The sequence below is a fragment of the Pyrus communis genome, chromosome 11 (genome assembly GCF_041283825.1).
Source record: "Pyrus communis isolate YQ-2024b chromosome 11, ASM4128382v1, whole genome shotgun sequence".
Taxonomy (NCBI): Eukaryota; Viridiplantae; Streptophyta; class Magnoliopsida; order Rosales; family Rosaceae; genus Pyrus; species Pyrus communis.
This window is the reverse complement of record NC_142575.1, coordinates 11,692,525-11,763,826: the sequence shown is the minus strand read 5'-3', so window position 1 is coordinate 11,763,826 and position 71,302 is coordinate 11,692,525. Positions and strand designations below refer to the sequence as shown.

At 37.6% G+C, this 71,302-nt stretch overlaps 5 protein-coding genes and 2 long non-coding RNA genes across 10 annotated transcripts in view; 3 read left to right on the top strand and 4 right to left on the bottom strand.

The window, feature by feature from the left end:
- Positions 1–1,147, top strand: part of LOC137742764 (uncharacterized) — a 1,293-nt gene extending 146 nt beyond the window's left edge. Inside the window, exons 1-2 of the mRNA XM_068482711.2 lie at positions 1–606; positions 723–1,147. The exon at positions 1–606 is cut by the window's left edge and continues 146 nt beyond it. Of these exons, the coding sequence (XP_068338812.2) occupies positions 201–606; positions 723–916 (600 nt within the window). The 5' untranslated portion in view covers positions 1–200 and the 3' untranslated portion in view covers positions 917–1,147. The remainder of the gene's footprint in view (positions 607–722) is intronic.
- Positions 1,148–10,104: 8,957 nt separating this feature from the next.
- On the bottom strand, positions 10,105–11,627 carry LOC137746698 (uncharacterized). The gene is made up of 3 exons (XR_015952981.1): positions 11,445–11,627; positions 11,270–11,343; positions 10,105–10,295 (listed from the first exon to the last, which is right to left on the bottom strand). It is a non-coding gene; the product is annotated as an uncharacterized LOC137746698 (long non-coding RNA).
- Positions 11,628–18,575: 6,948 nt separating this feature from the next.
- Positions 18,576–19,335, bottom strand: LOC148692900 (uncharacterized). The gene is made up of 3 exons (XR_015952936.1): positions 19,016–19,335; positions 18,778–18,921; positions 18,576–18,677 (listed from the first exon to the last, which is right to left on the bottom strand). It is a non-coding gene; the product is annotated as an uncharacterized LOC148692900 (long non-coding RNA).
- Positions 19,336–24,224: 4,889 nt separating this feature from the next.
- LOC137741915 (histone deacetylase HDT1) lies at positions 24,225–27,695 on the top strand. The gene is made up of 10 exons (XM_068481615.2): positions 24,225–24,357; positions 24,899–24,969; positions 25,057–25,262; positions 25,867–25,892; positions 25,995–26,042; positions 26,133–26,305; positions 26,656–26,733; positions 26,842–26,926; positions 27,148–27,280; positions 27,369–27,695. Exons 1-10 carry the CDS (start codon positions 24,345–24,347, stop codon positions 27,427–27,429), a joined length of 894 nt encoding a protein of 297 aa, XP_068337716.2. The 5' UTR covers positions 24,225–24,344; the 3' UTR covers positions 27,430–27,695.
- Positions 27,696–29,176: 1,481 nt separating this feature from the next.
- On the bottom strand, positions 29,177–32,931 carry LOC137742650 (splicing factor U2af small subunit B). 3 transcript variants are annotated; one of them, XM_068482571.2, is made up of 6 exons: positions 32,544–32,931; positions 31,903–31,989; positions 31,704–31,785; positions 31,439–31,565; positions 30,421–30,852; positions 29,177–29,486 (listed from the first exon to the last, which is right to left on the bottom strand). In XM_068482571.2, the coding sequence occupies exons 1-5, from the start codon at positions 32,778–32,780 to the stop codon at positions 30,453–30,455; spliced, it is 933 nt and encodes a 310-aa protein (XP_068338672.2). In that variant the 5' UTR covers positions 32,781–32,931; the 3' UTR covers positions 29,177–29,486; positions 30,421–30,452. The 3 variants fall into 3 exon arrangements, with proteins under 3 accessions (XP_068338672.2, XP_068338673.2, XP_088536582.1); XM_068482572.2 differs by having other exon boundaries at positions 29,177–30,090; positions 32,544–32,927; XM_088680456.1 differs by having other exon boundaries at positions 29,177–29,559; positions 32,544–32,927.
- Positions 32,932–46,063: 13,132 nt separating this feature from the next.
- RAP (RAP domain-containing protein) lies at positions 46,064–50,674 on the top strand. Of its 2 annotated transcripts, none has more exons than XM_088680099.1 (4): positions 46,064–48,321; positions 48,438–48,520; positions 48,902–49,005; positions 50,515–50,674. In XM_088680099.1, the coding sequence occupies exons 1-3, from the start codon at positions 46,488–46,490 to the stop codon at positions 48,992–48,994; spliced, it is 2,010 nt and encodes a 669-aa protein (XP_088536225.1). In that variant the 5' UTR covers positions 46,064–46,487; the 3' UTR covers positions 48,995–49,005; positions 50,515–50,674. The 2 variants fall into 2 exon arrangements, with proteins under 2 accessions (XP_088536225.1, XP_068338096.2); XM_068481995.2 differs by lacking the exon at positions 50,515–50,674 and adding an exon at positions 49,308–50,208.
- A 13,527-nt stretch (positions 50,675–64,201) lies between these two features.
- On the bottom strand, positions 64,202–69,877 carry LOC137742391 (glucomannan 4-beta-mannosyltransferase 2). The gene is made up of 9 exons (XM_068482248.2): positions 68,973–69,877; positions 68,721–68,819; positions 68,280–68,532; positions 66,789–66,899; positions 66,209–66,345; positions 65,970–66,083; positions 65,664–65,863; positions 65,323–65,565; positions 64,202–64,861 (listed from the first exon to the last, which is right to left on the bottom strand). Exons 1-9 carry the CDS (start codon positions 69,300–69,302, stop codon positions 64,699–64,701), a joined length of 1,650 nt encoding a protein of 549 aa, XP_068338349.2. The 5' UTR covers positions 69,303–69,877; the 3' UTR covers positions 64,202–64,698.
- Positions 69,878–71,302: the final 1,425 nt, after the last annotated feature.

The following is a 71,302-nucleotide window of genomic DNA, read 5'->3' as shown; positions in this document are numbered from 1 at the left end:
GTTATACCAATCAGGTTATGATAGCTGTCGGCTACCGGAAATTTGGGAGCCGAAGCTCTTCCCCTGCTCTCGGCTTCCCTCGCCCCAGGTATTTCCGATACCGACGCTTGAGGTAATCGGTAACTGCTCCACCCGAATCGCCACAAAAGTAGTTATTTCCGTTTTAGTCCTATAGATATTACATTATTTTTTTACGGAGCATGCCCAGCCCGAAGAGTTCTAGCCGGAGGGGGCAGCAGGAAGAGAAGAACCGCAGGCCGAGACCGCTCTCCGACAGATCGTCGTCGTTCCACGGCCAGTTTCCAGAGGTGGCGACGCAGCAGCTTCGGAGGCCGAAAACGGTGCCGGACATGGCGTCGTTCAGGAACGCGGTGGGAACGATGGCGTCGTCGATGGATTTACGGCCAAAGCTGACGAAGCTGCTCCTCAACGTTACGATCCAGGGGAGCGTCGGGGCCATACAGGTCGTGATGTCGCCGGAACTGACGGTAGGAGATCTGGTCGCGGCGGCCGTGCGGCAATACGGGAAGGAAGGTCGCCGTCCGATCTTGCCTTCCGTCGAGCCGTCGTTGTTCGACCTCCATTACTCGCAGTTCAGCTTAGAAAGTAAGCGTTTATTGTCTTTTCGCCTTATAAAATCAACGTCCCCGATTTAATTTCGTATGCGATTGATTGACACGTGTCCGGCGCGTATTGATTGTGGTAATTATCTGTGGGGCCAGGTTTGGATAGGGAGGAGAAGCTGATGGAGTTGGGATCCAGGAACTTTTTTCTGTGCCCTAACGCAAAAGCCGTGGGCGGGGGCGGTGGCGGTGGCGGTGGAGCGATGGCGTCGTCCGCGTCATGTTCAAAAGAGGCGGAGAAAGTTTCAAGGAATGGGTTTGCGTGGCTGAAGTTCATGAATTTCATGTTGTAGTTGGGATTAATTAGTTTGGCCACAATTAATTAAATGTTAATTATTTGAAAATTGCATGTGGCAGTGTATATATGTAGGTGTGTCGTAGAAGAAGGTTTTCTAATTCAGGATTTTATTAGCACAAGAAAATGGCTTAATAATAAGCTTTAGAATTTTGAAGGGAGCTTTCTCTTGATATGTGTAATGTTCCTTGAATTATATAATAAGCACTTGCAATTTGTACAGTTCAAATTTTGGTTGTATTTTACATCAATTATGCATCTTTAGCCATTCAAAAAAATTTGAATGGGTCTTTCCTGCATTTTCAAGTTTGCCCACTCACTTTAGCACTCCATGTATCAGTTGTATTTTTTTTTTTTTTTTTTTTTTAACAAAAAGGGTCCGACACTTATTACTACGGTACTTACTGTGAGTACAAAAGGTAATGATAAGGAATCTAAATTTATAGACAAAATTACAAATTAAATAATATGTTACTAATGAAAATGAACACGTTTATCAAATCTTAAATTATACCATCAAATTTTATGTCATTAATTTTAAAAAAAAATTATCTATAAATTTAATCTTCCTATCGAGTATAAAAATGTTATTATAAATTAAAAATAAGAAGATAATTTAGGGTAAATCTCTAATATGTATAATAATTGATATATTATTTAGATGAGGAGTGTAGTTATAATATTTAATGCCGCCTCATCCGTCTTCTGTTATCATGATTAAAGTGTGTAAAACCCTCCTCCATTATTATTGTTTGATTAAAAAGGATGTGTACAAATCACCAGCGAGATTATGGTAGGGCACGCGTAACCGCTAACTTGTAAGTGGTGGTTGGTCAGTGTAATCATTCACTAGTATTATGATCGGAACACGAATAGTATATCACATGTTTTTATATAAGTAGTGAAATTTTTTATGTTTTTAAGTTATTAACATTTTAGCATACATATCCTACTATTTGTATGGTGACACATGATGTACAATTCCGTATTTCGGTCACACTAAAAAATCTCTCCGTATATACTCATTTTCTAATTTGGCAAATCAAAAGATGAAACGCAAATAACCATTTACCACAGTGGTAGAAAAATATTGAGCCCTTACATAAGGACATGGGTTTAAACCCCGTCAATAGCTACTCTAACAACTAATATAACAAAATCTATTGTTTGATTAAAAAAAAAATGATGATTCAATCTTTTGTTTTTAAAAAGTCTAAGGAAAATTAAACAACATATGTACTATTATTTAAAACAATAAAACATGTGCTAAAATATTATTCGGCCAAATCTAAAATGCAAGTATACAAAGTATACACTAGTGAGTATCTAAGTATTATCCAAAGTTATTTGAAGAGTGTCAATTTTTAAAAGTAGTTTCAATGAAAATAAAATCACTCAATAGTTTAATAGATACATGCTCTTTGTTCAAAGGGATCACCATTTTTGGATAAAAAAAAAGGGCTAGTTGTAAGGCCCGTTTCACATTAAACTTCGACGATCCAAACATTTTATTTTGTAAGTCTCAATTCATAGATCATTTTTGCAAAAATTCAATTTAATCTGAAAACCACATGATGCAATTTCATTGTTTCTTGTAAAACAAATTGTTCGTCAATTTCTTTGAACTCAAGTAGATGTCTCAAATATTTTCAACTTGGCTTATATTTTGCAAAAATGATCTACGAGGTCCAACTTGAAAAATAAACAGTTCAAATCGTTAAAGTTCGATGTGCCATGAGTTCCATAACTAATCCCCATTTGACATGAACGTTGTATTTTAGTTTAGTTGGGAAATATATATATATATTTTTTAAGTTTGTTCAGTAGACCATGTTAAACTGTCTTTTAAATAGAGGTGAGTTCTATTTGTACTGGTGACCCTTATTTCTTTTTCAGACAAGTAGTATAATGTAATGTGATCTACTAAAATGTATTTTTATATGCTTAACGATATATGATCAGACCTGGCAATTCATCAACTTTTATACGCGAGAACTTCAGCCCTCGACTTGGTCGTGAAAAGTATATGGTCACTTCGTTGACTTGCAACTTGTAAGATTAATGGGATCATATGCCAGTCACAGAAAGAGAACAACTTGCCTTCTTTTTTTTTTTTTTTTTTGTCAAAAAGAACAAATTGCTTTAATTATCGTGCTTATGGGCGTCGAGCCTTTTTATCAGTGTTCTAAAAAAGGATCTAGGTGGCCATCTAGACACTGGGCGCGGTAGTGCCGATGCAATTAGGTAGGCGCTCTTAGGGGTCTTGGGCGATCTAGGCAGCTGTCTAGGTGGCGGTCTAGGCAGAGTGGAGGTTTCATAGGAAGAAATTCCATCGCTTCGACTCCCTCTCTCTGTGCACCACAACTTTCTTAGTTGTTGCTCCCTATCTCTGAAATCCATCGAAGAAGAGGAACTTACAGCGCAAAACAGAAGAAGAGGAAACAAAAAAAAAAGGAAGAATGTACAGAAGGAAAACGAAAAGAAAAAGAAAGAAGAAGAAGTAGAAAGGAAAGAAGACAAAGACTATGAGAAAAAGGAAAGAATAAAAATGAATAAACATTTTCAATTTTCAAGGCATCAATAAAGGAGACCATTGACTGATGTAAGGGATAGGGACTAGGGGTGAAGGGTAAGGGTCACACCACACAAGTGGTGTTTTTGGAAATTGACTGATGTAAGGGATGGGGACTAGGGGTGAAGGGTAAGGGTCACACCACACAAGTGGTGTTTTTGGAAATTTGGGAGGATGCATGCACCTTTTCACATATTTTTATTTTTATGACAATTAGATATAATCATTCAAAATATCTTAACTAATATGGCATATATGTGTGTTTTTAAATTTTGAACTTTGGATACTAATTTTGCATTTTATCATTTTATTTAGTTATTATTGTATTCATGAATTTCATACAAGTATAATTTTTTGTAAGTGTCAATATGCACTTACTTACAAGATATACAAGAAATTTACCTAAATCCGCCTAGGCCACTTAGGCACGCGCCTAGACTCTGCCTAGGCGCTAGGCACCAGCCCGTCCCCTGACTAGCGCCTAGCGTTTTTTAGAACCTTGTTTTTTATACAAAGACATGAGTTTTCAATGCTTATGAATATGTTATTTAGGTGGATTGTGACCACTGGCTGATGCAGGGGAAGGGATCAGCTGATCCTATTTGGTGAATCTTCATATATGATTTGGATGCTATTCATTTGAAGGTTGTAGTTGTCCTACATATATGATCTCCAATTGCTTGATAAAATGTCTTAAAGAAGAGTTGTCATTCTTATTATTTTAATTATATCCTTTTAATTATATTCTTGCTTGATAAAATGTCTTAAAGAAGAGTTGTCATACTTATTATTTTTTATAAAAATATCAACTTGGGCATTATATTCTTGCTATGTGTTCAAGTAGTGAATTTTCTCAATTGAAAGGAATTGGTAGTGATAGGGCTTTTACCACGTGCAAAAGTAGGGATAAAACACTTAAAAATATTTGCAAAAGTACAAGGTTATCGTAGTATAGCAACTCAAGTAAGGTCGTTTTCCACAATGATTGAATGAATAATTTATGTAGATACCAAATCTTAATTAATTATTTGAAGCAAAGATTGGAAAATGTCGATTTTGAATTTAAAAATAATAAAAACGAATTTAATTAAAAAGGTTAAAGAAATTAGCAAAGTAAAGAAAACAAAAAAAAAAAAACGTTTTGAAAACCAAATTATAAAAGCCTTGGGTTCCGCCGTCCCCTTAACAATCCTATGCAATTTTACCAATTACTTATGAATTTCTGCATACATGGTTTGAAGGTTAGGTTTTGCTAATGCATATTTTCCTCGTGATGCTCAAGCAAAAACATATATTTAACATGCAATCCGTCTGTTATGTTCAGATCAAATATAAATATGCTATACTCATTAAGCTTTGTGAAACCCTTTGAAAAACCATGCAACCCTTAAGAGCGTGATCCTTAAGTGAACTTACAATTACTAATCACTAGAAGCCCTCTCCAATTTCAGGGTGATGTTCCAACAGAAATTGCATCAAATTACTTGTCTAAAAACCCTAATGGTCGCAAATCACTAACACAATTAGATAGTTTAATCACGATGATTAATAATTCAAAGCAAGCATGCATCCATTCATAAGCAAATTAATAAAATCACATATTCATGCTAAGGCTCATGGCTTCGCCCGAGCAAACGGAAATTAGTTACGAACAACTATAAAAACTAAAGAAAATATATTAACTAGAAAAAGGATTGAAAACACCTTGTAGGTAAAAAGTCTGAAGTTCCAACAGAAATTGCATCAAATTACTTGTCTAAAAACCCTAATGGTCGCAAATCACTAACACAATTAGATAGTTTAATCACGATGATTAATAATTCAAAGCAAGCATGCATTTATTCATAAGCAAATTAATTAAATCACATATTCATGCTAAGGCTCATGGCTTCGCCCTAGCAAACGGAAATTAGTTACGAACAACTATAAAAACTAAAGAAAATATATTAACTAGAAAAAAGATTGAAAACACCTTGTAGGTAAAAAGTCTGAAGTTCTCCAAAATAATGCATGCGTTCTCCCACCAAAACCCTAATGGCTAAAAAGCCTTATTTATACTACTCCAAATTAAAACCCTCATAGAAAAGGTTTTCTAAAACTAGGAAATAAAATAACAAAATAATAACTAGAAACTACATTTCTATTATGACTAGGAAATCTGCCCAGCAGAGAAATAACCACATTTCTAGACCTTCAGGGCTCCAAAACAGGCCCAAAATGACTCAAATTAACGATTAGGACCTCCTCTTCAAGTTCTAAGAAGAGCCCAAGTCCAAAATCCGTCATCTTCCAGCCCAAAAGTCGCAAATAAGCTTTGCAACCCAATCTACCAGCACTGCACGCCAGACATAAATTAATTCGCCATGATCAGATGCTTCGAGATGAAACTATGAAATTTTGATACAACCTTCTTGACAGATTCATGAACCCGCTCCAATTGAAATCACTCAAAAATTCCACCGTTTGATTACTTTATGCTCAAAACAAGTTCACATGTTCTACATTAAAAACACATAGCAAAACATCAAAATCTCACCAAAATAATAACCAAAATATACCAAGAATAGGGAATAAAATATAGTATAAAATCGACCCATCAGGTAGTCTTGCAAAAAAAATGGTGGAGATGGGGAGGAAATTAATATATAATCATGTGTATTTGCTAATTATGTTTCCTTTGGTTATACCGGTTGCTATTGCTTTAGTGGAGAGAGTCTTTTTCCACTATTAATATTGTGAAATGGGAGATCAATGGTTGAGTGATAGCACGATGGTCTATATTGAGAGCAATATTTTTTTCCATTGATAACGAAATTATATTGCACAATTTTCAAAATATGAAAACATGTCGTGGATAATTGTAACTTTTGTTGTTATTTGTTCAATAAACTATGAATGATGAAACTATGGTTTAATTTCTAAAGTTATTATATATCTAAAAAATGTTTGTGAACTTTTATATGTGGTCCTCCAAATAATTTTTCTTGGATCCGCCACTGATTGTGACTCAATGTAGACTCCACTTTTGAAATACAGTTTTAATCCTATTATGTAACAATGAAGAAGAACAACAAATATGCGATATTAAGTACAAATGACACACAATAATACTTTTACGTGGTAAAACCTGATAGGATTTTTAGTACCTGCACAAATAGGGTTAAAATCACTGAAAATACTTGCAAGAATACAAGATAATTCTAGTATAAATGCTCATGCAAGGTCGTTGTCCAGATTTTATCAAAGATTTGAGATTTATGAATTTGAAAAGATTAGATAAACAATAAAAAAATTGGAAATTTGGAAATAATGGCAGCAAAGAAGAAAAACGTATTTTAAAATTAACAATTTAGAGAAATCTAGGGTTTAGCTGTCACCGTCTCAATCCTATGCAATTCTATCAATTACTTGTGAATTTCCGCATACATGCTTTGAAGGTTAGATTTTCCTAATGCATATTTTCCTTGTGATGTTCAAGCGAAAACTTATATCTAACATGCAATCTGTCTGTGATGTTCAGATCAAATATAAACATGCAAGACTCATCAAGCTTCGTGAAAACCCTTTAAAAAACCATGCAACCTTTAAGAGCGTGATGTTTGACTTAAGTGAACTTACAACTACTAATCACAAGAAGCCCTCCTCAATTTCAAGGTGATGTTCCAATAGAAATTGCATCAAATTACTTGTCTAAATCAATCAATAAAATATATAAATAGTTTCGCAGTGATTAATAATTCAAAGCAAGCATGCATCCATTCATAAGCAAATTAATAAAATTACATATTCATGCTAAGGTTCATGGCCTAACCCTAGCAAAGGAATTAGTTACACATATTCATAATAAAAATCAAAGAAAATATCATTAACTAAAAAAAAGAATGAAAACACCTTGTAGGTAAAAAATCTGAAATTCTCCAAAGCTTGCTAAATTCTCTCCATGTTGCGTTCAGAACCCTAATGGCTAAAAAGCCTTATTTATACTACTCCAAATTAAAACCCTCCACACAAGGTGCGTTCCCAAACGAGTTATGTCTTTACCATTAGAGGCACTGCAATCTCTTGGAGGTCAACTAAACAAACCTTAGTTGTCACTTCGTTTAACCATGCTGAAATTCTTGCCATAGATGAAACAACTTGGGAATGCTTTTGGTTGAGAGGAGTTGCGGGTTATATTCGAAGCTCTTGCAATCTTTATCTCGTCGTTGATGTCCCGACGGTGATCTTTGAAGACAACGCAGCATGCATTGAACAGCTCAAGAAAGGTTACATCAAACGAGACAACACCAATCACATTGCGTTGAAGTTATTCTTTTCACATCAACAATAAGTGCATCAGAAGATTGAAGTCATGTAAATCCGTTCACAAGATAATCTGGCCGACCTTTTCACCAAATCACTGCTGAAGACGACATTTTAGAAGTTAATTCATGGAATTGGTATGCGTAAACTTTCTGAGTTGTAACTTTACTATTTCTCTTTGGAATTTTGTCAAACTCAGGGGGAGAATCTTGAAGATACTTGCTTGATCTTAATGTAATCTTTTTCCCTACGATTAGGAGCATTTTTCCCACTGGGTTTTTGCTACATAACTAGGTTTTAACGAGGCACCCACATTGGGCTAGTCATATCCCTGATGACATCCCGTAGACGTTTCTTTTGACTTTGCAATTCTCACGCATTTTTCCTTAGACTATGGATTTTGTCCCTACTCGAGTTTTTGCCATGGCCTTAGGGTTTTTTAGTGAGACTTACTACTTATGCAAGTTCCTACCTTATTGAGAATAAGCGTTGTTCCTTAGAATCAGTGTCGACGAGTCGACTTCCTCAACTTTTGCATGATGCTAAAGCTACATTGAGTATTTACACGCTCAAGGGAGAGTGTTGTAAACTTTCCTAGTTTAAGTGTGATTGTATAAATCCTAGATTAGACTTGATTCTAGTTATCCTTTCCTATTACAACTTGTATTACTTGAGGAAGAAATAATATATTCTCTCCTTTTACTACTATAAATAAAGGCACAATGTAGGAGGGATAACAACACACATTCCCCTACAATTCTACAAACACATCTCTCTCAATCTCTCTCCCTCTACCACCGGCTCCCTTTAACCTTGTCAGATAAAATAGACCACAACAGTGGGGGTTTAATTGCACTATATTTCAATTTTGTTTTGTAAAACTTGTTGGTTAGTAGTCAAATTTGTGTATGCCTAGATTGTGGGGCTTATCAAAAATTTAATTGCTTGCTTTATGAAGGAAATCGATAATAATTTTATTGGCTTCGTGATTATAAATGGGATAGAGGAATCAAATATGGAAAACCTTTTTTGGCATTGTTATCTATTTGTAAGATATGAAAATTGGTTGTGATTAATAACATTCTGGATATTGAAATTTTTGGTGGAGATATTATTCTTCTTATAATCTTTCTGCTAAGAACCAAAATGATACCTAGAGGATCCTAGCTTGCAGTCATGATCTGATGCCAACAACATCCGTTTGAAGTGAGAAATAAGGGAGTAAGTCCATCCTGGAATACTTGGTATTTATAGCGTCTTTGGCTAACAAATTATGTATATATATCTTGAACAGGTATACTTCAAATTTTCATGATCATTACTTTGACATCATATCTTGCATGCCTAACACTCATGTGAAATATAAATCTAGTTTTAAATTCAAATGAGAATTCACGAAGGTCCCTATCCATTCTGTTTTATCAATTAATGTTCTTATTTCTTGGATGATTTTAATTTCTAATCGTCATTGGTAACAAAAGGGAAACTGCCTTCGATTGGATTTACGCTTTGGGGAAAAGTTTTAGCCCATTAATGGAGTTTTCAATTTCTTGTTATTAAGCCATTCAATTTGTTAAGTGATATTATAGTTAATAGTCTATTTATACAAACTTTTTCCAGTCTTTAACTTTACTCATGGTTAAACGAACTTGGGATCAAAAGTTTTTATTTTTTTATTTTTTTAAAGTAGACAAACTCATTCTACTTCGTAAAGGTAATTTATGAGCTATTGAAAACTTATAGGTTCTGTTCAATATTTTGAAAAATTGGATGCTTGTTACAGTTGTACAAAATGCAAATGTCATCTTAATTAGTGCTTAATATTTTGGTTAAAGAGATTTAATGTGGGGGTTATAAATTTTTAATTAGTTCATGCCAATTAAGTATATTGATTAATATTATTTTTCAAGTGAATATTATATTCATATATTTTGTGAGTATGTATTGAATGAGAATTACAACATGTTATGACATGAGATTATATTCTAATGTTATTTCATTAATATGAATTTGTGGGGTGTTTATGGTTAACTTGCTATAATATTTATGAGATATCTGTTTAATACTTGCAAATTATTATTTTTATTTCTTCAACCTGTTGGGGTACATCTCAGCATAAGGCATTGGAAAAGTTATATTCTGGGTATAACCTTTACGAAGGAGATCAAGTTTATCTAAGTCTATGTGTATTGATAGCCTAGTTATGATAGCTTAAGCTAAATACAAATTTATTTACCATATGCATATGCACTTGATATAATTAATTTGAATCTTCCTTCTTTCTTATTTTCTAGTAATGGGGCTAAGAGAATAAGTGACACACCCCGTCCCGAAGGAGGGCATGCTGGCCGTCACGTGAGAGTGACGTAACCATTTACACAATACGGAAGCTTTAAAGATACAATTTCTAAGATAAAACACCTAAAGGTGAGTCCTAATTTTTGGCCATTCTGTCAGAACACCGTTGGATTCCTCGTAGCCACCAAGCTCTGATATCTTAAACCTGGAGGGGTGCAAAACAAAGTTGAGTGGGTCAGCAAAACAATTCTTTTCCAAATCCAAACACTTCTCAAAACTTTGTAACCCCTCGCCGTAAAACAAGTATAATTTTCCAGAAAATAAACATATATACGTATGTACAAATATGCCAAACATGCTCCAAAATATGCCATTCATGCTCGAGAATATGCCACATCAGAATCTCATAATAAATGTAAGTGCTCAAGCATAACTCATAACAATAACATATAATCTGGCAGCCGGGAGTCACCTAACGTGACATGTACGGCTGCATATAGAGCTCCAATCTCAACTCAATATCTGAATCTGCACACAAGTCGGAACCACCTAACGTGGTCTGTACGACAGGCTGGGTGTAATATATATATACTCTAGTGCTACGATCACGTGAAGCTGTGCGATAAATCGCGGGTCACCTACAAGTCGGAACCACCTAATGTGGTCTGTACGACAGGCTTGCACCTAACTTGGATCCAAGGCGAGCATGCGGTGCTGGTGAACATACACGTGAAGGCTATGCCCTGGCCTGGGGCGGGAGCACTAACACCGGGGGTGCAGATTATGAGCTCTCTAAACATCTCAAACTACTACTGCATAACAACATGAATACCACTTACCTGGCACTTACCTGTGCGTCCACAGCACCAAATACACATATATAAATGTATGTCACTACTAATGCATGTGATGATAGTATTTCAATCGTATCCCCAAATGTATTTCATACGTATATCAAATGTATTTCGTACGTATATCAAATGTATTTCAAATGTAGCTTACCTGGGCCTCCTCAGCACCATGCAACAGTATGCATAATTATGGTAATGCACATATTAAAATATGATCCATATATGACAGGATATTTAATTCGTATTTCTTTTAAAATACGTTTTCTGGGAAATACGTCAAGCATACGTATATATATATATATATACTGAAAAATAACTGCCCACTCACTGATCACATCGACGTCTGGTAGGTCCCTGAGCCTCCCCTAGATTGGTTACATTCTTCTTCTGTATAATTTTCACCTATACAAACAGTAACCAACTTGACGTTATTTAACGCACATACACCAAACGTTCGTCCATAACTTTCTCATACGTTGCTCAATTTGGGTGTATGAATATACCATGGTGATCTACACGACGTCACGAACGCGTGACAATTTTCAGAACTCAATTTGGAGCTCTCACGCGCCCCCACGCGCCCTGTTCACGTGCTGCCCACGCGCGCGTCTTCTTCCTCGCGTCGCCGGACTGGTTTCGCCGGCGGTGGGTGTTTTGCCGGAATTTCTGGGTAAACTTCAAAGTGTCATAACTTCTTCATTTCTTAACCATTTTCGACGTACTATATATCAAAATTAAGGTATCGACGAGACGAACACATCCATACCTGTCTTGACCCCTAACTCGCCGTGGATTCGCCGAAAAACCCCTCGAAAGCTCCGGCCAACTTTGACCACGATGATCCCGACGTCCAAATCCTTCAAACGAAGCACTCCGAGCTTCCTTAGGACCTCACCAAGCTTCCTACAAGCTTCAAAATCCCAAAAACATCAAGTTTTGCGTGTGCATGAACAGTGCACACGCGCAGTGAAATTGAAATCCATATTTTCCGAAGTGAAACTCACCTGAAATTGGTACCATCGTGTTCGTGTGGTCCTCAGGAGTACGATGGTGGTCTTAGATCCTTCGTTGGTATAGTTTTAGGGTGGTTTGTGGGTGGTCCGTGTGAGTTCGAAGGAGAGAGAGAGAACGGAGAATGAATGAGAGATTTGTGAGGGAGGAGAGAGAGAGAGACAAGGTACGGGAATGAGGGAGAGATTTGAGGGAGGTGGGATCCTACCCAATCCCCAAATCATCAAGTTACAACATATTTTACGCCCCTTAGTCCTGTTTAAGGGCATTTTCATAATTTCACGTCCTCGAAATTAAAATTCCGGGACGGGTTGTGACAACCTTCCCTCCTTATAGAATTTCGTCCCCGAAATTCCAACAACCAACTTAATCATCTAAACTCATACAATAGCTTCGGATAAATCTCTCTCATCCGATTCTCCCACGTAATTTCTTCCACTAAATGCTTTCTTCACAAATTCTTTACCAATTACACTGTCTTAATTCTCAATACATTCTTTTTCCAATCCAAAGTCGTCCTTGGTTCCTCAACCAGTTTAATCCGGATTAATTCTCAATAGTTGCACCGGAACTCCATGTGACGAATCTGCCACCTAGTGACAACGCATCAAAATATAATACATTATGCACCTTAGCAAATTCTGAAGACATCACCACTTGTATGCAACTTCATCGATTCCTTTAGTGATCAAAAACGGTCTGATGTGTTTAAGACTTATTTTGTCTCCTTTCCAAATCTCACTATTTCTTTTCGTGATGAAATTTCTAAAAATGTTGAATCATGAAACACATCATGCTCTTACAATAACTCTGGAAGTAATTCAAGCAACTTCACCTACTCTTCGATGATCACATAAGGTCCGATGTACTTAGGACTTAATTTGCTTTCCTTTCCAAGCCGTATCATTCTTTTCTAAAGTGAAAACTTCAAAATTATAAGATCATCTACGTTAAACATTCGATTAGTGACATGTTCAACTCTTAATCACTTTTGCCATTCCTGGCTACTCTCAGGTTAAACTTAATCACCTGAATACTTTGAGAAGACTCATCCATAGTTTCAGGGCCTACCAAAACTCTTTCGTGATCGAATCTTCTCTATCCAGAAGTATTTCTTCCACAAATCAACAAAAATCGACACATTTCATGGTCCTTATGGCGTTACTTTGGAAACTGTGCAACCATTGAGAATTAATCCGGATTAAACTGGTTGAGGAACCAAGGACGACTTTGGATTGGAAAAAGAATGTATTGAGAATTAAGACAGTGTAATTGGTAAAGAATTTGTGAAGAAAGCATTCAGTGGAAGAAATTACGTGGGAGAATCGGATGAGAGAGATTTATCCGAAGCTATTGTATGAGTTTAGATGATTAAGTTGGTTGTTGGAATTTCGAGGACGAAATTCTATAAGGAGGGAAGGTTGTCACAACCCGTCCCGGAATTTTAATTCCGAGGACGTGAAGTTATGAAAATGCCCTTAAACAGGACTAAGGGGCGTAAAATATGTTGTAACTTGATGATTTGGGGATTGGGTAGGATCCCACCTCCCTCAAATCTCTCCCTCATTCCCGTACCTTGTCTCTCTCTCTCTCCTCCCTCACAAATCTCTCATTCACTCTCCGTTCTCTCTCTCTCCTTCGAACTCACACGGACCACCCACAAACCACCCTAAAACTATACCAACGAAGGATCTAAGACCACCATCGTACTCCTGAGGACCACACGAACACGATGGTACCAATTTCAGGTGAGTTTCACTTCGGAAAATATGGATTTCAATTTCACTGCGCGTGTGCACTGTTCATGCACACGCAAAACTTGATGTTTTTGGGATTTTGAAGCTTGTAGGAAGCTTGGTGAGGTCCTAAGGAAGCTCGGAGTGCTTCGTTTGAAGGATTTGGACGTCGGGATCATCGTGGTCAAAGTTGGCCGGAGCTTTCGAGGGGTTTTTCGGCGAATCCACGGCGAGTTAGGGGTCAAGGCAGGTATGGATGTGTTCGTCTCGTCGATACCTTCATTTTGATATATAGTACGTCGAAAATGGTTAAGAAATGAAGAAGTTATGACACTTTGAAGTTTACCCAGAAATTCCGGCAAAACACCCACCGCCGACGAAACCAGTCCGGCGACGCGAGGAAGAAGACGCGCGCGTGGGCAGCGCGTGAACAGGGCGCGTGGGGGCGCGTGAGAGCTCCAAATTGAGTTCTGAAAATTGTCACGCGTTCGTGACGTCGTGTAGATCACCGTGGTATATTCATTTCATGAGGTTCCTTTCGTCGTGAAACGTATGTAATCACCCTAACATTTGCATCAACATGCATCCCATACCATTCAAGAAACATCACTAAAATTTATGATTACCACTATCTTCTGGGAATACTAAAATACGTGCATGAGTGAGGAAATACTTCAGTTGTTGAATTCTTTGCTCACAATTTCCTTCCCACTCATACATAACCTCTTTTCTCAACAATCTCGTCAATGACAAAGCAATGACTGAAAAATCTTTCACGAACCGTCCATGATAGCTTGTTAAGCTAGGATAACTCCGAATCCCAATCACGATTCGTGGTTGTTCTAAATTCTCAATTTCTGCTACCTTTTATGAATTCACTTGAATACCTGAAGCAGATATAATATATCTCAAAAATGCTACTTGATTCATCCAACATTGGCATTTGCTAAACTTAGCATACAATCGACGTTCCCTCGATCTTTGCAATACCGATTTAAGATGTTTAGCATACTTTGCTCTTGTCTTATCAATCTTTTCAATAGCAACAACAACAAATCGGTCTAGATATCATTGGAATACTTTATTCATCAAATTCATAAAGTAGTAGATGCATTCGTCACTCCGAATGGCATCACCAAAACTTGAAATGACCTTAACGAGTCCTGAAAGTTATCATAAGGGCATCCTCACCGATAATCTTCAACTAATAATATCCAGACCTCAAATCAAACTTAGAAAATATACAACCACCTAGAAGCTGATCAAACAACCATCAATGTGAGGTTATGAATAACGGTTTTCAATTGTTACTCGATTCAACTGCTTATAATCAAAGCACAGCCTTAACGTCCATTTTCTTTCTCACCAATAAACTGGGGTTCCCCCAACGTAATGTACTAGGTTGAATAAAAACCTTTATCAACCAATTTCCAATTCTCTTAGTTCAAAAGGCAACATTCTATAATATATGGTTTGTACCTGGAGACAAATCCATAGTGAACTCTACATCTTTAACTGGCGGCAATCCAAGTAAATTCTCAGGGAAAACGTCAGGTAAATGTTTGACTACTCCCACTTCTTCCACACTACTAGAAGTGACATCACTTAGCACCACATGAGATAAATATCCTTGGCAGCCTTTTGATAATAATCTCTTTGCTCTCACAGCATAAATAACGGTCTGCCTCACTCCACTTTGCATACTTACAAAAGTAATCTCTAGTCATCCAGACCGATGGAAAATAATTGGTTTCCCGGAAATAAAGTATATACTCATATACGTAATATATCTTGCACACATTCAGTACCACTTCGCGTGGTCTGCAACTCATCACTGTAAATAACATAATATGCTCTAGAATAACATCGAAATCTACGACCTAATGGAACAAAAGTAGCTAGCAACAATACATACTCTACTATTACTGAGCACTCTAAATAAGTACGATACTAACATAGGATAACCTACCGGTTTACTTGCTTAACGAATCCACGAATAAGTTATTAATATTACGGTCTGCAGCCCGCAATACTGATAAATCATCGTTGTCTCGATAAGTAAGCAACAATTCCTGAAGGTGTTACATTTCCATCTTACTCCACACAGGGATAATTACATATAAACACCTCAATCATGCTCCATCATCACTTTCTTTGGCAACATCATTCATCATACGAAATACATCAGCCAGAGTCAACTAGAATGACTTGTACGGCTGATTCTCTAGCTCAACTAGTTATGCTAGCATATTAGCCGGAGTTACCTATAGTAACCTGTACGACTTACTCATCAATTCCTCATGTGTCAGCCGGATCCACCTTTCGTGGTCTGTTCGGCTGAACATTCAACTTATCAAACATCTTGACACCCACAGTTCATATAACCCAAACTAATGATCCAAACACCTGCTGAACTGATATTGGTGGTATCAAGGAAACTGTCGGGTAATAACTAATTCTAGGGACAATTCATAACTTTATATCCCTTCTGTCTATACAACCACATTCACTGATTCCACACTTTCCAAAGTGTTTAGTCTTGTACCTGCTGCACAAGGTACATTTCCCTTACTCGAGTCACCTTGACTCTGAATCTGGAATTTCCAGTAAATCTATCACTTTGACTTTGACCAATGGCATTAAAACCTCAGTTGGAAGAATTAGCTCTAGCTTCACTTCTCTTGAAGCTTTGAATCTTTCTATATTCTTGATATGACGAATCATTAACTTTATCGTCCTCTTTTGATTCCCATTCTTTTATCATTCTTCTTTACTCTTGCTGAACATGTTCTCAGAGTCCTCAAGGCTCAACAACATCTTGTATATTCCTGGTAAGAATTACAATGGATAGTGGTCACCCAAAATACCACTGCCTTATGCCACCCAGCCTAAAACAATATAACACTTCAATCAAAATAGCAGCAATATTCGAATGGGACGAGGCAAGTCTGAGAACTTTCTATAATACTCATTGATCGTCAGCTTTCCTTGTCTCACATTTGCAAACTCTTGCTTTCTACCATCATAAGATGCCGAAGGAATAATTCTTTTCTTTAAACAAGTCCTTAAACAGTTCTCAATCGGCTGTTTCCTTCGATGACAACGAGTTATACTCCTGTTTCCACCAGGATACAAGTTCATAACTCAAACCAGGTAGTCGTCTCAACCCTTCTGTCAAAAGGAAGATTCCTTTGACTTGCATAATCTAAAACATCTTTTCCAATTTGGTTAATCCATCACTTTGCTCCCTCAGGTTCATCATTTTTCCATAAGGTGATTCAAATTCAACTCATAACCCATCTTAAAATGTCCCTTTTTGATAATATACTGAATCACCAAAATAATAGTTTCCCCTAACAGCTAAATCAGGGAGACTAAGTTCCTCTAACTACGTGGTTTGCTACGAGGCGGTGTAGTTCTGACAGAATTCACTAGAACTTCTCAAGATGTCCAAGATTGAAACTTAAGCTCTGATACCAACTGACACACCCCGTCCCGAAGGAGGGCATGCTGGCCGTCACGTGAGAGTGACGTAACCATTTACACAGTACGGAAGCTTTAAAGATACAATTTCTAAGATAAAACACCTAAAGGTGAGTCCTAATTTTTGGCCATTCTGTCAGAACACCGTTGGATTCCTCGTAGCCACCAAGCTCTGATATCTTAAACCTGGAGGGGTGCAAAACAAAGTTGAGTGGGTCAGCAAAACAATTCTTTTCCAAATCCAAACACTTCTCAAAACTTTGTAACCCCTCGCCGTAAAACAAGTATAATTTCCCAGAAAATAAACATATATACGTATGTACAAATATGCCAAACATGCTCCAAAATATGCCATTCATGCTCGAGAATATGCCACATCAGAATCTCATAATAAATGTAAGTGCTCAAGCATAACTCATAACAATAACATATAATCTGGCAGCCGGGAGTCACCTAACGTGACATGTACGGCTGCATATAGAGCTCCAATCTCAACTCAATATCTGAATCTGCACACAAGTCGGAACCACCTAACGTGGTCTGTACGACAGGCTGGGTGTAATATATATATACTCTAGTGCTACGATCACGTGAAGCTGTGCGATAAATCGCGGGTCACCTACAAGTCGGAACCACCTAATGTGGTCTGTACGACAGGCTTGCACCTAACTTGGATCCAAGGCGAGCATGCGGTGCTGGTGAACATACACGTGAAGGCTGTGCCCTGGCCTCGGGCGGGAGCACTAACACCGGGGGTGCAGATTATGAGCTCTCTAAACATCTCAAACTACTACTGCATAACAACATGAATACCACTTACCTGGCACTTACCTGTGCGTCCACAGCACCAAATACACATATATAAATGTATGTCACTACTAATGCATGTGATGATAATATTTCAATCGTATCCCCAAATGTATTTCATACGTATATCAAATGTATTTCGTACGTATATCAAATGTATTTCAAATGTAGCTTACCTGGGCCTCCTCAGCACCATGCAACAGTATGCATAATTATGGTAATGCACATATTAAAATATGATGCATATATGACAGGATATTTAATTCGTATTTCTTTTAAAATACGTTTTCTGGAAAATACGTCAAGCATACGTATATATATATATATACTGAAAAATAACTGCCCACTCACTGATCACATCGACGTCTGGTAGGTCCCTGAGCCTCCCCTAGATTGGTTACATTCTTCTTCTGTATAATTTTCACCTATACAAACAGTAACCAACTTGACGTTATTTAACGCACATACACCAAACATTCGTCCATAACTTTCTCATACGTTGCTCAATTTGGGTGTATGAATATACCACGGTGATCTACACGATGTCACGAACGCGTGACAATTTTCAGAACTCAATTTGGAGCTCTCACGCGCTCTCACGCGCCCCCACGCGCCCTGTTCACGTGCTGCCCACGCGCGCGTCTTCTTCCTCGCGTCGCCGGACTGGTTTCGCCGGCGGTGGGTGTTTTGCCGGAATTTCTGGGTAAACTTCAAAGTGTCATAACTTCTTCATTTCTTAACCATTTTCGACGTACTATATATCAAAATGAAGGTATCGACGAGACGAACACATCCATACCTGCCTTGACCCCTAACTCGCCGTGGATTCGCCGGAAAACCCCTCGAAAGCTCCGGCCAACTTTGACCACGATGATCCCGACGTCCAAATCCTTCAAACGAAGCACTCCGAGCTTCCTTAGGACCTCACCAAGCTTCCTACAAGCTTCAAAATCCCAAAAACATCAAGTTTTGCGTGTGCATGAACAGTGCACACGCGCAGTGAAATTGAAATCCATATTTTCCGAAGTGAAACTCACCTGAAATTGGTACCATCGTGTTCGTGTGGTCCTCAAGAGTACGATGGTGGTCTTAGATCCTTCGTTGGTATAGTTTTAGGGTGGTTTGTGGGTGGTCCGTGTGAGTTCGAAGGAGAGAGAGAGAACGGAGAGTGAATGAGAGATTTGTGAGGGAGGAGAGAGAGAGAGACAAGGTACGGGAATGAGGGAGAGATTTGAGGGAGGTGGGATCCTACCCAATCCCCAAATCATCAAGTTACAACATATTTTACGCCCCTTAGTCCTGTTTAAGGGCATTTTCATAACTTCACGTCCTCGGAATTAAAATTCCGGGACGGGTTGTGACAATAAGACATGTTACATTTTAAATTGATTAATTCGCATTTCTTCACTGATCTTTATGGCTGCTATATTGTTTTCCACAATGTCAATACAATTTAATTAAGAAACAATATTGACATATAAATTTTATAGCAACTTTAAACTGTGGGGGACTCTTCATCTCAATTTTGCTTGGAGGAATTAATTAGTTGCTTTGACCGTGTGATTATGAATATTATAAATGAGCTTTGCTATACATCTTTTAGATGTAGTAAATTTTTGGATATTCAAAATTGTGGGGGTTGGAGGAGAACCTGATATACTGGATAAATTTTGACATACTTGAAATTTTGTTCATGGCATTAGATTTATCTTGAATACGTTAGAAACTAATTTTGTTCTCACCAAGTTCGGTATGAAAATTAAGTGTGGCCACTATGATACTAACACTCAGTTGGTGAGATGTAAAGGATTTAGACAGGTGTACTGAAAAGTTCTCATCGACCATTGCAGAGGTATATTTTGAATGCTAAATATTTTGAGGTACTATATAGTTTATATTAATTAGAAATGGATGGTAATTTTTACTAAACAGCTTATGGTGATGTTATACATGTAATTGCCATATTATGTTGAGATGTCATGCTTGGGAGAGATATCTTAAATAGATAGGCAGGTTCACTTTGGATTGGAACATGAGTTGATAATCATTGGAAAAGATATTTGTTTGAGGCTTAATAACCTCTTTGTTATATCCCATTTTATATGGAAGAGACCAACTTTGTTGGAGTCTATCATTGTGATATCCCTTTGTGGAATAGACCAATTTATTTGGTTTGAGATATCCCACTATTTGTGGAAGGGATAAACCGGTTTATCATCTGTGATATCATAGCTATAAGAGCATAAGCTGAATGACTTATGCATATGTATATGATATAATTATTTTGAGGTCAGAATTGGATCTAGGATATCCTTTGACAAATCCACTAAGCTAAATGCTAGTGATGATTGTTACATCAAGGGGGATGATACTTGTGCCTATAACATCAATCAAGAGTGATGGTAACCCAACCTATGTGAATGGAGATCCCATGAAGTAAGTTCATATGGGTAAGAACAAGTCACTTGTTGATTAGGCATGCATTATCAATTTATGTCAATAACTTTGTTGAACGTCTATCTCTATGGTGTAGATAGTGCAACTACTGCAATGTGTGAGGTTGAACTTATGTTCTTAATGAATACTATAGCCTATATATAGATGGTGTGCTTGACTGCAGTGCATACTTGATGGATTCACCTATTTGAGTGTGGGAGTGTGGCTGCTCCTTATGAGCTTAGGTAGGTTCTCTAGAGCACCTATGAGTATCCAGGTGGACGCATGGCCTATTCGCGCCAACCCGCTAGAGCATGATCAATTCCGAGGATTCAATGTGGATGGTCAATCCCATGATTCATGCAAAGAAATATTGGTTCATAGAAAATTTAATATTCACCAAATTTCTGTGAGTTAAGACCAGCTCGTCCTAAGGCTATTTCATAGTCCAAAAGACACTAGTTCTAATGCGTTCGATTCTCACTTTCCTTTGGTATTTCCTTGTCCTCTTTAAACTTGTGTTACTCAAATTCCTTCTAGTGGTTTGATTTGTATTTTGAAATATATGGGGGATTGTTAGAATTTTATAGGGTATTTCAAAATACAAACCAATACTCATTGTTACAATTCATTTTTCTTCAAATCCATTTATTTATTGAATTAAAATTCTAGCCAATAATGTTGCCATTATTCTCAATAATTGGGACGTTGGTATTATACTACTAAGTCTAATATTGTTAGTTAGCCAATTGGTCTTATGCAGCTTACCATGTCCTGATGTCAGTTTTCTTTCCAAAATAAAAACTGATACTTCCATTATATTCTAACATTGGGGGTAATAACGTTACACTTTTATAGTATAATAATACTCTTTGAATTAATTCTCCTTTATTGACCAACGTCTCTTTGGGATAGTTCTATTATATACTTGGTTATCTCTTTGTTGGAAAAATGGAGAAAAAGACAATCATCTCCTCTTCTTTTCTTTTCTATCTTTTTGATTCACCATTCTTGAAAACATTATTATATTCTTCACTCCCTCCATACCAAAGGAAAGAAGCGAGTTGTTCACTCAATCCATGTATTGTGAGTGTACACTTACAGGGATCATAGGCTATTATATCATGGAGGGTAGGGCGCCATAACCTGCTACTCCGAGACATTGTCTTAAAGGGGTGAAATCTACTCTTAAGGACAGTGACTACACGCCTCAACCTAAAATCTTATTCTAATCAAGAATTGACGAAGAGCGTTCTCTACCAACAAAAGATAAGTATTTTATCGTATTTGGTTTATTTTATTTAATAAATTGTGGTGATAAAAATATGATATACTGATATTAATTATCGCCAACATTTCCAACACCCTGCACAACGCACACAATAGAAGGCACACAACAAATCAAAGAATCCACTAAAGAATAAGACTTTTACAAGACTCAACTTGACAAAATACTTACTAGACTTGAAGCTTTACCAAATACTTTTGTTGTGCAGCACTTCGTCTTCCTTTGCACTCATTCGGATGATCACGTCACACACAACGTCCACCTCATGAGCAAATAGATGCACACAACTTGGTCACGAAGAATGATAATATATGAATGTGAATTCAAGGTTTCTAAAGCTTTCATAAAGTTGCTTTCAAAACCTAGCAAACCTTAAGCCTCTCCGTTTTCTCTAAGATGAAATAGTGCGTATTAGGGTTATGCAAAAGGTGAAGAGAGAACAATGATACTTTGTTATTTGTAGGGAATTCAACGCGTAATTTCTAGGCAATATCAAAACTGATTTCCTTTAAAAATAGCCTAAAATAAAAAAAGTCATAAATTCCTATATTAACTAAACGATTTGATCTCACACTTATTAATGCTTCCAATGAGCCCCAAAAGTCCTAGGCTTTCAAGTACTTCATCGCCTTAGCATTAAAAGAACTAGATGTGTAGCATTCCTCTAATAATACAACTGTTTCTAATTCTCCCATCAATTTGGGATGTTATTGGCTTTTTTTTTATCTCTCGTATCTGGTGTCGGTGATGCTTCAATGAGATGAGTGATCCCACAAAATGCTTGGCCATCACCTTGATCTCATCTTCTCGTTTTCTCCGTCTGTTAGTCCCTTTGAGGCCATTGGACAAAGCTCTCTCTCTTTCATTCTACTGCTTGTCATGATATTAAGAGTGTATATGTCTACTCACCACGAGACGTGCTTCTCAAATATGGCAGCATTCTGTTAATGCTCAAAATTGAAAGGTCAAAAAAGACCAATTCAGTTAACCCTTCGACTTGGGATAAAGACTTTTAAGTGATGGACAACAAGGTCTAAGTAGTTCACCCTTAAAGTTGAGCTACAAACATCGTAGTGCTTTGTATATGAGTTACAAAGAAGTGCTAGGTAATAGTGTAATATTTCCTCTTCTTTCTTGGTTTGATCCCTTATAAGAGGAAATCGTCCATCTTATATAGGCCTCCAATAAGCCCCAAAAGTCTTGGACTCTCCAGTATTTCACCGCTATATAATTAAATGAACTAGATGTCTAGCCTTGCCTTGTTGGCTAGTCCTTCCTTACTCAGTCGACACGTGAAGGTGAAGTGACACCTACTCAGGGGCTAGTTGCAAACTTTTCTGGGCAAACGTGTACTGAGCACTTTGCTCGGTCATGAGGAGCTAAAGAGACACCGACCCGAGCGTTTTGTCTAACAACCTTTTTGTCCCTTCATAGGCTTCTACTCTCGCTGATGGCCAACACACGGCCCAAATTCGATGTCAGAGTAGGCCTGTCTTTAGGGCTTCATGCTATAAAGTTGTCAATTTGCCAACTTTCTTCAAGTGGTTGGAAAATAGTTTCATGATAGGTGTTGGGCTTCTTTACTGATAGTCAATCAAGACCAGTAAGCGGTCGCCTATAGCGGTCTAGCCTCCTTCCCTTGGTTCTAATGGCTAGCTATAAGCTTAATGACTTGGTCTTCTTCACCTTCGTTGGGCCTTCTTAGGCCTATATTATTTTAGGGGTCTAAAAGGACCACGCATTAACAAAAATAATTCAGTCATTAATTGTATTCCTAAATGAATGCACATGGATATTATTCATATAGTCCACGAGATATTCTCATTAAGTTGTGTTAACTAAGTAATTAGAGACGAGACTTATAACTAAAGACTAAATGAAAATCAAGATGAACGATTACAAACACATATTGAATACAATCTACTAAAGATGCTAACTAAAAAGGAATTTATTAATTAAAATTTTCTCAATGCATATTAATGAGTTACATTAAAGATTTTCAGTAATTTCCTCAAATACACTCAAGTTCGCTTTCTCCCTCAATATTTAAATAAATGAAATATTGGTCGAAAAAGTAAACGACTGCGGATCAAGTGTGAAACAAGTTGTTTTCTTTGCCATGAATGGTGAAGAAAACTAAATAACAATGACATAAAGAAAAAAAAATGACAATCATAAAGTGAAAAATAGATCGAAAAGAAATGAGATTTGGAATCATTTAGAAATCTTCTGAGATATACATTTGAAATTTAGTTGAGTGATCGGGGATCCCTTCGTTAATGCGCATCTTTAAACTGGATTTTGAAAATCTTATCTCACTTGTGCAAAAATCTCTCTCCTTTGCAACATAATTCGGATTATTTCCTATTAGAACCACATAAGATCCTTTTCAAATCCGGAGACTCCGTAATTAGATTTTATTTAATTACTCTTTCTGATTTGGGCTTCGGCCCGCTTTAAACCAAAGCCCAGGCCCAAACTTCGATGGGAAGGAAGTCTTCAAAAAACCTAGCACGAAACCTGGCGGCAATTCCCTTATAAAATGCCCCTTAAACCCTCTTTCGCCTCTTCAATCGCGCTCTCTCAAAAACCCTAACCCAAAACCCTAGCCCCCTTTTCTCTCACTCTCTCTCAGGTCTTCAATGGAGTTTTGGGGTGAGCCGACTCTTCCTACATCTCTTTTATTACTCGTTTCGCATGATTTCGGTGTCTAGGGTTACCTGCTGTTATGATTTGCGCTTCTGTTCTGAGAAAATATGCTTTCTGTGTTTTGGTATTTTGTATTTTTTTTTTCTTTACTGGTTGTGTTTTATTGCTACGTTTTTCGGTACCAATAAATTTTTGGATGTGCTTCTGCACGCTGGAGATTGTTGTTGTTGCTAAAATGTTTGTGTTCCTTGTATGGGTCTGAAGTTGTTTGTGTTGTTTCTGTTTAGAAATCGGTGTGATCATTTTGCTAGTTTTTGAGTTGATGATTTTCAACCAGTATTTCAGGTTTACGGTCTCTTAAAACGGCAGTCTGCACGGTTTCCTTTCCTTGGTTTTGTAGTAAAAATGTGGATTTAAAAGGACAATGGAGGTTATTCTGCTTTTTATGGGTCTGCAATGAAATGTGTCTGGATATTTTGGGTTTGCAGATGTTATGCTCTTAATGATTGTTGTCCTCTGAATAACGATCCCGTTTTCGTTGGTTTAGGTGTTGAGGTGAAGGCTGGAGAGCCTCTAAAAGTAGTGCCAGAGGAAAGCTCTGTTATCCACTTATCACAGGTTAATTGATTTGTCTACTAATTTTTCTTTGTAATCACGGTACATGGCATGTGTTCGCAAGTTTATTAATAGTTTCTTGTTCTCTAGGCAACTCTGGGCGAGTTGAAAAAGGGAGGTGATCAGTGTGTTATCCATGTCAAGGTTGGGAACCAGAAGCTTGTTTTGGCAAACCTCTCATCTGATAAAATGCCTCAGATTCCCTTTGACTTGGTCTTTGACAAAGAGTTCGAGCTCTCGCACAACTTGAAAAGTGGGAGTGTCCACTTCTGTGGTTATCAAACTTGCCTCGCAGAATATCCTTTTAATCGTTTGTGTTTATGCCAACTTGATTGTTGGATGATGATATTTACACTTACTTTCTAAGTGCCTTAAACTTGTTAAGATATGGTGGAGTCTCTTTTTAAATGCTGTGTTAGTTGTTTGTTTCTCTACTGCTATTTTTTTTCTGCTGTGGGTTACCCTCTTAGGATAACATTTAGTTGGGTCTTTGATTTTTTTCGTACCTCAGCGGGTGTAGTATTGTTGGACTGGGTTGGGTTGAGCACCCTAAAATTGGGAACAAGTAAATTGGCTTATAGTACCATATTGTTGCATTGTTTTTCCAAAATTAAGTTTATTGTAATTTTATCAAGTTTTTGTGTTGACTGTTGTAGAGAGGTATTCAAAACTGTCGGCAGTTGTACCTATTGCGTTTGGGATGAAAAATATACAAGTTCATTATTATGTTTTTTCCTCCATGCTAGTTATCTTTTTAGGAAAACAAGTTTTTGTGAACTGGGGTTTTAAATTGCATGAAAACTAATATAATGCTGATTTTGTAATTTAGTGTTGATTAATATTGCAATATTTAGTGTTTCTCCATTGCTTCCTTGACTACTTGCTCTGTTCTGGTGCCACTGAATCGGATGAGGAGGACCATTCTGGTAAGTTCTATTATATTTTACCTTTCTGTTTTCTGTTTTCTGTTTATCATGAATTTATTATTCAACCTCAGCTCATATGGTTACAATTTTCCATGTATGTAGTATTCACAGATTCAGAAGAGGATCTCCCACTGAATTTTACCGACAATGGTAAATGCTGCACTTGGACTTATCTTAATTTTCCTGCGGGAATGTGTCGTAAGTTGAATTCATTCTTACCAGTGTTTGGATTGTGCGCAGGTAAAGTTGTTGCAGCAAAGCCAGCTCCACCCAAGACTAATGCTGTCAAACCAGAAACTTCTGGAAAGCAGAAGGTTAATATTGTAGAGCCAATTAAGGATGAGGATGATTCTGATGACTCAGATGATGTTGATGATTCTGATGACGATGATGACGATAGAAGTTCTGATGAGGTAACCAAAAGGGTTTCATAAGAATATGGCTGTTCTTTTAATAATTATAATTGAAATTTGTTCTGAATTGTCCCAAAAAGTATACAGATTATGAACTTTTTGCACATTGACGATGTCTTTTGACATCCCCTTGGCCTTTTTGTGTCATCCACAAGTCAACTTATTTCAACTGCTGTGTTTTTAGCCAATGTCTAAAATTAGTTTGAGCTTTAGTTTTTTTAACTCTTTAGTTCAGAAAATTTGTTCGTGGGCTGTGCTTCAACTTGTTTGTTGTTGGAGGTTCTTGGGTCAAACTGGTTTCTTGCTTGTATCTAATAAATAACTTTCAAAATTTGCGTTTCCTATTGTAGGACATGCTTGGAGCTGATAGCAGTGATGAAGATGATGACGACAGTGAGGAAGAAGAGGAGACCCCAACTCCTAAGAAGGTAATCAAATGAATTCATTTGGTTCCCGTTTGTTTGCCTTTTGCTTCTGGATTTTTAACTTACTATTTATGCGAGTTCTAATTGTTCATAATTTGATAATTTATCTAGAACTCCAAGAAAAGGCCCAATGAATCTGCTCCGAAAACTCCCGTCTCTGCTAAGAAGGCAAAGCAAGTTACTCCACAGAAGACTGGTACCTTTCCTCGCTCACACAGAAAAGCATTATTTAGTATAATATTTCCGCGAATGATTCTTCCTGTTTTCTAGCTTTAGTAATCGAATTAGGAATTTATCTTGCGTGTCAACATGTGATGTAAATGTATAACGTTTGGGGGAAACTCAACATGCAAAATAAAATCCTAATTCTATAAATTTATCTCATTTACTTAGCGCAATTGGTTGCTTCTGTTACAGATGGAAAGAAGGGTGCCCACACTGCTACACCACACCCTGCAAAGGGAGGAAAGACTCCTGCTACCTCTGACAAGTCCAAGCCACAAACACCCAAGTCTGCTGGCGGTGATCACTCTTGCAAGCCATGCAACAAGTATGTTGAAAAACTGTTTTTTTCTTTTACTATCAGGTGTCTATCGTATTTTGTTGCTGGTTTTCATGTGGTGTTTTGCTGTTCGCAGGTCATTTAACTCCGATGGTGCTCTTTCGTCTCACAAGAAGGCCAAGCACAGCTCTAAGTAGAACGAGAGGGATGTACGGAAGCGTGACATGTCTATGATATGTAATATTTTTGATAATTGAGATTACAGAGGGTTGGGCGTAGTGGTTGTCCTCGTGGTTTTTGAGATCGTCGGCGTGTCCTCGTGGTTTTTGGTCCCTTTGTATTTGATATTGCTCATGAATCTGAAGTTAGGCGTAATATGTTTTGAATCTCCTAATCTCGCTACACACTCGTGATGTTTGTTTTTTGTTTGATTTATTCAATTTGATAGTCAGAAGTTGATTTATTCAGTTCGACAACTAGAGAGTGGTTGGTTGGCAAAGAGTGTTTGGATATCATTTTTCTTATCTAAATAATGCGGTTTAAATCTTATATATTATTCTTATTAGAGCTGTGATAATGTCTCGTTGGCGGTAACAAATTGGTTTTTTACCATAATATAATCTCACAGCTTCAATCCTAACGTAATCAAGACTGGCATGAACGTGGTGTAGGGTATGGTTAGCCGGAACACCGCAACTTGCCAACTACGGCGGCCGGATCCTTCATTAACGTGCCGGTTTGGTTCGTGAAATGGGTTCTAGGTAATGAACACCCTAATATCAACACACTAGTGGGTGCCTTTTTTCTCCCTATATCCGAAGTTTATAGTAATAGAGAGATGCATAAAAAGACAATTTTATCCGCATTATTAAGCATGAAGTGCACTAATTGAGCAGGCTTTAGAGTAAGAGATGCTACCTACCTTTTCCAACTGCTTACCTTCTTTGTTCATCGTATAAAAGTGTAGAAAAAAGATTGCGAGGAAATGAATATACATTAATCCCTTTGAATCCTTTCCCACGTAGCAAATGCAGTGATTACGTGTGGATAATTACCTAATTACTAGGATTTAGGAATGATTTTGAATTGGTCTTAACCATTTGAAACATTCTAAGTACAGTAAAACCTCTATAAAGTCATAAAGTTGGACTAAACAATTTTAACTTTAAAGAGGTTAGTACTTAATAAAACTGTTGTATCATTGACAAATATTACTATATGAATGTGTGTGTTTCTTTAATATGGAGTTTATTTCCATACAAAATTGGTCTTACGTTAGGACCGAAATTATTTTACGAGTGATATTGCATATTTTTTGTATCGTTGACAAATATTACTATTTGAATGTACATTTCTTTGATATGAAACCAAGAAATGTTATAACTCAAAGTGGAGTTTATTTTTATTATATATATAACTGGTCTCGAGTTAAGATCGAAATTATTTTATAACTTAGGTCATTACTTTGTAGAGTATACTTAAAGGGTTTTACTGTGACTGTAACTGCATAACAAAATTGGACGTCTGCCCCAAATTGACCCCTTTTAGCAAGCAAATTGGGGATTAAATTTAGCTGATGGGATGAAGATTTCTTATTAAAAGATGAAAAAATGATGGAAAAAAAGTGATTGGTTGCTTGCATGAATCTTAATCAGGTAAGGTTATGACGGTCTTGGTCTGTTCACCCTTAGATGATATCACACAAAATGCGCCCTTAAAGCCTCGGATTAACAAGGTCCTCCATCCACCATGGTAGCTAATATATGCAATTTTTAAGTTTCTCTTATGTTAATTTTTGTTATTTGATCATCTTCAATTCATTTAATCTAACAACTAAAAATTAAGAGAAGTGTGAAAAGTAAAATGGGATGTAGATAGCATCACACTGGACAAAAACTTAATGCTTTAAAATTCACCAAAATATATATGAAATGAGTCGTAATGTTGGAGAAGCATAGTCTATCATTAAAAGAGAGACCATAATATGATCATGCCAACTAAAAACGTCAATGATAATCCTTGAACATTCAAAAATGTAAACCAACTGGTTCAACAACATGAGAGATTTTGTTTGCCACACTCAACCTGCACCACAATTAGACTACTGCTTTAGACTACTACTACTACCAACAGTAATAACCTGCAACATTCGTTCGAGCGATGGAACACGAAGATACTTTCATACTCCTGGATCGAAACCTGAAACATCGAATAATCACACTCTCCTGAATCCTGAAACACTGCACGAGCAAACCTGTACACAAATTCCATGGTAAGCTGCAATGAAAAGAAAAAGGCTCGGACCATAGAAGCAGGGAAACCTGAACCTGCAAAACTTATCAAGAATGTAAGATCATGACTTTTTTCATTCCGTAAACTGAAACAGAAAAATAAACAAAGCTACAAAGGGAGAAGAAAACAAAACCCAGGACAGAACCATGACATTCGATCTTTCACTACTCTTGATTTGTGATTGTCAAAGAACCTGACTGTAAATTATGAATGCATGAATACAAGCAAACAAATTTCACACGTCTGTAATATATCAACTAGGGTTGGTTTACACTGAAATAAAAAAATGCCTATTTGATTAAACTAAGTTAGATCAGCCCTTTTTTTCTTTTTTTTTTTTTGTTTCAAAATATCCAGTTCGAACAGCGTTCTAGCATTCATATAGCCGAAGAGACAAGGCTTTATTGTTATTGTTTTCAAAATTTCCGGAAGCTAATAGAGAACTAGGGCATTAGGGGAAAGATATATTCAGGTATATCATGCAGGAAGCACGGAGTCATACATATGAATTAGATTTAAAAAGTCATATCAATTCCACATCACAAAAGTGTGAACCTGCACACCACCTGCACATTGGAAAATGTGCTGTAAGCTATATTTATTGAACAAATGCTTACTGGTGAAACATAAATTTCTTTTGTGATTGAGCACGCATAATATATGTTGATATGTATGCATGTGTGTACGCATGGCGAGCGCGCGGTGGGGGGGGGAAGGGAGGAGAGAGAGAGAGAGAGAGAGTATCTCTATGTGTGTGCGCGTCTACATATATGGGGAGGGAGGAGAGAGAGAGAGAGAGAGTATCTCTATATGTGTGTGCGCGTCTACATATATGTAAATTTACAGAGAGAGTGAGGAAAAACCAGACATAAGCTTTATAATATCAGTAGTCATACCCTCATTTCTCTGGAAGTTGCTATTGCTGCTCTTACTCATGGCCATTGTAATGATTTTCCATATGTGCATGCCCATCATTGTTGCTTCTGTCAGTGTTGACCTTACTAGCATTTTCATTCTGTTCTTTTTCCCTATTCCACTGCTCAATTTTGGCCCGTCTTTCCTCACTTCCTTCTCTAACTGGACTGTGGTTTCTTCTTCTTCCAGGGCTTCTACTTCTACTGCGTCCTCTCTTTCGACCAGGGCTTAGAGTCTTGTTCCTCCGGCTCCAGCTTTCAGGATAACGATCATCATCATCATACCTTCTGCTATAAGCACGGCTCCCATGAGAGCGGTCTTCATAACTACGATGCCTGTAAGGGCTGCGACTCCTGCTTCGACTGCGGCTGTGCCTTCTCCGATAGCTCCCGAATAATTCACGCCTCAATTCCCTGACATTGTAAGTTTATAAGCTTTAAAACCCCTCCAATCCATTTCCAACCATTGGGCTAAAATAAGCCTTGGGGAAAAAATATATCTCTGGGCTAAATTCCCAGCTTAAATTATTCTGGACCCACCAAACTGTCATATTTCAAAATTTTTTTTTTTTTACTTATAATCTAACGGCTATGATCAAATGAGATCAAATCTAATAGTAAAAAAGAGATTTGATGGCCCAAAATTAAATCTAACATCTAAAATAATGTAAGAAAATTATTTAAATCAAATTTAACTTAAGACTTTATAAATACCTACTATTTGTATGATTTTTAATTACTTATCAGAATTTAAATATTTTTAAATTAAAATGTTCATAAAAATAAATTAAGATAAGTTACATAAATTTTATTTTCATAAAAGTTACCGAGAAAAAAAAAAAAAGGCTAAAATCATTATTTAATAATCTTGGGCAAAAATTTTAAGCCATAAGGGTTAGAGGAGAAAAGCAGTTTTTAGGTTATGGCTAAAATTTTTCTGGCTTAAATTTAATTTATCAGTAAATTCTGCAATAAGTAAAGATCATCAAGTAAAGCTTACCTGCCAATCCTTTTCAGGTGCATAAAATTGCAGTATCCACCACGGTTGCATGTATTCTCCTCATATTGCCTGCAGGTGGCTTCACGGAAGTCTGTCACTGGTGAATAGTCAACAATGATAGGACGACCTGCGAATGATTTACGATGGGACAGAAGTTCAGCATATAATAACCATATAATTTAGGCCTAAATAGAGATATAAACCATACCTAGTAGAAACCTTGAGACCAAATTCTAAAGATGAAGGATACAGAGAACACACTAACCAGCATAAAATCTTCCACTCAGGTTCCGAAGCGCATTTGCAGCATGATCTTCCTCCCTAAACTGAACGTACACATTGCCCACCTGCCCAAATCGATAAATTTCCCGGTAGAACCAAATATCAATAATCTTTCTGTTGAAACAAAAAAATAAAAGAGGAAAACTGAACAAGAGCTTAACTCTCCGTTCAATATAACATACCATGTGGTCGGCTAGGTTGTCACAGACATTCAGACTTTCAATGTCGCCATACTTACTCAACTCCAGAAATAGATCCTCATAAAACTCCTGCAGTTCCCATACATCAAAATTTTAATTGTTGGGCGTATCACATACAGAATACAAATGGATTTGCACAAACGCTAAAGGTTTTCAACTATTTCACAGCTGTGCATTAAGCATTCGGGGCTTTAAGGTAACAAAGGATCATACAAAAGTTTATTTTGTACCGAACGCACCCTACAACCGATTTCGTAATTTTATTCAACTCTACTTTCTCTCCTCTCCAACTAAAAATACTTGCAAGAGATAAAATCTTCAATTTCGTTTCCGACTTTTTGTTGAATAGTATTAACGATTCAATTTTTAATCACAGCAATTCAGATAAATTCACAAATGGGGGAATTGCAGAGACTCTAATATGGATAACAAAAAACCCTAATTCAGAGAAACAGCACATAATTAAATGATAAAGCAAATCAAATAAAAACAGCACAAATTCAATTCGGTTTCCGTTGAATCATGGGTTTAGTTGCACAAAACAACATCACATTAAAGCAAATCCGGCAAAAGGGTTTTCAATTTTCAATACAGAGAAGAAGAAAAAGAAGGTTGAGGGAGACCTCAAAGTGCCTCTGCATCTGGCGGGGGTCGATGGGCTGGCCCTGGGCGTCGACGCCGGGGGTGATCATATCGGGCCGCTGGTACATGTTGGAGAGCAGGAGCGTGGGGCTGACGCTGGGCTTGGTGTGGAGTCTGGAACAGCGGTCGCCGTGCCTGCAAGCCCCAATTTTGAAGTAGAAAGGGCAGTTCACTCGGTCCTTCTCCGTCCCGAATATCGAAGCCAAGTGCTCCGCCATGGCTGTCTTCGATTGTGCTGTGGTTGTGAATTAATGGGCGGAGGGAGGAAGCTTATACGGTGGCCGGAGGCGGGGGGTGGGCTCTAAATATTGAGGAAAGGGGAGACAGGAAGTGGCTGTTTGCAATTGTGGTTCTGGTTCTCTTCTAGAGGGTTCGTTCGGACAGTGGGACGTGTTTATGTGAAATTGGGATCACGTGAGGGTTAGCATTAGATCACGTGGCCGCTCATCAATTACAATTATCGTTAAATTAGGCCCGATAATTTCTTACATAACCTATTAACACGACACGTAAATAAAACGAAATTAACGGATTTTGGATGATAACGAATTGGGTCATTATTGGGTTACATGATAAGAAATTGTTAATAACGGTCCTTAACAAGTTTACACAATAGTGACACGTAGGTAACCTATTTTAATACGTTAAAAAATGTTAATTTGATGATTTTAAAATTTTAAACTACTAAAAAAACTTATTATAAAATATAATAGTCATTTTGTATCTGTATATATTGTATAGTAAATATGTATTATTGTATTATTATTCTATATAAATTTTATAAATTTAAGTTTATTTATTTATTTTTATAGTACATTATAGGCAAAGAGTGAGATTAAAAAATTATAAAACACATTAGAAGTAAAAATATCAAGTAATTTAAAAATACCAAAACACATTAAAAAATTATAGTAATTAATTTACAAGTGTGAAAAATGTGAAAAAAAAATTGGCAAATGCTCGTGATCGCATCATATACGCTTTGAGGATGGGTATATGATTGTTTGAACTTTTAGAATCATACAAACCCTCATGAATAGTATTTTTAAGGAGTTTAAAATAAATAAAATTTATAATCATTAATGTACAAGTCTGAAAAATGTGAAAGCATATATAAATGCTCGTGATTCCATCCTCAACTTTGAAACGTAACTCTTTTTGTTTTGCATATCCTAGACATGGTACTTCCTATATAATGTAGGGAGGTTTCACAAAACACTCCTGGTGCTATTCACTTTTAACGAAAAACCACATTTATACATTTCCCTGTTACTATTCACTATACCTTTAAAAGGGCTTTTCATTAAAAGAGAAGTTTTTTTGGACTTTTCGTGAGTTTTCCTATTAATTAGGCTCTTACTTTGGGGTATGTAATACTTGATAGGCAAATTTTTTTTTTTATTTTTTTTTTTATGTTCTAAACTAATATTTATGTGACAATATGCTATGCATATACTAATTTAGTATTATATTTTCCATTTTTTTTTGGTCAAATTATGTTTATCATTTTCATTATTTATTGATTTAAAATATATTTTTTCACGGGTAATGAGTTGGGTCATATTACCTGATAACATTAACGGGTCGGTTTCGGGTCAGGTCATATTATCTGTTTACCTTAACATGTGTTATACGACACAACCCATTAAGATATCGGATATGTCACAAAAACACACGACATGAATGTTAGGTTTAGATGGAATGATAGAAATGGTATAGTCTTCGAAAATAAAACTCGTCATCGGTGGGAAATTGTTGTGCATGCACAACAACTATGAGAGAAATTTACAGATGGTGAATAGGCTCAATGGGGTTGGTGCTCATGCTACTTGGCAACCACCAATGGCAAGAATGGTGAAAAGTAGCTTATTTGTAACAAAAGCTGAGCTACTTTCTCCTCGAGTTGTCGAATGTATTGTCGCGAGAGAAAGACTTATGTTTGCTTTTGAGGTGGAGAGCATTTTAGAGAATGAAGATGTTCGGGCAAGATTTCCCTCGCATAGCTCCCCAGGGGTATGGCACTTTGTATGTTGTCGGGCGAGTTCTTACTGCTTCGTGTACTGCAAGTTAAGTTAGTATTTTGTTTGAAATGTGCCTTTGTGGGGCCTTTGGTGTCTGCCTTGAGGCTCGCAATCAAAACTAACAAGGGTTTGAGCATGCCATTGTTATCTTAGTATAAAATATTGTTAGATAGGTGTGATTTAAGTTAATTACTTGTGCCCTAAGTTACTTAAACTTCTTGTTATCAAATGAATGTCACAGATGAGTTAAGTTTGCATTAAGTTCTTTTTCTTGCCTTGTAAACAAGGATTTTTAGTTCATAATCTTGTACGTCCAAAACAAAGGGAGTTCAGGGCCCTTTCAACCACTTCCTCGATCACAGTTTACTTTTAATGAAAACATGTTCATTAATTTAACCAGCTTCGAATGCAAATAGAACTCTTAAGTAGAAAACAGTTGGAAACATCTTGAATACATGCTGAAAAGTACATTAAGCGACATATCTACTAAATAAAAGTACAAACAAAGAGACTCGGGCAAGATTTCACCTTGTCGGGTAAGGTTGAACTTTTTGCAACCTCTTTTCTTTGGGTTTACAGATGGTTGTATGCTAAAAAGAATGGAGAGTAAATAGGTTTTACGTGAGGGAATCAATACTACAACACTAAGGGAAGGTAGCAAAGCTTCTATACTAGACAATATATAGTTTTTCCTAAGGGAACTATAACTAAAAGGATTGAATCTGGACAAGTTTCAGCTTTCTGGGTATGAACTGGCTTGAAAGCAAAGTTTGTATGTCTTTTGATTGATTGATTGAGTGTCCTTGTCTATAGTATCTATTTCTCCTTTTATAGGCAAGTTGGCTCGACTCTTTTGGTTTTACTCTTGGCCGATGACTTTCGGAGGGCAGTGAGTCATCTCTTATTTACTTCCTTATGCCATCAGAATGTGCGTTTTGGTTGGTGGTGAGTTGATCTCTGTCAACCATCACTTCAATCATAGGCACATGGCATATACTTTAACTGAAATGACTTTAATTCATTTCAGGCTTGTCGACTGGGCTTCGGGCAAGTCTTCATTTGCTTTAGCATCCTTGCTCCTCCTTATCATAAAGCCTAATGTTAAATATTAACCCAAACAGTGCCCCCTTTAATCATTGTTAAGTCTGTTAATTAAGACATTAATAATGATTAAATACTAGCTGCATGTTTTAACTTGGGACTTGCACCATTTAAACAATTGTTTTCGAATAAACCCTTGCACTAACTCATGATCTCTAACGTTAACTAACTGCCTGTTATATAACCTCCATTTAAATTTCTCAGCCAATACTTCTAGCAATCCTTATTCTCTGAGTTTCCAGAATTTCCTTGCCTTCCCAGTTTTTTCTTGCTATCTACTATCAATCTCTTTCCTTTTCTTCTTCGAAACTAATTAATTAATGGCACCTAAACTTCGCCCTACATGCGAGTCTGGTGAAAGGATCATCAACCTACGTCGCCGACTCAACGGCCTTCATCGCATTTGGGATTGCCTGAACCTTTCCATATTCTTCAAGGAATGAGGTGTCCACTTTCTGGGGCCAGCCTAAACTGCCCGAGTTCCTATCCTAGTGGAAAATAACATGCATGCTGCTAATTGGTTCACTCTCAGCTCCTACTTTGCCGAGGCTGGCATTTCGGCCTCCAAATGAGCCAATTTTCGAAGGGGCTTCCCACTGATGGTGGATGAAGCTTGGTCACAGTGGGTGGACGAGCTCGAGCCCATCTGGTAACAGAAGTGGATGGCCAATGGAATCTATGAGTTTATCATGCTCTCTAAGGTCACAGTTATAGCCAAACCCGAGCTCCTAACCACAACTTTCCTTTTCTAGAACAATGAGACCAACACATTCGACTTTAGGATAGGTCTCATATCTCTTACAGACCTAGACATGGCTCTAGTCTTTGGGCTAAGGCCATTGGACATGTGCGTGGACGTCACCCACGACTGATCTTCACTCTCTTGCCCAACTGCTGAAAGCTCGAGCTCATCTGATTCCATCACTTGTCTAGAGTATAACTCTTCAACCAATAAGAGTTATAAGACGTCCTTCGCGAGCTTCATCCCATTTGCAAATAAAACTTTCACCCCACCCTCCTTCACTGCAGATAGGGCTCAAGAACATATGTACTTTCTCCTGTACTGGTTGAACATACATGTGTTCCCAAACAAGTCCAAATGAGTAAAATTGGAGTGGATTCCTTTGGTAGATGCACTACATTCCTTTGATGACGTCACCATGAGACCCTTTCTCCTTGCACACATCTACTATCTCCTCTACAAAATGACCATAGGTGAGCTTTTCGAAACCAACCTCAATATGCCAACCTGAATGGTTTAGCTCTGGCTCCAGTAGTACTTCTCCGAGTTTCGGGCACCCAACTTGGAGTTCCCCAAGGGAGTGGCTCCAGCCCATATCTTGGCAGAAGCTTCCCTTACGAACCATTCGACCTTTGCTTGCCTCTACTTCTTCAAGGTCTGTCAAACTCAGGCAGACTTGGAGTCGAGTACCTCTGTGCTCATACCCATAGTTCTTGGACTAGATCTTCTAGGACGCCTTTGGAAAGGATGCCAGCGGCCATTGCACGGAGAAGTTTATAAGCTGCATCCAACAGAGGGACTTGGCATAGGGAGTGTGCAGTGACCACACAGGTTACGAGCGCGGACTCGAAATCTATCACCCCAATTTTTGTGGTAGGCAACTGGGATTCAGGTAGGTAATCCCAGTGCCCTACTTCGACTCTATGCATTGTGGGACTTCCTTCCACCTTCGCTTTCCCTCAGAAGTAACGTTTCTAGCAACTCAACGTAGTTTAGAAGTGATGAGCAGAATCGCCCCCAAGCCCGTGACATTGAACTTTGAGTGCACCCCTTCCTTTGACACTTGGTGGGAGGCCAAATGGTCAAGGAAGTATAAGGGAGACATTAGAGAGGCCCATGATCATCTCTTTAGGTAGGTTTTCTTCAACTCTCTCCTCAAGAAAGAGGAGTTTGAAAACTGGAATGAGGCGATTAACTAGAAGAACCAGCCTTTTCTTATACGCATACCCTATTACTTCTATTTTGCTTCTTATGGTGAGGCTTCCATAATCTGTCATTTATTAACTCTTCTTTTGGTCTTGCAACCTAAGGAAACACTGAAGAAATGGATGTCGGGGCAAAAGAATAAGATGTAGATGCTCTAGTTCTTCAAGAGGTTGCTGTGAGGTTGCAAGGCAAGAAACAGGGTCCAGCTAGGCTGCTGAAGATACTGGGAACATCTCGAGCTATTTGGTGGTTTAGAGGCTGAGGCTGTGCCTGAAGTGGAGACTAGGGCTCCTCGTCGAGCAAGGTCGACTGAAATGGAATCTTCAAAGTCTAAGCCCAAGGAAAGGCATCAGCTTCAACTTGCTTTACCTGGCCAAATGACAACTTCCACCAAGAAAATGACTAGGTCACAGACTTATCAGTCCTCAAAGCCTTCATCTGCCCATCCAGCTGAAATAGGTAGGAAGAAGCAAAAATCTTCCAGTAAGTAACTTAGTCTCAACTTCTTATTAATTTTGATTCTTCTAGGTTTTGAACTAACACCTTCATTTCTTTTATACTTAGGACCTCCTGCTATTAAGAAATCTCTCCCCACTCCTAAAGAAAGTTAGTCGAGCGTAAAAGTCCAACAAGAGGATAGGGAAGTCCTCGACATAATCCTCGAGGAGTTGAAGGTATATCTTTCACTGTTATAGTACTCGGATGATTCTTTTTTGAAATTTTCTTCCCTCAACACTTTAACTAATTCTCTATTACTGTTTGTTTGCTTAAAAAATAGGATACTAGGGTTGAAGGGATTTCCTAGCTCAAGCCTTTATCACAATCGACCCGATCGGCGCATCTTTCCCCTCCTTGGGCCAAGCCTTCAAAGGTATCATTTCTCTCAATCTTAGTTAAGCTTGTGATTTTTCAAGTTAGCAAAACTAATCCTTACCTTTATTATTTTCTAGTCAAAAGTTGGGGCATTTGGACCTCAAGTTGGGTAAACCTTACCCTCTACCTTTTCAACTCTTCCTCAAATGATGGTAGTGACTCCCACTTCTTAGTTCAATCCCACCACTAGGGAGTTGCTACACTATGTGGAGGACGACCGTACTTCGATGAGTTCCTTTTTCCCCTCATCTTTCTTACAAATTCATCTTCAACTTCTTCCATAACTTATACTTTGTTTTGCCTTCTTTTAGTTTTCTCCAGTGCACAAAGCCACTAACCAGCCACCACAAGCTTTCAGGGAGCCTATAGTTCCTGAGATCCCTATGGTCTGAGAAGTGACTAGCTCAAAGGCATCTCAAGCTTCTTCTCGGGCCAGTCCGTGTGTTTCCCCCAAGACAGCTGCTACCACGGATGTGCCTTCTCCCAAAGTTTAAGGGTCAGCTTAGGTATACAAGTCTTCTTACTTCTGCTTCTTTTTAACTTAAGTATGGACCAACTCCTCTGACTTGGTTTTCCCTTGGCTTGTAACAGGCTTCTAGTGAGGGCTCGGGCAAGTCCTTTCGGCCTGTAGTGCGCAATGTAGTCATTCATCGGTCTCCCAAGGTATTTGGAGTTACAGGGATCCCTATCCCTCAGTTGAAGAAGACCGCTGCTGCTACCACCTCTACTTTTGGGTTTCTTCATTCGCTTTCAACTAAAGCTACTTCTACTACTGCTGTCTCCGGGGATGTGAAGTGACGCCTTCACCCCTTGCCTCCATTCCAACTACGGCTTCCTTGCCCGAACTAGTAAGAGAGTTCGGGCAAATTAAGACCAAGTTGAGGTTCCCAAGGTGTCTATATGAACCCTAAAATCTTTCAGATCAGCGCCAAAAGGACTTCATCGGCTCTTTCAGCCTTAAGGCTCTCCAAGACGCTGAGAAGGCTCTAACCGAGTTGTACAAGGCTCAGCAAATGTCAAAGGTTCAATATGAATCATTCTTCTCATTCTTAAAAAACCTGAGGGCACTGAGGGATTAACACTGGCAGGTTAAAAGGCAATCAAACTGAGTGAAGAGTTATAAGGAGAAGTACACTTGGACTTCAACTTCCTTGTAGCAACTGGTGAAGGAAGACTCGTCCATGGAAGACATGATCATGATGGTGGCCTTCAAGATTCAGAAGTTGGAAGAACAGCTCTCTGCACTGAAGCCGAGCAGATGACCCTTTTAAGCAAGGTCTACCAAAAAATTAAAGAAGTGAAGAAAATGAATCTGGAAGTGGAAGATGCTAAAGCCCAACTAGCCAACATCACTGCCTTATAATAGCCTAGCTGGATTTTCATAATCATGTAGACTTATCACTCTTGGATAGCTACTTTAGCTAAGAATGTAAAACTATTAGGCTAGGACTTTTATAACTTCCTTTTGATGAAATAAAATGACTTCCTTTTTCATTTTCTCGCTTGTCTGTTTATACTTCACGGCTTTAACTTGTGGTAAATGCACAAATTGACTTCAACACTCATCTAGACTTCCTTAATATAACAATCTCTGACATCCTACAGAGTTGCGTGATACTTCTTAAAAAACTTAGCATTGACTGGATGGTTTTACAAGTTTCCTCCCAAATCGGTCAAGTAATATCCTCATCTGTCTAACACTTGGTTGATAAGGAAATGACCTTCCCAAGTGGGACTCCACTTGCCAAAACCTCTAACTTGAGCTCACAAGGGTAAAATTGCCTTCTATATCAATTCTTATTCCTTGAAGGTTTTTAACTTTACTCTCTTATTGTATGCTCGAGCAACAACCTTTTTTCGTACTTGCATTTTGTTCAAAGCTTCAATTCGGGCTATATCTAAATCTTCAATCTCTTGACACATAGCCTGAATGTATTCTTCACTGTGTAGACCAAATTGGTTTTGAAGCCTCACAGAACTTACATTGATTTCCATCTTGCCTGAAGGTTAAGGCATAAGGGGTGGTCCCAGTTCCTGTTCTACTCATAGCATAATATGTAATAGGTTTCTAAAACCCTAGCATGCCATAAAACCTTCATAAAACATATGTTGTATATAGTGTGCTAATTAGTGGTATCAAGTCACCCAAAGGCACTACATTTCTCGGCTCGAAGCCAGTGCATATGTCTCTCGGCCCGAAACCATCTACATATGTTTCCCTAAGCTATATGTCTCCCTCAGCCATATATCTCCCTTATCTGTGGGCAGAACAGTGACCACTAGATACGCACAAAATCATTGAACATAGTCCTTCTAAACATAGATACATATATCTCAAAATCATCTTCATAGCATATAGTTATCTATCATATATACTACAAAGAAGTGTGTAAAAGCATGTTCATAAATAGTATATAGTCATCTATCATGTATACTATAGAGAACATCATTTTGATAAAATATGGTATTTCAAAATATTCTCAGTAAGCATAATATCTCATAAAACGTAATCATTAAAATCATGCTTTTCATGTATACATTTCTACTATTAAAACATGCATTTTAGAAGGGGTCTACTCACAGATATTTCGCCACCAAAGAGCCACGCAAACTAGTGAAGATAGAAACGCCATAAATAATTGCCCTTTGCGTCGTGGTTTGGCCAGAAATTACCTCAAAAGTGGCGGAGGTTACCGAAAACTATTTGGAAGCCGAAATGTGGCCATAGATGGCTGGAAAATGCCTGCAAACACATGGGTCCCGCTAGAAAACTGGGGAAGAGTCCCCTCGCCATTTATGGATTCGTGTGGTTCACATACAGGGTGAGGGATGGTGGTGTACAGTTGCTGCTGTTGTGTTTGTGTGCTTTCTTAGAAAGAGAGGTAAGAAAGAGTGCACATGAGAGTTAAGAGAAAGAGAGAAAGCGAGGGAGAGAAGGAGAGAGAAAGAGGCTGAGTGTTTTGGGCCGAGGAACAAAACAAGGGTAGGCCTCTCTTGGGCACACCTATTAAGACCTAAAACAATATTTTAAACAAATATCTCATAACCCAAATGAATTTACCACAATACCCTTCCATTTCGAAAAATCCAGGCCGAGTTGTTACATTCTGGATGCCTCCACCTAGCTTCCCTTCCCTTGTTAGCCAACAGTGGTAGCCTATAAAAGAGGGTTTGCCCGCAGTTGTGGGCACACATTTTTCACTAGACTCTCTAACTTGCTGAGTCATTCCAAACTTTCTTCCTTCTAGCCTGATCTGCCGCCTACTATCTAGTGGGAATAACAGTAGGTTGGGCAAACTTGTTTCTTGCATTTCTTCTTCCTCTGGTCAACTGCCCTTAACTTCAGCCTTCTTCTTCCCCTTATCCTTATTTTTCTTGAGTAAAGGAAATAGAGGAATTACTGGTCATTTCTTCGAGCTTGCTTCTCTGATCACCTCCCTAGCATAACCATATCTTGGTGTAGAGTATTTCAACCTCAGCTTTCTTTGCAGAGTTCATGTTAACGAACAGAGTCTGCTCACTTCTCCTCCGGTATCCGGAGTGATATTCACCATACTTCTTAAAACTTGTACCATAATAGCTTGCAAGTCCTCATTAGTAACTTTTCCACCCAACTTCTCAGAAGAAGTTCGGCTTTCCAAAATTGCTGGACCTCGTAGGGAGGGGAAATCTTCTGGGTGGTCTATCATGTTTGCTTTTGTCGAACAATGGGTTTGCCCAAACTCTGTTTTCCACCAGAAAGTTCGCTCGTTCTTTCTTCTTGGCATACAGAAATATTTGTGCAGTCGTACTGGGCGTGCTAAAACTATGTTTGGGCAAGATTTCCCTCTCACAGCACCCCAGGGGTATGGCACTTTGTATGTTGTTGGGCGAGTTCTTACTGTTTGGTGTACTGCAAGATGAGTTAGTAGTTAGTTTGAAATGTGCCCTTGTGGGGCCTTTGGTGTAGGTCTTGAGGCTAGCAATCAAAACTAACAAGGGTTTGAGTGTGCCACTGTTATCTTGGTATAACAGATTGTTAGATAAGTGTGATTTAAGTTAATTACTTGCACCCCAAGTTACTTAAACTTCTTGTTATCAAATGAATGTCATAGGTGGATTAAGTTTGCATTAAGTTCTTTTTCTTGCCTTGTAAGCAAGGACTTTTAGTTCATAATCTTGTACGTCCAAAACAAAGGGAGTTCAGGGCCCTTTCAACCACTTCCTCGATCACAATTTACTTTTAATGAAAACATGTTCATTAACTTAACCAGCTTTGAATGCAAATGGGACTCTTAAGTAGAAAATAGTTGGAAACACCTTGAATACATGCTGAAAAGTACATTAAACGACATATCTACTAAATAAAAGCACAAACAAAGAAACTCGGGCAAGGTTGAACTTCTTGCAACCTCTTCCTTTTGGGCTTACAGATGGTTGTATGCTAAAAAGGATGGAGAGTAAATAGGTTTTATGTGAGGGAATGGATACTACAACACTAAAGAAAGGTAGCAGAGCTTCTATACTAGACAAAAGATAGCTTTTCCTAAAGGAACTATAGCTAAAAGGACTGAATATGGACAAGTTTCAGCTTTCTAGATACGAACTGGCTTGAGTGCAAAGTTTGTATGTCTTTTGATTGATTGGTTGAGTGTCCTTGTCTTTAGTATCTCTTTCTCCTTTTATAGGCAAGTTGCCCCAACTGCTTTGGCTTTACTCTTGGCCGATGGCTTTCGAAGGGTAGTGAGTCATCTTATATTTACTTCATTATACCATCAGAAAGTGATTTTTGGCTGGTGGTGAGTTGGTCTCTGTCAACCATCACTTCAATCATAGGCACATGGCTTATGCTTTAGCTGAAATGGCTTTAATTCATTTCAGGTCTGTCAACTGGGCTTCAGGCAAGTCTTCATTTGCTTTGGCATCCTTGGGCCTTCTTATCATGAAGCCCAATGTTAAATATTAACCCAAACAGAAGACAATAGAGGTGTGGATGGGAACTTGGTGGAGGAGATTAAGTAGCTAAGTAGAAGAGTTACAAGCTTTGCATGTTGTTAGCAGTTAAGAGAAACAAATGCAGTGGTGTATAGGTTGGCACAATTTGCATTAAGTTGTGAAGGATTTATAGCTTAGATTGAAGAGGCTTCTCCATGGCTGATGCCATTTTTAGAGGCAGAGTCAGGGCTACAAAGTCAATGATTTCTTTTGATGGCAAGTAGGGGTCTTCTTTTTCCTTTTGGTGGATTTTTCCAATGAAGGTCAATAAATTTATATAACTTCTAGAGAGCTTCAAGCAACAAATAAGCTTCAACTCTTTAGTGGCTTAATTTGCAACGTGCAATATGAAGCACTGTTAGACATATCCTTCAACTATACTAGAAAGTCAAACATCATAGTTCTACAAATTATTTGAACTCCCAAGGCTATGGTTCGAATGAAGTTAATTTTGGATTATTAAAAAACCTTAGACATTTCTATTGAGATCTTGTTGAGTTCCCATGGATATGATTCGAAGCAAACTCATTTATAGACCATTTGAAAGCCTCATGCATTTCCTACTCCAACATTTACAAGAACTCTAAAGTTGTAAACTCATTTATAGACTCTCTGAAAACCTCATGCATTTCCTACTCCAACATTTACAAGAACTCTGAAGTCGCAAGCTTCGATAACTTTATAGCTACACTTGACAACATACAAGAATTATATCTTAACTTCACTTACCAACGATAACAAATGGGAAGTTTCGGTGGGTGATGCACACTAGTGTCCAAAAGAAACTCATATCGTGCCGAATCTCCAATCCTTCAACAACCCAAGAATAACCCAACGAAAAATTGCCTCACACATTGATGCTCACTGTGTGCAAAGTGCAATCATATTATGTGGTTCTCTAAACCTTCAATTGCTACAACATCTGGTTAGCCTCACACACTTTTGTTCAAGAGTGTACAAAGCAAAATCTATTTATATGGGCTCACCCACAATTTTTGTTCCTCATGCCAAAAAAATAAAAAAAAAAGCGAATTTTTTTCAATTAAATTATTAATTAATTGTCAAGAAAACCTCACACACTCTTGTTCACAAGTGTGCAAACCAAAATCTATTTATGTGACTTCAAAAGCTTCAACCACACTTTTTATTCTTAATTAAAAAAAAAAACAAACAAACAAATGGCAAAAAGGAAAAACTGCAAGCTGCCAGAAAAAAAGCAACAAAAAAAAAAAAAGGGAAAAAGAAAAGAAGTGCTGGCCTCCAAATTGGGAGGTTTTTTTTTTTTTTTTTTTTTTTTCTTCTTCTTCTTCTTCTCTCAACAAGAAGTTAGAATGAGTTGGGCTTAATAAAAAATTGGCCAAATTTATTTCATTATCCTTGTGATGATATTCTACTTTTAAATTGACCTTTGTGGTGAAAAAGTTATTAATCGTAAACATGTAGTGAAGTTCTTTATCAATCATAGTTCAAATTGGACCTTTCCTCAAATTTTTGTCATATGTAGAGGCAAAAGTGTCATTTTAGTTTCTATTGATTGCATCGGCCAATCATAAAGCGCCACATGGACATGAATTTTTGTTTATTTTTAAAACTACTATAATAACTAAAAATAAATAAAAATTACAAGGTTCATATTATCATACCAGCCGTCAACAAACATATCCCACTTCCCCACTTTAAGAGGGACAAGTGTCCAAAACTAAGATTCGAAAAATCACAAAATACCTCACCGCATCTAGATTATAATTATCAATTATTATGCAAACATTGAATTTAGTTTGATTTTAGAATAACATGGTTGGCGGGGATGGCTGAGGTGGCTGATAAGGGTGGGGATTGGGGAGAGATTTCTTATCTTTTTTTTTCTATTTTTGTTGATAAAAAAAAAAAAGAATTACCAAAAAAAAAAAAAGGAAAAAAAGAATAGAATGACCTTTTGACATAAATTTTGATTTGGCCTGCAATTGATAACGAACTCCACTGCAGAGTTATGATTAATAATATATATATTTTTTTTTCACAAGGGTTGAGCTAATTTAAAGTAGTGTCTCACCATAGGGATTACATAAATACTGTTTGTACTATACTTCACGAATTCTGGAACTACCGAACACCTGTCAACTTTATACCTTCAGAAACTCACTAAAGGATTCATGTTAAGGCACCCTTGCCTAAGCACAAGTGTTTCTCTCCAACTAGGAGGTCAATCACAAAGTGACACGCGACAACATTAGAATAAAGCTCCTAGAGTCTCATATCGACCGCAGACGAAAGCCGAAGACTCTCCTCAACTATGAAAGGAGGTCATTTTCCTACAATTAATTCCTAATGACATTATTCCCCTTAACCCTTAATAGAACTTACTAATAATGACTATGCTTGAGCCTTTGTACCATGGAAACTATACATTGATCATGAGAAATCCTCTACATTGTCACTCATACTAAGGTCTGATGGTATTTCTCTTCACTTAGAAGTGAAATATCTTATATTCAAATCTCGTGAATGGCAAATTCGATATCAAATTAGGTTGACTGAAACTTCTCCTCCTTTGTTCAGAAAAAATTATGTAGCTTAATTTTTCGTTAGTTTTGAGGGTGTGGTCTCCACAGTCCCCAATGCATCATCTTTTTCACTCTTCGACATTATCCTTTCCTTCCTTCCCTGAAATTCAACCGCCGAACTCAATCTCTCTCTCTCTCTCTCTCTCTCTCTCAGTTCTACGAAATTTCTTCTTTTATCCTCTAAATCATCAGTCGAACTCCAACCCTTCGATTCCCCATCTTCCATTTTCCTTCCAATCTTCTTGAATTCCCAACCCTCCTAAAACCCGTGCCAGTTCCTTAGCTAAATAAACCAGAAATCCCACAGGCGCCACCACAGCAGCATTCCCTTTAGAATCAGTGGATATCGTGTGTTGGGTATGTCCTGTTAGTTTGCGATTTCTGTCCTAAATATATAGTTGCTTAGAATTTTGTTAATCCATTTTTCAAGTTTGTTAGATAAGTATGCAAGGATTGCTTACCACTTTCCCCAATCAAATTTTCTTCAAACCCTTCATTTTTAAACCCGATATTGTTCATAAGCTTCCATTAACGAAAACTGGGGTCTTAGCTCGAAAGCTTGAGGTGGGTTTTTCGAGAAGACGTTGTTTAAGTGTAGGAAGAGATAATACTGCTGTTAGTTCTAGGAGTGTTGATGGTGGCGATGATAGTGGTGAAGAAGAAGAGAAAGGAGATGGGAATTTGGATTGGGAGTTGGAGTTTCTTGGGGAGCTTGACCCTTTGGGTTTCCAGGCCCCTAGGAAGAGGAAAAAGGAGCAAAATGCTAAGTTGGTTGAAAGTGAGGGAATGGATTGGTGTGTGAGGGCGAGAAAGACTGCGCTGAAAGTGATCGAGGCGAAAGGATGGTCTGAGGCAATGGAGGATATGATTACCGTAAAGAAGAAAAAGAAGAAGAACAAGAAGAAGGTGGGGAAAGTAGAGAAAATGGGAAAGAAAATCAAGGAAATTGAAGAAGATTTAGATGTTGATTCGGAGGAAGACTTTGATATGCCGGACATGAATAGTCTGGACAGTTCTAGTCATTTAAGAAGAACTGTGAGTGTGCTGGGGGGTGGGATGTTTGAAGAGAAGAAGGAGAAAACTAGGGAAAAGTTTGTTCAGAGGCTTTCCCAATTCTCGGGGCCATCAGATCGCAAGAAAGAAATCAACTTGAATAGAGCAATTATTGAGGCACAGACTGCGGAAGAAGTGTTGGAGGTTACTGCAGAGACAATCATGGCTGTTGGGAAGGGCTTGAGTCCCTCACCTCTCTCTCCTTTAAACATTGCCACAGCTCTTCATCGGATTGCTAAGAACATGGAGCAAGTTGCAATGACAGAGACACGTAGGTTGGCTTTTGCTCGTCAAAGAGAGATGTCTATGCTTGTGGGAATAGCAATGACAGCCTTGCCAGAGTGTTCAGCTCAAGGTATCTCTAATATCTCGTGGGCGTTGTCTAAGATCGGCGGTGATCTACTTTACTTGTCAGAAATGGATAGAGTTGCGGAGGTGGCCTTAACCAAGGTCGAGGAGTTTAATTCACAGAATGTGGCTAATGTTGCTGGTGCTTTTGCTTTGATGAAGCACTCCGCTCCTGATCTCTTTTCTGAATTATCAAAACGGGCATCAGATATAATTCACACTTTCCACGAGCAAGAGCTTGCTCAGGTGTTGTGGGCTTTTGCTTCGTTATCAGAGTCTGCTGAACATTTGCTGGACTCCTTAGATATTGTTTTCAAAGATTCCAGCCAATTTTTATGCTTCTCAAGCAAAGAAAAATCAGAATTTTACAGAGAAAAGAGTGTGGACAACATAGAAGATCTTGACTTTGATGGCAGCGATGTAAGCGCTCCGGTGCTCAGTTTCCATAGGGATCAGCTTGGGAGTATAGCGTGGTCTTATGCTGTTTTTGGACAAATGGATCGGACTTTCTTTTCCCATGTGTGGAGAACTCTGAGCCAATTTGAAGAGCAAAGGATTTCAGAGCAGTATAGGGAAGATATCATGTTTGCGTCTCAGGTTCATCTAGTGAACCAGTGCTTGAAGCTTGAGTACCCGCACCTTCATTTATCTCTACGGGAAGATCTTGAAGAGAAAATTGCTCGGGCTGGTAAAACTAAGAGATTTAATCAGAAAACGACGTCGTCATTTCAAAAGGAGGTCGCTCGTCTTCTTGTCAGCACTGGTCTTGATTGGGTCAAAGAATATGTGGTGGACGGGTACACTCTAGATGCCGTCGTGATTGATAAGAAGGTTGCTATGGAGATTGATGGCCCAACGCATTTCTCAAGAAATACTTGTGAGTATCCTTCACATAATCTTACAGCTTCTTCTTTGCGCTTGTTTTCATTTGAGCCATTGACTACTCTTAATGTCCTAGTTAGTATTCAACTGATCTGATTATGCTTCGTGCAGGGGTTCCCTTGGGACATACTATGTTGAAACGCCGCTACATAACTGCTGCTGGTTGGAAAGTAGTGTCAGTGGCTCATCAAGGGGTGAGTTTAAGTTTTTAGCATGAAACCACCTTCCAATGCAGGACTTTGGTCCCTAAATAGTAAAACTTAAATAAATCATCCCCATGATCGAGTCAAGCTTCATGGACAAAAATTAAAGGTGCTCTACCGGTCTCAACATGCCCATGCACATATTCACGAATCACAACACAAAGAAAATAAACACGAAAAACCTTCAAATGAAGAACAAATCATATTGCGTGGTGTCTCTGTGCGTGTTGTGATAATTCATGGATGTGAGATGTGGGTAGTAATACCTAAAAAATAAAATCTGGCTGATCAGCAGTAAAAACTACTTACATGTTTATTGGATAAGAGTGGTTTCCAGATGTTTTTAACATAATTATTTTCTGTTTCTTGTAGTGGGAAGAACTTCAAGGTGGTTTTGAGCAGCTAGAGTACCTACGAGAAATTCTGAAGGAGCACTTATATGCAGACAATACCGTCGAAGTATAGACGTGGGAAAGGTAGTTTCTCATGGAATTGACTTTGTTGAAAATTCTTGGCAGATGAGTAGTTGAATACATAGTTAGCTAGTGAATTGCAAAATATAATTTTCACAGATGCATTCATCTTGAAGCAGCTAATTTTTGAGCTGATTGAGTAGCTAAACAAAATATAAGTGTAGATCCCCCGTCATTCATATTAAAAACGTGCCTCATGCAGCATTTTGGTTTTTACTAACACTACAGTCTCATCAGAACAACTGTTCTTCTGGTTGTCACCGATCATTCCTTTCATGTCTTTTTTTTCTTTTTCTTTTCTGTAGAGCTCTGAGAGTAGAGCACTGAACAACTCCAAGGGAGCTCATTCTCCAGGTGAGGATGTATCGAGGTTTAGGTTATTTAGGATGACGTCGTATTTTGAATAGCAAGGCTTACTCCACTCGTTAGTTACTAGTTAAAGTCCATCTCTAGAGCCAATTTTCTATTTTTCTTGGGGGCCGAGTGAGTAAACTTTTTGTTCATTTCTGATGATATTGGATTTGCTGAACAACTTTGCATCCTTGGTGCTGTTACCATGAAAAATTGACAGATGAGAGAATTGCAATTAGTCTAATACCAAACCTAAAACGAAAGAGTGGTTGCAACTGATAGCATCCTTGCATAACTTTAAATTCTACTGGTACATTAGATTGGAAGAACTCTGTCAAAATCATAAAATTTGTAATCTTACCTTTTGAAAGCCGAGTATTAAAATTCTTAACTTGGATCTCCTTGTGATTATTTAATTTATGTCGTTTTAAGAAAAATTGCATATCCATCTGTACTGTCTCCATTCAATATGTTTTAGGGTATCATTTCGTTTCAAGTTTTCGGAAAATGTTGCTTTGCTTATAATGTTTTTCTTATGTCTAACATCTTGTGTGGTTTATAAACTTCAGTTCCGTTCTCTTAAGACCCCATGGTCCAAGCAAATGGTCACCGTTCGATTGTAATCCAATAGTAATTAGTGGTTTAACTTTTGTTGTTGCACTTTTTTCTTAACCGTTGGACTTAAGATCAAACGCTTGGTGACCGCATTTATCTTGGACAATGAGGTCAAGGAGAACGAGACTCTTATAAATTTGGGCCCCTTAGTAGGAGATGTAGAATTCGAATGTAAAAATCCACATTGATTTTGTGACAACTTTTTCTTGTCCTAAATGTATGTGATCTCATTTTATTTCATTCACAAGCTCTCTCAACTATTTTGCTTTCGTTCATTTCTTTTGCTGGCATATTGTTTCTTGATTTTCTTTCTTTTTGATACATTTGAGGGTCCAAAGGCCCAAAACAGCAAAAACTAAACCAGATACTACAGGGCCTACTGGGCCTAAGACTTTTACTTTTGTGGGTACTGTCAGGGTTCGTTTGGGTTGGATCTTCTAGTTTTGGTGGTAAATTATACAATTGAGTTTAAGGCTCATTTAGCTGTTTGATAACAATTTCATTTTCAGTTTGAAAACTATATTTGTCTATAAATTCTCTTGGCAGGTGGGTAATACTTGGAGTAGTCATTTATGACCAGCTTGATAAGGAATTACGTGAGCTTTTGGGGAAACTGAAATCTTGTTTGATAACTAATTCCAGTTTTTAGTTTTTAAAAAATGAAAGATACTTTATTGAGTTTTCAAAATTTGCCTTTCAGTTTTCACTTTTTAGTTTTCAGTTTTCATTTTATCAAAAATTAATAGTTACCAACTTGCCGACAAGATTTCAGTTCTCAAAAAGTAAGAGTGAAAACCAAAAACTGAAAACGAAATGATTACCAAATAGCTTCTTAGCAGTACAACTCACAATGCATGCTGCCACTCTTTTGGAGCAATATTACTATTCTAAATTACACTAAGGCCTTCTACAATAGGCCGGAAAAAAAGTGTTATACCAATATTTTGAGCATGGAGGAATCACCCAACAGTGGGTTGGAAAAATTTGAATGTGATACCAATATATTAAACTACGATATAGCTATAACATAAATGAGTTGGTTCCCACTACTTTATGTATTATTTTAGGCCTGCTCTCGGTGAGGGGGTATTTTAGGCCATCTCCAACCGAGAGCTGGCCAGAGGGCTTGTTTTAGCCCTCTGGTTCTCCAAGAAATTAATATATTAATAAACAGTACATAGCTATATTTGCCTCTATTTCCAATCCAGAGCCAAAGGGCCATAGGGCTTGTTTTAGCCCTGTCACAAAAAAATGTCTCCAATCGAGGGCCAAATGACCATAGGGTCAGACATAATTTATTATTTAAAAACTACAACTTAAATTCAAATCCAACGGCTAAATGATGTCAGCTAGCCATTGGATTTGACTTTTTCTTTTGCTATGAATAGGGTGGATATTCGGCTATAATTCACACAACTTTGAATTCAATCTATTTCAATTCAAGTTTGCAATGAATTCCAACTTTGGATCCTCTTTGGATTCCAACTGAGGGTCCTCATCCAATTCCAAATTGGAAGCAAAATAGGCACAAATGAGACGAGAAGATGAAGAGTCTGATTAAGAAGTTTAAGTAAGGCGCAACAAACAAAACAGAGCAGCAGCCATGGTTGGGGCCATGATGTGTCAGCCAACTAAGGAACAACCTCAATAGGGTGGCTCTATTGCTGGTCGCTCATACAAACCACGAAATAGAGCGATGTCATATGCTAATCTGATGAACAACTACTTCAACCCCAACTTGATGTATACAGAAGAGGATTTCAGACGTCGCTTTCGAATGAGGCGTCATGTCTTCGAGCGTTTACTTCGTGATGTCCAGCAGGTCAATCTATACTTTCGACAGAAGTGGGACAGAGCAGGCCGTCCTGGTTTCTCACCTCATCAGAAAGTTACTGTTGCACTCCGAATGATGGCCTATAGGTCCCCAGCTGATTTGATGGATGAAACCCATGGTATGTCTGAGTCTACATGCCTTAATACTCTTGAACAATTCTGTGACACAATTGTTCAGGTTTACAAAGACGAGTACCTTCGCGAGCCAAATCAAGAAGATCTGAATTGGCTCCTTTGCAAAGCTGAAGACCGTGGGTTTTCAGGCATGATAAGGTCATTAGACTGCATGCATTGGGATTGGAAGAATTGTCCCATCGGATGGCAAGGAGGCTTTAGCGGAAGGCCGAGAAAGCCAACTGTGGTGTTAGAGGCGGTTGCCTCATATGACACATGAATCTGGCATGCTTTCTTTGGAGTTCCTGGATCCCAAAATGACATTACAGTTCTTGGGCGATCATCCCTCTTCAATAACTTGACGGAAGATAAAGCACCTCAACTTGACTACTACATCAACAACCGTCAATACAATATGGGGTATTACTTGGCAGATGACATCTACCCAAAGTGGGCGACACTTGTTCAAGCAATTCCAAACCCTAGGAATGACGCAGAAAAGTTGTTTACCTTACACCAAGAGGCATACCGGAAAGATATTGAGAGCGCTTTCGGTATTCTACAAGCACGGTGGAAGATCATTAGCGAACCGGCAAGAGGGTGGAGTCGAGAAAATTTGGACTCCATCATGATGTCTTGCATCATATTACACAATATAATAGTGGAGGATAAGCAAGATGGGTATATTGATGAAGAGTCCAATGATGACCAAGAAGATCCAAATAGGTCAAGAAGGGCTCGTGCAAAAATATATGATGGGCCTAATTTGCCTTTCAATCCAAGAACTGCTAGTATCTCTATAAATAAGTACATAAGGCGCTATAGAATGATACGTTCTCGTGCCACAAACAAGTACCTACAATAGGATCTTGTTGCACATCTTTGGGCCAAAAGAAGCATAGAGTAGGCGTTTAAGTTTTATGTTGTTAAATGTTTTTTAAAATGTTGTTTAAGTTTCATGTTGTTAAATGTTGTTTTTTTTATGTTGTATAATTTGTATGTTGGTTAATGTTATTTAATGTTGTTTCATATTGTTTAATGTTGTTTCATGTTACTTAATTTAATTTAATGTTGTATAATGGCTTAGGAAGTTATAGGAAAAAAATATAATTTTAAAAAAATATGAAACAAATTTTGTAAAATAGAAGTTATAGGAAAAAAATAATAATTTAAAAAAAAATATATGAAACAAATTTCGTGAAATAGAAGTTATAGGAAAAAATAGAATTTAAAAAAAAATATGAAACAAATTTTGTAAAATAAAAGTTATGGGGAAAAAAAATAGAATTTAAAAAAATATATGAAAAATAGAAGTTATAGGAAAAATTTTGTAAATAAAAAATGATAATAAAACTGTAAAAAAAAAAAAAAAAATCAAATGCAACGGCTAACTGACGTCAGCTAGCCGTTGCATTTGAATTTTTTTTTCTAAAGCATTCATGTCGGTTATAACTGACAGGAATACATTTATATTAAATAATATAAACGTAGCCCAGGGTTGGCTAGCTGGCTAGCTGCATGCAACCAGCATTCTCAGATTCCACAATCCTCTGGCCTAGCTCTCGGTTGGAGACGGTTTTCGAGCAATTTTCGGGCCTCTGGACCCTTCGATTGGAGATGACCTTATCTCACCACTATAAACTATGGTGTATACTCATCATACACCTAATAATTTGTCATGTTTCCTTTTACTTAACCTTGATTAATTTTTTGTTGAGTTGAAAGGGCTAATTCTAATCAAATGGTGCTACATTTTGTCATTCACTTTGTGATTTTTTACTGTTGGTGGAAAAAAAGGGGTCGAAAATATAAGAAAGTTAAAGGCATTGCTTTGGTGGATGGTTGGCTAGTTAGAGCATGCTCAGAAGATGGCATGTATACTTGGTTGGTGTCGGTGGGCAAGGAGACAATGATCAATGATCTCTCCGCCATGTCATAAAGACTCGCATCATTTTGCATATAACATGATTACTGACAACGAGCGGGCGGAGTGCGAGGATGAGGATTAGGAGGGCCGACCGGCAGTATGATGGGGTCGCTTGACCATACAATTATAGGTTGGATTGGACTCTCTTTTATTATGTTGCGGCTTATTTCACCTTCCTTTTTAAGTTTTCTCACTCCGCGGTGCCATGGTTTATTATGCTTGTACTAAAAAAATCTGACCAAATAAATAAATGAACATATTTAAAGATAATCAATATTAAGCTCGTATTAAAGATCTTATTAGAGTAAACTCACACTACCTTGGTAGCTTTCACCGCCTGTCCAGAGTTAAATTTTGGGATTTGATGGCGGACTTAAAAAGCTTTAGGTTGGCATAACAAATAAAGAGTGTCAAGAAACAACACATACCCCTCACTTTTGGAAGGTTCAGGACTTGTGTAACAATAGTGCTATAAGAATCAAACTTAAGCAGTCTGATTTCTAGTGTAGGTATCACACTCATCTAAAACCATTATAGAATGCCCAAGGAGAGAGGATAGAATTTGAACTTCGGACACAATGGAATGAAAAGAAAAACTCTATCTACCAATGCAATCCACCACTTTCTTATCTTCCACACACTTAAAAAGTTCTGTTTTTGTAAGAAACTCCTTTTGAACTGCCATGAATACATCTCGATAACATATCCAATGCAAGAAATGAATGACTCGAAAATACTAAAATGTCCCCTTACTACAGTGTAAAATATGTTAAACTATTGTCCAATTTAGATGTCTAAGAATTACTAAAATGTTCTTACTCTTATTGGGTCCTACCACTAATAATCCGAGCTGAAATAGCAATTTTTCAGACGAATTCATGTCGTATTAATGGTTTGTGTACACCATAACACTCTTACCAGTTCTAAAAGAAAGTTAACACATTTGTATGGTGGTAACTAATCGTGTACAATGTAACAGTTGGGTTACATAAATTTTAAGTGTTTGCGTGTGTTTTTGATGGGCAAGTAAAGGGTTGGGGTTGGGTAGTAATTAGTTAGCAAAACCTTGAGGGGGAGTATGTTGTGTTTTGTTAACTCACTCCCATCCAATACTCTGCCATTTGGTGTCCAGAATTTAAGCTCGATTGGACATACGTTTAAAATGACTGAAAATGTTTTTCGTGAAATTCATTTTGAGTTCTAAAAGCATTGTAGTGCTTTTTGGAAGACGTATTAGATATGGGCTTCTTGCATGAAACAATTCAAATATTTTTTATGATCCACTTAGATTTTTACCAAGGATTGATTTAAAAAACATTTTCACCATAAGCGCTTTCAATTATTTTAAAAGCACTTCCAAACAAATCCTTTAATTAGATAGATGACTTAACTATATTTAAGATATGTTGAATAATAAACAAAAACAATTATGTCCAATTTGAAGGTTTTTCACTTATAAGTGAGACGTCTTAAGTTTAACTTAGTAATTACAACTACCAGTTACTAAATACTCCATTAGTGTTTAAATTGTAAAAATAGTACCAACCATTTCATCAATTTCTTTCTTCCCTAGAAAATAAATGCAAGCAACCAATTAAACAAAAGGGTAAGGGAAAGGTTAGAATTGCGTGCAAAGCATGTTAATTCCAGCAGGAAATTTGGACTTTTGGCCATCCATTTCTGCATTAATTCTAGGGGATATGTTGTGTTATATATAATATATACATACACATATTGTGATGCTTACACATGCTTCACCCGTTGATCACTCTCTTATAATTTATATTTTAATTACTGTGGATCGATGTGGCTCTTTAATATTTCTTCCTTCTGTTTGCCATATACTCCAACATCATCATCATCAACATCCATAGATTCAGATTTCAGACTCAACATGTTACACGCTTGTTCTCAGTGGCGTGTGTCAACCTGTGTGTGTGTGTGTGTGTGTGTGTATTATACACAGATATACTAACTACTTAGATTAGATCTGCTTAATTTCTATGCTAAAGCTTACAAGAAAGGGGTTTGGTCCAACCAGAAAAACAAGTCACATGCACAACTAAACTACTCTATTTATGTGACAGCTCTACAATGTGTAAAAAAGTAAATAAGTTTAAATAGGGCTTGTTTGGATTGTTTATGTAGAAAGTTTTCTACTCGTAAGTGATTTTATTAGTGTTTTAACTAGAAACATGTTGAATCACCTGTTAAGTGTTTCTCTCAACAAAAAAAACTTGTAAATTCTTTTACCAAACATTATCAGAAAAACGTTTTTAACTTTTCGAAAGCAGTGTAGAGCAGAATTTTTTATGCTTCGTTCTCCAATGATGAGGTGAGAGACATAGAAAGAGTGAGAAACATGTGGAATATTACTAAATGGGTGTTGACCCCATCGTCGCAGAAGAAATGGGCCTAAGGTATTTCCAAAGGCAGATACGTCAAATACCAGAATTGATGCTTCAGTCCATGATTGAGGCAATGGTCAATACAAGACACTACTCAAACCAAAAACCAATTAGCCCAAGAGAAGCCAGCGCATGGCATCAGTGTGGTAGTGGGACTGTGAGGACCAAATCTTGAGATAGTTTCTAACCAATTTGAGTGCGCTATGGTCACTGGCATGGAGACATACGTGGACGATTTCAGCCTGTTCATGTATTTGAGACTTATAATGCATAAACAATCGCCTACGTAGAAGATTAACGACATCACGTTTCGTATGTAGATGATTGATTGTAACATTCTTCAAACAGTAGTTCTACACGCGGTGGCATTCCATTTGCTAATATTGTAGGTGTTAGCTGGCCATGTTCAATCGGAGGAGTACCCACTCCACTTGGCACTTGCTCTTAGCAGGCAGGTTTGCATCTACAGGCATTGCATTGTCCTATTTTGCCAACTAATCTTGTCAGCAATCTCACATTGTGTGTTTCTCACATTATTGTTCACATATTTGTGGTTCCTACAAAACTTCTTAACCCAAAGCTTTGTTGTACATTAATACATATATGTATGTGTGTGTGTGCGCGCGCACGCGCATACTTTCTTCTACTTGGTTTATTTATTTATTTTTATTTTTTTACATTTTGGTCATTGGATATATACCTTTGGTTCTCTTTTTCTTTTTCTTTTTTTTTTGTTTAACAAAAGGTTGATCCCCATAAATCTAGACTTGCTTGATGAAAGCTTTTCTTAGTTTAGATCAAATTTAGCAAATAATACACATTGCTTTAGTTATAACTTATAATGCGAGGTAAGTCATTGATTGGTGCCAAACTAAAAATGAAACTCACATTACACCAATCAAACAGTTATTAGTCATTTATGCATGTGTGAGCGACGCATATTAATGCAATTTGTAATATGAAAAAAAAACCTAAAATGGAATTTGAAGTTTTTCCGCATCAGTATATTATATTTTAAAATAGAGAGATTCTCTCATGTAACCAGTTCACTGTGTGTCCATTTTTTAAATCATTAATAATAAGTGATTTTTTAAACAAATGACAATCGTTTATTAGACTATAACGCTACAAAGACTAAAAACAAGTTCCATGAATTTCACCTTAAAATGGTAGTGCTTGAGAGAGTAAAATGATGCATACGAGTTGAAAGCATGTTTTGAAGTGTCGGCAATTTTGTGATTAACCCCAACATATCACATACCTTTATGACCAAAAAATTAAATAATTGATTTTCTTACGATAGCATATTTTTATAAGGTTGCACAAGTTCTAGTAGAAACTTGCATCAGTGTACATATATTAGTTGTCTTTTCAACTTCCCTACATTATAGATTCGGGAAATATAGAAAAATAATTTAAAGCAGGATGATCTAAATTTAAAGTACTTTAATCAAATATTAATAGAAAACATAAAAATAATTGATTAATTTGAAGTACTTTAATCAAATATTAATAGAAAACATAAAAATAATTGATTAATTAGTCTCACTATGTCTTGAACCGACAGAACGATAATTAGTCCAAATCCAAATTGATGTTATTTATATTAATTAGGAACTGTTATTAGCATTCTAAAAATCTTATTCTACACTTGTATTTTTCTTTTCCAATATAGAAAGTTTGGAATGTAGAATAAGATTTTTAGAATGCTAATAACAATTCCCTATTAATTTAGTACAGTGGAAAGCAATAACTGTCACATCCCGGCCCGGGGCGAACCACTTCCTGGGCCTGACTCCACCACCGTAGCACAATATTGTCCGCTTTGGGCTTACCATTCCCTCACGGTTTTGTTTTTGGGAACTCACGAGCAACTTCCCAGTGGGTCACCCATCATGGGATTGCTCTAGCCCCCTTCTCGCTTAACTTCGGAGTTCCTACGGAACCCGAAGCCAGTGAGCTCCCAAAAGGCCTCGTGCTAGGTAGGGATGAGAATATACATATAAGGATCACTCCCCTGGACGATGTGGGATGTCACAATCCACCCCCCTTAGGGGCCCGACGTCCTTGTCGGCACATTTCCGGCCAGGGATTGGCTCTGATACCAATTTGTCACATCCCGGCCCGGGGCGGACCACTTCCCGGGCCTGACTCCACCACCGTAGCACGATATTGTCCGCTTTGGGCTTACCATTCCCTCACGGTTTTGTTTTTGGGAACTCACGAGCAACTTCCCAGTGGGTCACCCATCATGGGATTGCTCTAGCCCCCTTCTCGCTTAACTTCGGAGTTCCTACGGAACCCGAAGCCAGTGAGCTCCCAAAAGGCCTCGTGCTAGGTAGGGATGAGAATATACATATAAGGATCACTCCCCTGGACGATGTGGTATGTCACAATAACAGGAGGATATGCTCCTCTTTGATTGCCCCCTACCCAAGAAAAAATCAATTAATCTTTTTGCCCTTTCTTATGTGATATCCTCATCAATAATTAAATGTAATGCTTAAACCATTACACACAGTTGTTTTTAATAGAATTTGGCTTAGCGGTGGATTGTTTTAGTGGTTGGCGTTTTTCACTTCAACCCGCTGCATTTTAGATAAAACTCTTTCTTCTGCTTTTAGTGTAAAATATTGCTTGTAAGAAAAATAAAATAGCATTTGGCTTAATGGTAGTTATTTTTACTTTGTTTGAGAAAGTCTAAAGTTCAAATCACACATGTAACTGAAATATCTTTCACGTTGAGTTTGATACTTAGTTATGTTTGACTCCATTATGATTCCGCATCTTTATTGTGTGCATACTCTATCTTGTTGTAAAAGTCTTATTGTTCGTCAGAAAAAAAAAAAAAATCGATAATTCTACTTGACCATACAAAAACTAGCACACTTCTAGACATATTCTTTATTAAAAATGAACCCTACTATTGTATGTAGGACCTATTAAAAAGTGTCAACATTATTAACTTTTTTTTATTGGTGGTGTTATCCACACACCATTTGTTAATTTTTGTACTTTAATCATGTTTAATTCATTCGATCCGATAATTAAAAATTAAGAAAAATGTGTGAGAGATAAAAATAAATAGAACCACCGAATAAAAATTATATATTTAGGCTTGTTGCTCAGCAACTCCATATCTGTTGTTAATTATAAGCATGGTGACTCTCTCAGTTGATCAAAAGTCTGATGAAAGATGGTTGTTCATCCAATTAATCAGCCCATTGTATTTCTGCCATATTAATATTATCTCTTTCTGACAGACCTATCGGAGCTTGCTTTGCTTTCAAAGTTACAAAAAACTAATTTACCTAATTAGATAATTATTGATTACTTTTCAAGTTAATTAAAAAAAATTGCTCCTCTCATAAACAACTTTAATCTCCCTTTAATATTAACTTTATCTAAACAATTATTATTGTTACATCACCTGCATTGGAGCGAGGTTATTATACTGCCTGCAGGTCTCCGAGACACTCATTGATGCAAGCAAAGAAAAAGTTTAAGACAGGTAATGACCCTTGAAGAACAAGTAATCCCTAAACCGTGGTTAGCTACTTTATAATTTTAACCTATTATCTCCAAAATTAAACTTATCTTTTGATCAGTTAATTACTTAAACACAACAAGGCAGTAGAGGTGAACACTGAGAAGATGATGAGTATCATCATTGTGTACAAATATATGATTGAGACAAGGCACGAAAAGTGTTTTAAATGTTCTAGAATGTCCTTCCCCACTTGTCCCAATGTTCCCCACTTGTCACAAATGTTGAAATTGAATTTGCACATCGTCCTAAACTCATTAACTTGTAACAGAACAAAGTGTCATGACTCATAAGCAAGCTAAAGAGGTGAGGTATGTCAGTCAAAGGCTCTTTGACGATCAAATTAGTAAGCAATATTAAGACTCAAGCAGTGGACAAAAGAATAAGTATGCAGAGATTGTGTTACCAGAGATGAACCCTACAAAAACGTATTTATATCAGTCGAGGAGATGACCTTTTAGAATAGTAGAATCCTTATTAAACCAGGAAAATCCCAAATGATATCTAGGAAGTAGTAGATATTGCATCCTCTTAAGAGTGTGATTACTTGCGGCACGCCAATCCTTTGAGTGTAAGGACTCCAAGTTTATGGGAACTTGTTGATTCATTGCTGGATTAGGTTCCCGAATCTTGCAGAACAAGCATGGTCTATCTCAACAAAGTCGACTGGCTTTGCCCGTTAATTCCAGAACATGATGTTACTGATCCATTTATTCAACTTTGTAATTAAGGCTATTGGGTTCATGATCGGACTTCTAAGGTACGTGTATTCTGGTCCACCTTATTCTGGCACTAGAAAAATCATTAGTCTCACAATTTCCCCTAACTAGGCATTTGAAATCACTTATTTCCCATGAGCATGGGGCAGTTACCCAAAGACCATGTCTTTCAGAGTAAGTCGGACTACATACCATTTTCTCCCTTCAGACGTGTGGCATCCTAGCTTCATTTCTTACGAACCTTTGGACATCGAAACGTTCTACATTTGAGCGCCCTACCTTGTGAATCGTGAATTCAATTTCACAATGATGAGAATTTTTGCAATTGCGCATGTGCAGAAAACGAAGTTTTATCCGTCGCTTTCTCTAGGAAAATCCAATCGTCGAATTTGTTTTTAACGATCCATATTCAATGACTAGTTGACACCGAAATATTCCTTTTAAACATCCTTAGATCTCTTATTCGGCCTTTACAAAAACCGCCAAACTCTTTTGAAAAGGTCTTGAACTTTCCTTCTGCAAATCAAGTCTGAAATTTCAGCCATGTCCACATCTCTTTGCTCAATTTCTTTGAATACTTTCACTCGAACCAATGGTTGCACCTTCAAACGAACTTCCTGCTCCTGCCGCTAACTACAATTCTCAGTTTGAGCCTCCAGTGGTAAAGGTATGAAGTGAAAGTTTTTGTTAGACTCCGTTAACATCTTCTGCACAGCCACATTGATAAATAAGAAGGTCACCATGACATCCAAAATCTTATGCCAAAACCTTCCAATCCCAAACGTCCATGCATTAGAATCCACCCCTTGTACTTGGACCTAGGTTTGAAGTTTCCGCTCTCCCCCTTCTTGAAGCAAGTGTTGAACTGCTTTGATGTTGCTCCTTTACAACTTAACTCCCATGTCGTTTCGCATCTTTGCCGGCTTCAAGCTTCTAAACGACTAGTATGAGGCGGAATTGGGTATCCAGGAGTTTACCATCGACAAGAGCTCCGATCCTTATTACTTTTTTCAATCAAGACCCAGTGTCATATGCCCTGCCTATATAATCGAGTTGTCGTGCAACGACAAAGACTAGTACAAAGTGTCCTGATTGTAAATGAAAATTAAGAAAATGATATGTCCTGACTTAGAATTCGAAATATTGCATCCACCGACCTCAACTCCAACATCAACATCACAATTATTGACCAGTGCCACCCTTAGTTAATTGATACAGCTTGCAAAATTATTCCCTTCGAACACCAGAATTGAAAATAGCTCATAGCTCTAAAGTGAACAAGGGAACATGGGTGGGATGCCATAATTGATTTATGCACCAATCATCCCATCGAAATTCCATCTTAGAGCAAAGTGGATGCTAAATATGGGAAATATCTGGTGAAAGTCCTAAAAACCCGAAGGATGGAGAAGAAGAAATTGAAACGTTCTAAAAGTGTCGCAAAGAAATTCGTCAACACAAATCTTCTAAAAAGAAAACGAACAAATCGAAGAGCCCAAATGCTTATCCAACTAATAAATTGCTGGTAATCCAAGATGCCATTCCCTTTGAGTTGGGTCTAATCGCCTCCAAGAAGCGACAAAACCTGATTACTAAGGACAAAGTAGTGCCAGAATTACGCAAGGACAAGAGTTTAACTGATGCCCCTCATGTCTAAATACTTTCACTTGTTGGCGCGGAGCCACAACAGTAGGAAGACCAACAGTAACAATAATAACTATGACCCGTTAACTAAACAAGAGCCGTTAACTAATTAGGTCGTTATTGGTTTACCTGTGTTGGGGCCCAAAAATGTCACACACCAATCCAACCAAGTCTGAAGGCCCAAATGTAATGCAAAGCTTTCATTCAAGCCTAAACACATGCCAAGGTGCATGATTGATAAGGAATATTTTTACAAACATGCTACGCCACAATAATTAAGCCAGATATCTAAATAAATCACGCCATATTCATGCCTATTCATCATGCCAAGCTTCCTTATGCTAGTCACTATTCATGCTAAGCCCAAGTCAGATATTTGAAGCTTGTCAAGTGAATTGTGGTGTGGATGGTTACAGAAGGTTATTGGGCCTAAGCGGAATCGGGGTTATAGAAGACTTTGGGCTGCTTGGGGGCCCAAGGATCCAAGTCCATACCCTTTGCATTTCATGCAGGCAAACATTAAGAGAGAACTAGCCTAGTTTACCTCTTTCCTTAGCAAGCCAACCCTTTTCGTTAGAACTGGACTAGATTTCTGCTTAAATGCATGCTAACCTAGCAAGTTAGGCATTTAATGCTAACTTTCCCTTCCCAACTTGCACAGATAACCAACAAACGAAAGCCGTGAAACACGCTACTAGAAGTAGCGTCTGCGAAAGGTCAGCTTGGGAAAGTTGCGCCTCATGAAAAAGTAGAATGCAGGTCTCAACAGTGCATCTACCTTACACCAAAAGGGAAATAATATGAAGGCTAGGGAGAAAGGAAGGGGAATATCAAGCCACAAATGGAGATTGCTTTGAAGCCTAGATAAGAACCCTTCATTTACAAAATGAGGGAGATAAGCTATTAGAGGGAGGGGTAATATAGAGAGATAGAAAGGAATGCAAGAAGAGAGAGCCATGTAACAATGCAAACTCTTTCTCTCTCATGTTAAACTAGTAATCTTCTAGCTTTCACACCACGCCTCACTTGAGCAAGTCTTTATCTTGATCAATCATGCTATCTTTCGAGATATTCTGGGACTTGGTACGAATCCGAACCAAGGGAGACAAGTGGACGCTCTCAAAGCCCAAGTTCGTCTCGACCTAAAAGTCCCCCCAACAACCTGTTAAGAACATGTTAAGACAACAGATTTGAAAGGATACGGCCCGTTAAGATAACAAATATGATATGAAAACGATACAAATACAAAAATCATGACCTGTTTGCCAGGCATAGTTGTAAGGGTGATTGGTCAATGAATTTCATCAATTTTTTTGGGAACAAGACTTCGCTGCTGAATTTTCAGCAGGAGGTTCTGCTTACACCCAATCTCGGGTGGACACGTGTCCACTCTGAAATTTGGTGTCAGCAGGAATTCCTGGTGAAATGTTCAGGAGGGAAGGTAATTCCTTTTCTTGGATGCCGCTTTTAGTGCTTTGTGTCACTGCCCGCAATTTCCATATGCCACTGGGGTCCTTACAACGACAAATCTCTGACTCCAAGTCAGACAGGAAACGTGCATGCCCCTTTACAAATTTTGTTGCATTGCACTGCATGCTGGCTATTAATTAATAACTATTAGTAATACCAGAGCTTTGTAAATAATCAACAGTATGGAATGCGACGATGACAGTATGTTCGTATTATGTAACTTTTATTCTTGTAAAATGTTCACACAAAATTCAGTAGGCCTAAAGAAATTTGATGATCATTAGCCATTTCTTGAGATGCTCGTATAGTAAACGCGTACACCAATATTTTTGGCCGTTAAATTATATTGTTCATTGAATACTTAATTGACACCCAATCATTCGTTCTAGTGAAATGCCATATATTAGAGCATAGTAGAAATCTTTCCAAATTCTTCCGAATAAAGACTTTGCTATATTTATCTCAGTCACTGATACAAAAGCAGATGGTCGACTCCCAGTTGCTGATGCATGTAACGCCCACCGATACAAAAGCAAATGTTTACTCTATGCAATAATTGAGATGGGATCGATTTGGTACGATCTAAAATCACTACTCATATATGATGATTATCAAATGATAAGTAAATTATGATTACAAGTTCAACTAATTTGTTTTTTTCTCCACCCAAGAGCTTATTCCCAACAATCCAAGGAAAATTATAAGAGGCAAACCCAAGAAAGAACAAAACTTCACAATTACAAGCAATCTATTTGAAAGAAGATAGTACTATCTCCTTGTCCTTGAAAAAGAAAGTGACATCTACCTCTCTTCCTTCACAATTCACTCTGTATAATGTAATTAAATTACTAACACCATTTGTTCTTTCTCTGAAAAATTCCATGTTTACTTGAACGATGACATGAAATTCGTTGAGGAAGACGCAGGAAGAACCTTTCTGTTTTCCACCAGCACGATGAATTTTAATGAACTGCACTTACTTAAATCTGTGTTGAAGAGGAGAAAGATGCTGGCATGGCATGAGAAACAATAACCGGTCTGTGTCTATTAAATCTATATAGAATTTAACTATGAGCTGGGGATGATGGTTCCAACGTAGCCAAATCCGCAGATCAGGAACGTAATGGTTTGGAGGAAGAGGTATATGAAGTAGTTGTTCTTCCCGTGCACAAAGTCATAGCATCCACAGATGAACAGAAACACCCCGAATCCCAGCTCCAATAGGTGAAGCCTGTTAAAATTGAATATTAGGTGAGAATGGTAATAAAAAAATAAAGCGTAGGTGAACAAACTTGGGATGTCTTCTTGTCACCAACAGATAATATTAATTTTACTGTTAATAAACTCCTATCATATACTAGCAGTACATTTATATGATGCCTTAGGTTTGATAAAACCAATGCAAAGATTCTGATTTACAATAACGAAAGGGGTACAACCGAAAAAATTATTCTTACTTGGGGCTGCGGGATTAGGTTTGTTGGAAAATAATTAAAACTTAAGGAGCATGTGATTGGTTTTGTGCCAATTATTAGAGTTATGCAGAGAAGACAGGGTTATCTATTTGCCAGTTAAAAATGTGGTGTCAATGCAAATAGTTACAAATTTCTATGCACATTGCACATGTCAACATAAAATAAGAATTAACGGCAAGTCAAATAGGAAGAACAGATGGTGTTAGCGAAATTTTACCTGTTTCCGAACTTGAATCGTGGCTTTTTGAAGAGTTTGCTGGCAGGTTTAGTCTTGTTAGCTTCTGCTGTTTTGTTCTTGGCAGCCTCTGCTGCTTTGTTTTTGACAATATCTCCGAGCTTTTCAGTGACAACCCACTCGTTAGATCTTGCAGTCTCTAGTAGGCCAATCAATGTAGCCTTGGTCCGGTGCAAAGACATCACATTCTCAAAAAGAATCCAGTAAAACAGAAGGTGAATTGACCTGTAATGTTCAAGAAGAATATTAAGTACTTTAATCCTATAGAAGAACACGTAACGAAAGACAATTGATCAAGAAATGAAGGGTAGAGTCTACAAGACCTTGGAGTTCCAACGGAGTTCAGAATGGTGATGATGGAAGGAATATATACTGCCCCCCAGATTGGAACATAAACTTCAGGAACCAAAATGGTCAGAGGAAGTACAACACAGTAAAAGAAGAAGGTCACCATGTGAGCAATGATCTTCCGGACAAAGAAGAAACTGTATATGGTGTAAAATTTCTTCCACAGTGTAACTTTCTGCAGCAGTACATACAACAAACACAATTAGAAGCCATGAATAAGAAGGAAGAAGAAGAAACTGCACTAGAAGAACATGTGAATAGTGCAACTAAACTGAACTCACCTTAGTTCTGATAATTTCCATCGCCATTTTCCTAAACAGATTAGCAGGACCACAAGACCATCGGTGCTGCTGGAAACGGAAGGCGTTGAAAGTACTAGGAAGTTCACTTTTCACCTGAAACAAAGACAATAATCAGAAATTGTGTTCGTGTCATTTAATTGGATAGTCATGAAATTTAAGTGCTAATCATGAACCAAATAATTTGTACAATGTAGTATATACATTCGGTTAACAGATACCTGTAGGTCACCGAGATACAAGAATTTCCAGCCTCTGAGACTAGCACGGACAGCAAGATCCATATCCTCCACTGTCGTTCGGTCTTTCCACCCGCCCGCCTCATTGATAGCAGCAATTCTCCATACACCAGCAGTCCCTGCAATGTATTCGTATGTCAACTTCAAGGCTACAAATCTAAAAATAAATTAATGCAGTAGAAAGTTACTTGAACAAGAAGTAATTAGCAATTACTGTGGCTTATTAGTAACTTGACAATGAAATTGCAACCTTCATAGATTCTCAGTTGACTATTTATGCAAGACAGTTCACTTCTGTGATTCCAAATATTTTTATTCCAAAACCTATTAAATCGTAAATTAATGATGATCATGATAATTATTATCTAATTATGAGGAAGATGATGGCAGCATAACATTTCTCCCTCCACTGACTCGGATCAATTTTCTACTTTTCTCACATACCAACCATCTGTGTTTTTAACTAACAAGCAACAATAAAGAAAGAGATATATTACTGAAAAAAAAATAAAAAAATAGAAGAAATGGTTTTTGATAAAATAAAAATATATAGGAAGTATACCATTGAAGCCAAAGAAAGCATGTGTTGCTGACCCAACTTCTTGCTCAACCGTGAAATGGTAATCCAACGACATCTCCTGCATTCTTGTCAACAAGCACTCGTCCGAATTCACTGCAGGACCAAACCACATACCCGAATTTAGCACAAGCACAACGATATTTTAAATTTCTTCAAATTACGAAGAAATAGATACAAACATATTATGCTGTTCGATTAGCCTAACTCGCATATTGGAGTAAGTAGGTGTAACATAACTGACAAAAAGAAGAGTGTACATGTAAAATAACTAAAATAATGTCAACGAAACTAATGAAAAAAAATAATAACATGTGGACCTCTTTAATAATAGGAAAAGGAGGGTGTTGGTCTCGTGACCACTTGACACAATTGCCATGCTAGCTTGAGCACGACAAACCAAGTGTCGGTAAAGCAGGGAATTAATAAATTTTCAGTGTCGAAATCACGGCGCGGTCTACTAAGCGTGATCATACAGAAGATTTTTTTTTTAAAATTCAAATATTTATATTACGATACATGATGTATCGTATTGTGTTTTCGTAGCATCAAAAAATTTCTGTAGACCACTGTAGCATGGGCACGACAAACAATACAACACCAAGTAGACAGTGCCCCAGCAGATAAGGGTCGCCCTTGGGAAAGTAAATGACGAAATCGACCCATTTACGTTCCGGAAAGTGATCCGGTTCCGGCATCTCGCTGAATAGTTTGAGCCGTACAATCCGGGTTCACCTACGCCAACTTATAATGTCACAAGACTACCTTACTCGTTGTTTTGCAGTAAAAAGACAAACCTACCCCGCATTTCCAGCAAATGATCGTGCCGGTTCACATCATGAAGGTGACGCTGACTCTGTGACTTAGGGAAGGATAAGGACTCATATGTCCTACGTTAAGGACACTCTCACGTCATTTGAAACAATCAAGGTTAAATCGTTATCTCATGAAACGACATGTTACAATGATTGTGCTACCAGACTCTGAATCACAACCAGAACGCCAATACCTAAATCACGGCTGAACTCTACAGTGTGCAATTCACTGACCCGATTAACAATCTGATATAATAACATATATTTGGCTTTAAATTAGGGCAATTCTGATTAATGGCCCTAAAACTGGCAAATTAAAAAAGAGTCACACTAATCATCTGAATCAGTGCTTTCTTAATACTTCCTCATGTGGGTTCCAATCTATACCCTTGATGTGGGCTAGCAGACAAACAGGTGTCGAAATCAGAGATGACCAATAAGGGCTGCTAAGTGGGCCCGACCCCGTGATTGATGGTTTTCTCTCTCTCTCAGCATATTAAAAGACCACCGACACTCTCCGGAAAAAAAATAATTAGCGCAATTAAAGCGTAAGCAAAAACAAGTAATATCATATAATTAACAATTTAAAAACAGTAATAATAATAATGTAATTTAATAATAAAAAATCAGGTATGGGAATTAAAATTCAGAAGCTAATTACCGAATCTCCATCGAGCTTGAACCAAGGCAATGTCAGGGTTGTGGACCAAGAAGGGGATGGCTCGGCGGAGGTAGTCGGGCTCGGGGCGGAAGTCGGCGTCGAAGATGGCAACGTACTCGCAGTGTTTGACGTAGCTGCGTTTGAGTCCTTCCTTAAGGGCACCTGCCTTGTAGCCTCCCCTGGTTTCTCTGATTTGGTACCTTATGTTTATGCCCTTGCCTGCCCACCTCTGGCATTCCAGCTCCACCATTTGCTGCAACAATTTCAGATTAATTTTTATTAATCTATTTGCCATTTTTGTTGAAAACCCACTTGGACATTGCGCATTGGAACAACCCCATGTCAGAAATTGGGTCTGAAATCAGACAAATTGAGATCCTTGGCGCTCTGCTAATGGACTAAAAGGAAAGGGACCCATTGAAAGGATGAGATTCTTTATACCTTGATTGTAGGGTCGGTTGAATCATCAAGGACTTGGATCACGAGACGGTCGGACGGCCATGAAAGTCCACATGCAGCTCCGATGGAGACCTTGTAGACCTGACCCCAAACACAAAATACAATCGTGAGATTGAGCAGACACAAAAAGCACCATACTTTAAGGCATTTTGTTTGATTTTCTCACAAACCCAGAAAATAAAAATGGCAAAAACAATCATATCTGTATATGTATATGTGTGTGTGTTTATATACCTCTCTTTCATTGAACATAGGGATTTGGATGAGAACAACAGGGAAATTGGAACTTCCTACTTCAAGGTCGTCCTGAATGGGCTCGTATTTGTAGCGTTCTTCTGGTTTCTTCCAGAAGAGCTTGACCAGAACGATGACCACTCCCATATAAACCCTCTCAAAGAAGAGCATGAGAGACATGGCCAATGAGACATAGACCCCAACTGTGAGCAGAGGAACTATCAATGGCGCTTTGATTAGCTCCCAAATCAGCCCAAGTTGCCCTGCAATGTCATTTGTCGTCCCCTGAAACGTTTCTGGTATCAGAACTTGGGTTGTGGTCTCAGCCATTGTACCCACCCCTCTCTCTCCTCTCTCTCTCTCTCTCTCTAGAAAAGAAAGAGATTGAGATACCAATGATCAAACCGGTTGTTCTTCAGATCTCTCTCCACTGCTTTCTCTCTCTTGCTTTTGGTAGATGAAATGTGGGCGATGTGAATGTGGCTCAAGGTTTTATACGGAGGAAAATGAATCAATTCAATGGGCTGGAAAATCCTTTAATTCAAGGAAAACCAAGAAAGGGAAATTAATATGCACAACAATACAGATTGGCTCTCCCTCTCTCTCTCTCTCTCCCTCTCCCTCTCTCTTCACTCAGAAGTGGAAAGCACAGAACGAAATCTGAGCTTTCCTTCTCTCTCTCTGACCTAACTTTCTCTCTCTAAGATCTGTGCCAAACCAATGCCAGTTCTGCCTCTGGCAAAATGAAGCAGAAGGCAGGACAATGGTGTGGGAGTAAGAGAGTGTATGAAGGGGACTGTGAGGCAGAGAGAGAAAAAAGAGGGTATTTTATAGTCAGTTTTGGTCCTATTTAGGATTTTTATATTAATTTGTTTTTATTAATTTTTTCCTACTTTTGCCAGTCTATCTGTATTCTAATTCACTGTCTTTTTTTAGGTAGGTATCATCCCTGTGCAATCAAGAGAATCCTCTCTCTTTAACTGTGACCCTATTCATTATTTTGCCATCTTTTTACTTGCTTGTTGCAATTTACAAGGTATATTTTCTTTTTTTTTTTGGTAAATTGTTATAGTTTCTTTTTCTTTTTTGTCATGAAATGGGTATTAACTTATTTGACAAAAACAAAAAAGGATATCAAAAAAAAAAAAAAAAACAAAACAAAAACAAAAACAAAAAACAAAAAAAAGATATAAATAATTACTTCCAGATCAAGTCATTAATGATGCCGCAATAATCACTTAATATTACGGTTTAGCTTACTTTTTTTTTTTTACTTGTAAGTAAAAGTCTAAGTTTCACTCATATAACATATCCCTCACTATTTAGGGTAAATACATCATCATAATATTATATATATATATATATATATATATATATATATATATATAAACCTATGTCACACCAAGGCAGAATGAATCCCAATTTATTGCTAATTACATTTAGCATTCTTTAGGTTTTTGGGCGACCAAGAACAGAAACAGAAGCCTTTGAATTCACTCCCCATTCTTTCTTAAATAAAGCTCGCCCTCGAGCCCTGGGGCCATAAGGCTTTAGCAATTTTTGTCTTTTGTCTACCAAATTATTTGAACCTTCATTAGATTAATGTCATGGTGGGCATGGAACTCGTAATTAGGTTGATATGGAAGCCATATTTGTACCCAATTGACTAAAACACTCATCAATTTAGTGGAGAAACAGACATTTGAATACACAAAATGTATAAATAATATAATTACAAAACATTATGGTGCAATGTGAAAATTAAAATCTCATGACCCATTTTAAAAATTACTTCAAACGTTAAAGATGTAAAATGTAGTTAGCCTCCCAATTTAATATCGAACTCACTGGAAATATAGATCATCATTGCATTTGTGGAAGCTCCTCCAGTCTATAGGGAAATGAATTTTGTACATCATTTTATTTGTTCAACCTTTTGAATAAACAAATCAAACAAGGATCAAAGACCAAGAATGAAGAGGAGTGTGCAAAAATTACTCTTCCAATCTAAATATAGATCAAGTATCGCTAGACCAACCAGTCTATAGGGAAATGAATTTTGTACATCATTTTACTTCTCACACACCCTCTCAATCTTAGTCGTCGGATTGAATGAATGAAAAAAAAAAAAAAAAAAATCAAAGGACAAAAATTAACAAGTGATGTGTGAAAAATAAAAATAAGTGTGTAGATAGATGCACCACCAAAAAAAATGCAATGATAAAGTACAAAGGATAATTGATTCTATCACTTTTGTAATTACAGAATTTTTTTTTTTTTTTTTTTTTTTTTTTTTTTTTTGTGTTGATATAAAACCTTCTTATCCTTCC

Bases quoted from the DNA above. Each gene is read 5' to 3' on its own strand.
- LOC137741915 (XM_068481615.2), top strand. The intron at 26,043-26,132 runs GTAAATGCTGCA...GATTGTGCGCAG, and splicing joins ACTGAATTTTACCGACAATG to GTAAAGTTGTTGCAGCAAAG. The intron at 26,306-26,655 runs GTAACCAAAAGG...TTCCTATTGTAG, and splicing joins ACGATAGAAGTTCTGATGAG to GACATGCTTGGAGCTGATAG.
- LOC137742650 (XM_068482571.2), bottom strand. From the start codon at position 32,780: ATGGCGGAGCACTTGGCTTCGATATTCGGGACGGAGAAGGACCGAGTG. The intron at 31,990-32,543 runs GTCTCCCTCAAC...TGGGAACTGCAG, and splicing joins AGATGCAGAGGCACTTTGAG to GAGTTTTATGAGGATCTATT. The intron at 30,853-31,438 runs GTAAGCTTTACT...TTACAATGTCAG, and splicing joins CACCTGAAAAGGATTGGCAG to GGAATTGAGGCGTGAATTAT.
- RAP (XM_088680099.1), top strand. From the start codon at position 46,488: ATGCAAGGATTGCTTACCACTTTCCCCAATCAAATTTTCTTCAAACCC. The intron at 48,322-48,437 runs GTGAGTATCCTT...TGCTTCGTGCAG, and splicing joins GCATTTCTCAAGAAATACTT to GGGTTCCCTTGGGACATACT. The intron at 48,521-48,901 runs GTGAGTTTAAGT...TGTTTCTTGTAG, and splicing joins TGTCAGTGGCTCATCAAGGG to TGGGAAGAACTTCAAGGTGG.
- LOC137742391 (XM_068482248.2), bottom strand. From the start codon at position 69,302: ATGGCTGAGACCACAACCCAAGTTCTGATACCAGAAACGTTTCAGGGG. The intron at 68,533-68,720 runs GTATAAAGAATC...AAATTGTTGCAG, and splicing joins CAACCGACCCTACAATCAAG to CAAATGGTGGAGCTGGAATG. The intron at 65,566-65,663 runs GTCTTGTAGACT...TGAACATTACAG, and splicing joins AACTCCGTTGGAACTCCAAG to GTCAATTCACCTTCTGTTTT.